This window comes from Gordionus sp. m RMFG-2023, chromosome 1 (genome assembly GCF_954871325.1).
Source record: "Gordionus sp. m RMFG-2023 chromosome 1, tfGorSpeb1-WG-v2, whole genome shotgun sequence".
NCBI lineage: Eukaryota > Metazoa > Nematomorpha > Gordioida > Chordodea > Parachordodidae > Gordionus > Gordionus sp. m RMFG-2023.
Window position 1 is genome coordinate 73225371 of NC_088775.1, and position 72089 is coordinate 73297459.

Consider the following 72089-nt stretch of genomic DNA (forward strand, 5'->3'; position numbering starts at 1 on the left):
ATTAATTAATAAACTAATCTAATTTTGATATAATTAATCTTTTTCAAAATTTTGTCAGATAACCAAACATTTTAGAAATGATTAGCTTGCTTATTTGATTTGTGCAATATTTTTTTTTATAAACAATGATTTATCTAAAGAAAAAAGGTTTAAACCGTATTTATCATAATATCATTTAAAACTAGCCTCTATCAGAAAAGAGCAATTAACGAATATTTTAAATTTGGCCAATGCATCAGGGCACCCAATTGGGAAATAACAGTAGTTAATTTAAAATAATAAAACCACCCTTATTTTATTAGTCAAAAAAATAAAATTTTAAATTTGGTTTAACAGTTTTATTTGAGGATATTCATAATCCTATTAGTTTTAGAAAATGAATAATTTTCCTTCTGACTTTGTGATATCGGCTAGTTAATTTTTTTAAACAGCTTGCACATATCATCGATTTTTGAGTGACAGTCGGTTTATTATTATTTGTCAAAATATCAAATTTCATGACTTGTCAATATATTTTTCAATAATTTCCTGACCGTATGTCTCATTAACTTTTTACTTATGATGAAATATTAATGGTAAATTTTTTTATAATGTATGATATTTTTAAATCTAAATTTTGCCTAAACATATTTTTTAATGGGGGGGGGGGGTGGAAAGTCTACTCCGCTATCTTTAAGTCAAAATTTAACACTTATATTACCCTAAAAGTTTGTAGATAAAGGAGATATAAAAAATTTTATAAAAAAGAAGTGAATATTCACATAGAAATAAAACAAGAAAATTTTTTATTGTAAGAAAAAAGTCAAAACATGTTTAAAAAAACTTGCAATACACAATTTAAAATATGCATAACATTTGTTTTATTATTATAATATGGTATGAGTATACTTATAAACTTTGGAAGTTACAATTATTAATGAATATACTAAAATACAATTAAGTAAAGGATATATTTTGAATAATATGATTATATAAGGCAATGTAGGATAAATTGAACAAAATTGATAGTAGTTAAAGTTACAAGCAGTATAATAATTAACTAAGGTCCTGAACAATAAATACAATTCTAATTACGAGTATTTGGTATAAGAAACCATTTTTCTCTGCAATTTTGTAAAAAATAGGAGACATGTTTAAAATTAGATTTTAAACAATAATTTTGGTGTATGAGAAAAATAAAAAAAATTGTATAATGCCACAAAATGTATTATGCATTTTTAAAGAATAAAATCACAAGTGATCATATATAATATATAAATATAATTTTAAAAAAAATGACTAGAAATATATTATCTTTGTTTAATATTAATATATTATTTTTTTTAATTATTAAAATTTGAAATTTATAAACAAACATAGCATACAATCTAAATCAGCCATTAACAGTATAATAACTAAATTACATATTAAAGGTAAACCTTTGAAAATAAAATCAATCTATATATACTCATTTACCTTTATAAAAATACTTAAATAATCCATATATAATTCTATTAGGTTAAAAAAATACCCTAAATAATAAAACTAACTTTACACGTCTTGAACGTCTTTACGTCTTCGCAAATCTCATAATATATTATATTACATGTGAAGAATAACGAGATTTATATTATTTTTTATAATATTAATAAAAACACTATATAAAAAAGGTGCTTTTTAAATCTTATTAAATATCTTCTTTATTCATTGGCAACGAAGAGGTAGAAGTATTATCATCAGACCTTGGTTTATTGATACCGAGCGTGACAAACCGACTGGAGGCCATTTTAGGTGTCAACGAAATTTGAGAAGTAGGTATCTCTGAGCTGGAAAAAACCTTTTCCGATTCGTTGGGGCTTCCATCGAAATGTTTGGTGGCGTGCACGTTTGAACCGCCGGGGTAGGTTAGAGGTAAGTTGGAAGGGAAATGTCGATGGTGCATATCTTGGGCGGACACAGATTTATGGCGAGAACTAGGTTAATAACACATAATATAAATGGCTTGGGTATTAAAATTAAGGGTAATTAAGGAAGCCGGCTCCTCTTTTTAAATTTACAAAATAAAAAATTATATTACAACTAAATTGAGCAAAAAAAGAAATTCACAAAAAAAATTCAAAAAATTGAAAGAAGCACTAAGTTTTCAGGAGGATTGAGCCCTTTAATGCCCCTCACCTAACGATGTCTATGAAGGTTATTAGGACAAAAAAATCATTAAATAATTGTCCAAAATGATTAATCAATTATTTTATTACTCTATCATATCCTTGCTATCTGCAGATTCGTCCGATTTTAGAGGTTCGTACCTTTTTCTGTTCCAAGAATCAGAATTTTCGTCTTCCTCGCTAATATAATTATCATGTTCATTTTTTGTATAATTGTCAACATTACTATAATGATGACTAAAATGATCAGAATCTCCATCTTTTTTATTTGTGTCATTTGAGGGCTCCTCATTACCATTACTTTTGTTGTAACCTTGCAATTGTCTTTGCACAAGGTGAGTATAGACACCTCCTCTAGCTAACAGCTTGCTATGAGTACCTTGTTCAACTACTTCGCCATTCTCCAAGACTATGATTCTATTGGCCTATTAGTTTATTTTAAATGAGGTAAATTAGGAAGGTTTTTATTTTTTTAAATTAATGTTTTTTTGTCACTCCTTTTTATTTTTGATTCATAGAATTCTAATGGTAACAAAAGGTTTATTTTTTTTACCCTATTATAATAATTAATGAATACATTTTACAGTTTAAAATGTATAAGGAGATATAAATATATACGATAATGCCTAACCCTGGCGGATAGAATAATATAACTTACAGATTGAACTGTACTGAGCCTATGGGCAATAATAAGCACAGTTTTTCCTTTCAAATTTTTAGTAATTGCTTCTTGAACTAAATATTCGGATTCCGCGTCTAATGCCGAAGTGGCTTCGTCTAGTAAAAGGATTGTGGGGTCTCTCACCAAGGCTCTGGCTAAGGCTATGCGTTGCTTTTGGCCTCCTTTAAAAAATATTTTATATAATAATAATAATTAAAATAAGGAGGAATATAAAATTCTTATAAAAAAAATAAGATTTCACAAATTATTGCAATATATAAACGAATAAATTCTGACACTTTATTAAAAATAAAAAAATCTTTATCATTGGGAAAGCAAGGGGTGGGTATTATTTTCTGATCGATTGATGATAAAAATATTTAGCAGAATAAATAAAATTCTTTAGCCAAGAGTAACGAAAGTTCATAAAAATATGATGAGTCACCACTCTATTCTATATAATATAAAACGCCATTTTTCCGATTTTTATAATAATTCATTAATCAGGTAAAGGGAAGTGTCAACTTTAAAAAGAACAAATTAAAACAAAAGGTAGAATACCAGATAATTGTGAACCCTTCTCTCCTATATCGACGCCATACCCACCCATGGGGCCACATATGAACTGATGGGCATTGGAAAGTTTGGCTGCCTCGACTAATTTCGGGTCTTCGCCAGATTCCTCATCTTGCTGTAGGCCAGTTCCTTCGCCGATCACTATACCTTTAAAAAAAAGTAGGAAGTTAGGAGTTGTAATGATACTTTATTTTAAAAACAATTCTCTGGAATTTATTATAATTTAATTATATATATAACTTAGTAATTTTAAAACCATTTTATTAAGAACAAATTTAAAAATATAAAAAATTATAACATATTCAAAAAATTACCAATAATCATTATATGAAATACCTATGGGATTAACTTCCAATTGTTTTGGTCCTCCGTCAATCCTTCCATTTGACGCCGGACTCTTATAAGGGCAACAACTGTAGTAACACAACCATTTACGGTATTCGGAAGATATACGCGATTTGGATGTATTAAGAAGTGATTGGAGGGATGTGTTGTATCTGGGATCAGAAAATATACCGCCTAAACGGCTCGACAGTAGTTTTTCTCTGGCGTTTATGGTATTCAAAGTGATCGGAATAGGTTCAGAGGCTTCGATATTATTATCATTAATAGGGGTTTTCTTGCCTTAGACAAAAAATAAAAATGTTTATATATTGTTAATTTAAATTTATTATAAAAAAGCATCATATTATACCACTAGGGCAACCCTTTTTGATTAAAAATAGTGAAAACTGGAATTTTTATTGCATATTAAAATATAGTATCAGGTAAAAATTTGAATAAGCCAATTTTTATTTTAAATTAAAATGTGGCAAATTATTTTTAGAAAATATCGTGCAACAAAGTATAAAGAAATTACATTATATTAATGGGGGCCCTGTCTACTTCTGCCCGGCATTCGGCCGGGTTTTATATTAATATATTATACTTTTTTAAAATTTGCTAACCCTTAATAATTATTCTGAATTACATATTTTGTCATTTATTATACAAGACATTTCTAAAAAAAATATTTTTTAATACAAAATCTATTTATTATATAGTATAAAATATTTCGATTGCTGATATAAAAAAATTTTGCGTCTAAAGAATTAGAAGTGATAAAAAGGTTAATTAATTCATATATATTCCTCAATTTATAATGGTTTTTAAAATAATATAATTCTTAGCAACTTACATTGACAAAAGATCATGAAACTAATATAACTCTCTGTTACCATTTTAGACTATGTTTTATAGAATGGACTAATAAGGAAAATTTATAGGCCTAACCAAATCAACAATTCTTGAAGAAGAGAATATAACGACCAATCCAAATCATAAAACTATATGGTGGTTAAAGCTTCCTCTTAGATGATATGATGGAAGCTAGATAAGAAATCGAGAAAATTATTGTAAGACATAATTTCTAAAAGATTATTTTCCATTTTTAATAATATATAAACGACTACACGGTTGACCATTATTACTTATCTAAAATTTGCAATCATATGCTCTGCAGCTGTAGTAATAATCTTAACTTACATTGCCACACAAATAATATATGCTAGTTAATTTGCAGTCATAGCCATGACACTCACAATGTTAACTTATATCATAATTTATTATGTTAGATATATTGATAAAACAAAAACTCTAAAATTCTTTAGAAGAAATTATGTAAATATAATGAAGCCTTAAAATATTTACACGGCAAGGATGCCATATTAGAAATTAAACATTTTAGAGTGATATAATGAAAGCAATTAAGATTTTATATATTATTACGCACCACCTAGAGTTGGTATATCATATCAAATTAATAGTTTGTAATAATATCAAAAATATACTCGTATTAAAAATTTAACTCGAAACTGTTTTTCAAATAATAAAAAATAGCTTACAAAACACATAAATAAAGAGAAGAAAAGATATCTAATTTATACATCTAGTGTAGGGTGAATAATAAGGTGTTTAATTTTTAATAAAATTTTTAAATAAATAGATGGCGTTAAAGAATTGAATGTAAATTGTTACTTATATTTATTATCAAAAGCATTTATTAGTAAAATTTATTAAAATATTAACTGTAATATATTATATAACTGTCAAATACGTCTGTTAAGTGACATTTTACCTAATATTTTATAAGCAATTATATATAATAAGGGATTATAAACTATATGTCTACCTTTTATAAAAAATCTCCTATACTTATTTGGACCTTAAAATTAATTTTAGGAAGAGGCATGGTAATTAAATTTAAAAATGAATAATATAGTTGATTAGTGATTTTGAACTCAGCTAATTACAATATTAAATTTGTTAATTTTAAATTTAATTAGGGTTATATAATAATTTTAATGATAAAAGTTAATTAAGCTTCAACTGTTAATGCTAAATTAATATTTATTGAATGATATTGATATTCTATTTTTAACATAGGATTTGATTGCAAGCTGACAATGAAAATATAATTTATAAGTATTAATCTAATCTAATAATTAAAATAGTATCATTTAATAAAAATTTAAATAGCCTTGTTAATTTTTAAATAATAAAATTAAATCTATATATATTACTTAATAGAATTATAAAATAAATCGTTCAAGAAGCAATCAAAACAATTTATTTTTACTATTAAAAAAAATTTTTTGCTTCAGGGGGCTATTCAAATTTTTCAGGGGGCTCGAGCCCTTGCGCGCCCCTCCCTAGTGACGCCACTGGTTATGGGGGAGATAATAAAAATTTTTTGATTCGAGAATATCTTAGGCTTAAGAAATTTATTAGGACACTAGTGATTATAAAATATGACAATTTCTAACACACATATTCAAATATAAAATGTTAAAATATTAAATGTATATAATCAGCGTATGAATCTCGAATAAGAATTTCTAGAAAAATATAATTTTTTTAAGGAATTAAAATTTGATAAATAAATTAAAATTATAAATAAAAAAATGTTGGAAATTTAGATTAAAGCACAAAAATATTCCTAAAAATTATTGCATAAACTTAAGCCTCTATTGCGCGAAATATCAATAAATGATATAATTTTTTAAAAAAACTATTTTTGTCTTTATAAACTAAAAATATTTTTTAAAAAAATTTCAGTGTGTATTTAAATACACAATGCGTGTAAAAAGTATCATTTCAATTTCAAACCTATTACAAAATAAAGAAATATAATTTTATTATTTGATAAATAATGTAATAAAACAAATTTAAAGCAATCGTTTTTTGTAGTAAAACATAATAATAAAACATATTTGATACAAATCACTTTCGTAACCAATTTACACCCAGGTTTTTGCATCGCGCCTTTCTACTATATTTTTACCAAGGTGCTATTAAATTCTGTCTTATTTCTTTCTGCGTAATAAGACTTGTCGGCCCCTTGCTAGATTTTTCTTTAAATTTGGTGTCAATTAATATTCGTTTTCATATTTTTGTTACATTTACAGAGTATTTGCTATTGAAATTTTAAATGTTAATAATGACATCTGTACTTTTACCGGTATCTTTAAAGCTATAAAATCTCGCCTATACATTAACCAAGATTTATGAGCGTATATGGAATACTATGAGGTGATACCATTTACGTGATCTTATGTGAATCCACTCTCCATATTTTAGAATTCTCTTTCAGTTAGAAAAACTTGAAGTTCTATTCCACAGAACCAATTATTAAAACACAATTTCAAATTGGAATGTTTTGGTACCAATAATTGAAATACCACATTTCCTCTAGAATCAACATCTGCTGATCTTGAATTAAGAATTACCCCATCTGATGAACCACTAAGGTTAGAATCAGAACTATCCTCTCAGTACATTTTGACTATAGATAGCAAATAAAGAATTGATAATATAAAAAAAATAATCAAAAAAGCCCAAATTCATATTTCATTTGTGCACATTATGTATCTGGGTACAAGGACCTTAAAATTTTAATTTTAAACACTATTACTGAATATAACAATATATTTATATATAAAACATTTCTTTTATCTTTATTTAATAGGATTTTTAACTTCCTGTTCCTTAAAAATTTGTGCAAGAGAAATGCATAATTTATAAAATGGGAAAAAATGCAACTATTTGAAAGTAAACTATGTATTTTAGAATTTTTATATAGATAGCTGTTTTCATTTTTGCCAAAATTAACTATAGAAATAAATAAAATATATGTACATCATGTGTATTAAACTGTAAAAAATTTTATATTAAAATTTATACCTTTTTTTAAGGTATGTGTATTCAAATATGATGTACGCAATAGAGGGTTAAAAAGTATTCATGAAAAAAATTATGGTTTAAAAAATGGGAAAAAATATAATTAAGAAGCATATTATAAATTTATAATGTGAAATTTAATCTTCTTTCGAAATGAGTCAATTTTTTAATTCCATCAGTGCTTGGTGTCAATTTCCTATGTATATTAAGATTTAATTTATTGGAATACTTCTGAGCAGTTTTGTTAAACGGCTCGATTTTTAAACACGGTGAACTCAATATTTTTCCCAGAAAAATATTAAGCAAGCCTAAAGATTTTGCTCATACATATGTTTGAACATATATTAACGAAATCTGGCAATATTTTTCTGGCTAAAATATTGAGTTACCCGTTATAAAAAAAGGTTGAAATCGAGCCAATTAACAACACTACTTCTCAGGCATGTTTTTATTATTGTTAAGGAAGAAAATATTCTTCCATTGGGAGAAGTAGTATTAGGTAGATTGCCAAAATATATAATTTAAGGAAAGTAGTCTAAAATGAGCTAGAAATTATGTGAAGCATCTATAGCCTTTTTTGGAACATAATCAACCATAATTTGCATTCAGCTAGTAATGTATGATGGGATACTTTAACATCCTCACAATAAAAATACGTCAAATATTTAGTTTTTTTTTCTACCAAAATTTGAAGTAGATAAGGATTCTGATAAAATTTTCAGATTTGAAAGTGATGCCTGATTAATATATCCTTTCATTCATTTGATTATAAAAGTATCCAAGAGGGGGATAAAGATATTTATTTCATAATATTCTTCACTGACTGACCCTATATTAATATTGGAGCAATGGGCTTGCCTTGTTGCGAGTCGAGGTAAATAAATATTAAATTTATGAGCTTTGTTTTGACTCAACAATGACATATAATTTATGAATACATTTGCCCTAATTTCAGTAAGTTCCAATATAATACTCTAGACTATTCTCATAGTTTCCATAATTTTTTTTAAATATTTTACTTTACTTTCCATTGAAACAGTTTCAAATGATTTGATAGGAAATTTGGTAGAAAAATAAATCGGCAAGAAAAATTTAAAATAGATAAATTACTAGCGTATTTATTCCTGCGGTAAATGTGACAAATAAATTGTGTAAATTAATATCTATAAAACAGTAATATTTTAAAAAATATTTTAACCGGAATCTGATTTTATTAAATTGGGGGGGGGGGCGTTATGTATACGTGCTTCTGCCACCAACTAATATAACATAGCTCTAAAAAACAATAAAATAGATTATACCCCTCTTCTTGAGGTTTTTCCTTTTCTCGGCTATTTCGCTCTTATCCATAGTAAGCAGTTTTAAGTCCTCCTTGTCCACAAGATAATCCTCCGCTCTTTCGTCTCCGATGTCGGGACTTTTATCCCTTTTCCGATCCTCTCCGTTAGGTGTAGAACCGAATAAATTATTAGTGGCCAAGGAAGGTGCGTGAGAAATGGAAATAGTATCCTTCCTTTTGTTGCGTTTTATAATGTCTTGGAAGTCAGATAATTTTTGCGTAAAAATAGCGCTGACGGTCCCAAAGGCTCCAGTTATTTGGGCTATTTTGCGGCGCGTGTATGGGTACGAAATGTTGTCCTTAATGCATTTTTTTCGTAAATCTTTTAATAATAGATGTGATGTTTCTTACTTTTCTTTTCCTTTGTTAAAATCTCTACAACTAAACTAATCTGTCAGTCAAAATTAATTCTAAACGTAAAGAGTAGATAATATATTCAGAAATCGGTAATCTGATAAAAATAATCCAACTTTAAGAAAATATTTAAAATTATTAGAATAGAAAGGAAATTTAAATTGACAGTTAGAATCAAATTAATTTTGAAATAAATATATCGGAATATTTTTTGTCTAGTTTTTCAATAAAGACCTAAAATGTGAAATATTTGCGACGTAGGGTATATTTTTGGCACAAAATATTACGAAAATAAACCATCTGGTACTTATATTGAGAAATATTACTGAAACCTCGATTTAGGGTCCTCGTTTCACATTTTTCCCGCATTTAAACGTTTAATATTTATGTTCCAGTAATTATAATTAAAATAATTTTAAGTTTGTCCGTGTTTAACGTTTTTAAGCATATAAAATATCTCACGTCACTTTAAAAATTTAGGTTTTAACGTTTTTGGAAATTTATTACAAAAACTAAATGAATAACTAGTCATTATAATTATAATTGATTTTTTATCCATCTTAATAAAAATAGTTAAATAATGTAACGTAATAAAAATAATATGGAATTTATTATTCCATATTTTATTTATTTAAGTTACTTCTTCTTTTTTTGATATCCGATACTTGAAAAAAAATTAAACTTTGCTTACAGGAGGGCAGATGAAGTTAACCCTATAAATAATAGTAGCTTTTTCAGCCTTCAAATTTTGAACCTTTTTTTCTCCTCTTACAATTTTGAGGTGCACTTAGAGGTTATATTAATCTATAAAATTTATCTTATATAGACTAAACTGCTTAGCCCACATCCATAATGTGCAATAAATTTATGAGGTATCTACAATAAAACATTTTTATAATAATAGCCGCGTGATGTATATTAATTTACCAGTCTTTCATAATTTATTTATCTCCATAATTGTTATTCTTTGAACGTAATTTAAGATTATTTATTTTTTAAATTTACTCTGATAGTTCTAGCGAAAAGGGTCGGTTCTTGAGAAACAAGTGCCATTTTTTGATGAAGATAAGTATGATCGTATTCCGAAACAGGAACGTCGTCTATCATCACGTAACCCTTAGCGGGCTTATAGAAATTTTGCAACAAAGCTATGCAGGAACTTTTACCACCTCCACTTGGGCCCACGAGAGCGACTATTTCTCCCGGCTCTACGACGAATGAAACATCCTTTAATTTTTTTTGGGGGGAAATCGATATATGCTTTTCCTTTTTTAAAATAGATTATATTAGTACTTAAATAACGAAATAATTGAAAGTAAAAAAGTTAAAATTTGTCATAAATCAAAATAGTGTTTTTTCTCTTCAAATAAGCAAATATTTTGCTTAACATACAACCGTGAATTTATTTATTTTTATCGGGATAAATTACCTCATGTGTTTAAAGACATAAATCTAGTTTTCGTCAAATCAATATTCATATATAAGATCTAAATTTATCCTGAAACTTCTTCAATTCTAGGTTTTTCTATCGGTTTCTCTAAATAAATGCTTATTATCATTTAGTTTCGTGAACACCTTATAAAGATTATTCAAGTTCAATACCAGATTTATATATTTATAAAATTAAATGATATTATTTCAAATTAGATGAATATATATGTTCACGTTCAAAATTCGTCTAAAATAAAAGGAACGCCGTTCACTTTGCTTTTTTGGGGGAAAAAAATTATACGAACTTGTTCAATTTGAAAGTGTTTTTACAACACTATATATCAAATATTTTATAAATAAATAACTGAATTAAGTAATATTAAGCATAATTTTTTAAAATTACAATTTACTTTTATATGCATAAGATACAAAATTTGGCGACCCTTAATAGTCTATTATGACGGGCACTTCCGTTCTCATGGGCCTGATTTTTACAAAAGCCGTTATTTAAAATATATAATATATTAATAATATACTAATAATATAATATAGCTGTAATTTTTAACATATTAAAAGGCTGGGTGAAAACTTAAGCATATAATAATATAGTTAAATCACATATTATATTATAAAGTTGTAGAAAGAAATTTTTAAGGATAAATATTAATTCAAAATCAAAAAGTTATAAATAAAATAAAATAGTAAATACACATCAAAAGCTAAGCCAACCTTTAAAGCTGTCACATTTTTGCGTGTGGGATACGAAAAATAGACATGGGAAAACGTGATTTTTCCGTTAAACTTTTGGGGTATGTAACGACCAGATTCCATATTAAAAGTGGGAATTCTTTCAATCAACTCGAATACCTGTATTATATTTATAGAGAAATTAAATTGACACTTAAAATGAATTAGGTAGAAACAATCATCCTTATTATTCGTTATATTTAGCCTATCCAGTCAAATAATTTACTACTTTAAAGCTTAAGACCAGGTCTCAAAGCCTGAAAGAAACCTATATAAATTAAAAATAATGATGGGGATGCATATGCATACAAACCTTTCTTGAGGATCCTATGGCCTGCATCAGCGCCGTAAACACGTTTCCTATGCTGGCGATGGCCTCCCCTAACTGAAGTTGATACAGAAGGAAGGAAACGAAATTACCCCCCGTAATGCGGTTCGTCAACACAAGATGACCTCCATAGTACAAGATCAAAATAAGAATAGCCAGTTCGTAAGTCTTACAATTAGATAATAAGACATATGTAAAGGTGGTATAAAAATTGTTAAAAATATAAGGGCTAGAAGAATATAAAAATTAATTTTTTTAACTTTTTTATAAAGCATTTAAACAAATTGCCGAGGTCCAAGTCCGACAAGAATAAAAATATTAAAATCACAGTCCCGTGTAGGACCATACTTTAAAGTGAAGTTTAATGAATTAATTTATCATGGCACTAATATTAAAAAAGATATATATATTAAATGCCAAATAAAATTTAAAAAAAAACTCAAATGTGATTTATAAAATGATTTGTTAAAATTTCATTTTAGATGCCTAGGCGTAATTAGGAGGCATGTTTAACTTTATTGGTGTTATGATATAATTTAAAAAAAATTAAGGCTTTATTTATTTAACAAAAATTTAAAATTTATACACGACATCTCCTGAACAATTACGCGATTGGCATACATTGTACAGATATAGTAAGATGTTAATTGCCAAAATGCATTGTATATTTTAAAACGAAAAATATGTTGATTCATTGACCTAAATTTATTTTAGAAAATTTCCACATAAATTTTTTGATTATAGTCCAATTCGGGAAAATTGTAGTTGTAACAGCTGATATATACTTAAATTTTATTCATGAATGTGAACCCAAATAGGGTTCAGGAATTTAAAATTGTTGGGTTAGATATTTAGAAACCAAAGGAAACAGGATTTATAAACAACTCCTCGAATCTCCGGTAATATGGACCTGGGGCTAGTTCAGACCCCTTTAGGAAAATAGGTTTCGACTAAGTTCCTGTTATCAATTTCGTCCAAATAGGGCTAAAAATTCCTGAACCTTATTTAGGTTCACATTTCTATTCGTTTATTTATAATCACATACAATCTGACCTTTCATATGATTATTTTATTAACAAAAAATCGAATCCCTAAGCAATAATTCTCAAACCCTTGAATAGTTCTAACATATAGCTCTCTTACCTTTAATCCTACTCCTTACTTCAGATACTTGCTTAATTTTATAGTTAATCCAAAAAATTTCATTCAGTTGAATATTCCTTGAGTTGCGATTATCAATTATTTCCCTCAATTAAAGCCGAAAATGATTTCATTCATAAGGTGCAATTTAACATATTAAAATATATAAAGTTAGCTGTGATGCGAATGTAATATAGATTTAATTAAAATAAAATATACAAAAAATTTATTCTGAAAATATGACTGTCAATGACATTGAATTTAATCGATAATTTTTAATATATTTAAAAAATTGATAAAAAATTATAAAAATAGATATTATAAACAAATCAAAAATTGAAATGTAAGGCCTATTCAAAAATGGTAGAAATCGAATAATGTTTATTATAGATAATTATACCAAATGAATAAGAATAGTATCAGAGATTTACAGAGGTTCATTTGCACGACTTGGCCCGGATTTTTTTAAAATATTTTCTCAAAATATATCACATTTATTTTTAATTTAGTAGTAGCTAATAATGGCGATTTATAATAAATACGGCTCGGCCGGGGTATTTAAAATTATTCTTTAGGCTAGACCCGTGTATATTTAAAAAATTAAAATAAGGCCCGGCCCATGACCCTTGCTGGGCTTAGGGTCGAGCCTGCAGGTCTATGGTGTATACTATTGCAGCAAATTATTCATATTCGATTCTTTTTGAATAGACCAGACCTATAAATGAAACATAGCAAAAAAGTAACCCATAAAGTGATCAGGCAAGTGACCTATATTTGAGCTAGTTTTGTAATTAATTTGAATAGTTTACTTTTTCGTTTTTTTTATTTATTGATTTTTTTGAAAATTCTATTTTTAATCATTTGAAGCCAATTTTATTTCAACAATTAAAATATGAATTTTAAAATTTAAGTAAATGTGATTACATTGATTTTTTTTGTCATTATTTTATATAATATTTAATACAATAATTAAAATTAGTGTATGATTTTTTTTAGTGTTGTTAAAAGACTTGTTTTGAGCCGATTTTTAAAAACGGCTAACTCAATATTTCATCCAGAAAAATACTACGCAAGCCCGAAGATTTTGCTCATAGAAAGAACAAAGGTCTATACATATATTAACGAAATCTCGAGACTTAGTTAATATTTTTCTTGCTAAAATATTGGGTTTAGCGTTTCAAAAAATCGGCTCAAGAGCCGTTTAACATCAGTATTTTTTTTGAAAAACGTTTCAATCATAATATTCACCAGGTTTTTAAAAATCAAAAAAAGTCTCAAAGCTTTAAAATTCTATAAATATATCTTATCGTTAAATTTGTAGAAAGGTTTGTATTTATAAGATATGTAGTGCTGAGACTTTTAGTGGCTCAAAGCAAAATTTAATTAGGTGTTCCTTTAAAAAATCACAATTTATCTAAGCTTATTTGAAAATTTTTTGTATTCTGAAAAAGAAAAGTATGAAAATATGGTAAAATTTATTAAATTTTAATCCTAAAGTAACGCATATTAAAAAAAATTAATATAGTGTATGACCGTGTATATAATCACAGGCTTAGATAATCATAAAAACTAAAAAATAGTAGTTTAAACATTTATCCTTGCCTATTTGTAATAGAGGATATTATGTCAGTAAAATTTGACGACGACGACGCAATGCAATTTCCAAATGAAATCAGGGATAGATTTACGAGGGGGCCCTAAGCCATGTGTAATCTTAAGTAAGTTTTGATTAATTTGAGCTTTGAAAAGTAATAGTTTGAATAATCCTCAAAACAAAGGATAATTGACAAGGCTTCCTATTAGTGTAAATTTAACGCAAGATTTCTAAATAACTTATTATGGTCTGCTTACACAATATTTTTTATTTAAAATTTTAATTCAGTTTATAGATCGGGTAAACATTGTTTTCCAATGAATCTTGATCTGATGATGAACTATTTATTTAATTAGAATATGCTTTTAGCTCCGTTTTAGGCGCATTTATTAATGCAGGTATATCGAAAAATGATTCTCGAAAAGCCAAATGATCTTCGCTTGATCGAGGAATAAGTTAAAAATTCAATCATATCAATGTGCTCATTATCGATTATTTCTCGCATTTAAAATTGGCCATGAGTACCTTTTTAAAGTGTTTTAAAAGAGCCCCTCTTTTGAGAATTATTAAATTCAGCTACTCGCTTCTTTCTCGGTCACTAAGCACCGGAATCAAATTTGTTTCTTCGCATTTTCAAACCTTTTAAGCCTAAGAAATAAAAGATAATATTCTAAATTAACAATGATAACGGATTTTATCCGTTACGCGCAATTAGATTGAGCTACATTAACGAATATTTAACCATTTAAAAGTAATTAATCAATATATCAGATCCGTTTACTGAAAAATCCAACACTATTGGCACAATCCGATGCTAAATACCTAAAATTAACAGATCATCATAATGGAAAAGAGGACATTTTTATGTATTTAAATAAGGGATTTAAAAAATTCAATTGATTTTTAAGCAGACATTTATTTTTATTGTATCTATAACTTACAAATCATATTTTTTTATTCCATTTTTTCCAAATATATTTAGCTTTTCTCTAAAAATTTCTATAAATCTTAGCAAAATGAAAATTGTGATGCCTGCATATTCCTCTCATTTGCACATTGACTATCCATTAAAGAAAAGACAACTTTAGTATTATGAGCATATAACAAAAATGAATTTATAATCAGCAGTTGTTGTTTAAGGATTGGAATGCCAGAGAAATATTTGACTCGTTTTTGGTGAAGGATTGCATATTCAACAAATCTCATTTTATTTGTAATAAACGATTTAAGGTTGCAAAAATGGTAGAACAACTTTGACTCATTATTTTTATACTAAATCTGACCACTTGGGAATATTTAATTTCATCCATTGGAAATTCCAATTCTCCTAGAGGTTCAGCTGACTAAATATCAAAATATTAAAGTACTATATAATACATTTAATAAATTATCTTTCATTGCATTTACTTAAATTTTTTTTGTCCATTTTTAATATTTATTTCAAATATTTTTTTCTGGGAATTTTTTTTCTATTATTTCTTTCTGTTAACAAATATTGTAATGATTTTAAATGGTTTAACATTTCAATCAGACACTTTCATGGGTCAGCCGATACACAGGTATAAAATATTTTCTAGTGGGCCTGGGTTTTTAAAAATTTTTCTTAATGGGTTTGTGCCTAATTTTTTTTATTTAAATCTAGCTTATTAAAAACAGTATTGCATTTTATTTTTTCTAATAATGATAAATTAAATTTCAATATAGCAAACAAAATGATTGCCAAAATACTCTTAAATATTGTTTATTTAATTGAATACAATAAATTAAATATTTACAAGGGCTTGGGCAAAATTTTGAAATCTAATGATGGATGGGATTGGGATTTTTTTTAAATATTAAATTTGATCTGGGACTACAATTTTTTTACACTGCGGGCTAAGGCCAGATCAAAAATCAAGACTTCTTAAGTCTCTGATTTCTATAACCTAATTATTTTATTTCTTGACTGATTTAATTTTTTCAACAAAGGCATAAAAAGGAATGAAATCATTTTCAAAAAATCCTAATAATTGGCGGATTAAGAGAAAGTAAAACTGTAATGCTTCATACATTTCAAGAAATTGTTGGACACAAGGAAATAAATAATTCTATTGTATTTTTGAGTAATAAAGAAGTTATTTATAACCAAGCTCATGGAATTTACAAAAGTATATTATGAGGGGAATATATAAAATTTTTTTTAATGATGAATAATAACGTGATAAAATATATACAAGCAATAATATGATGTAATTCTAAAAATTTTCTTGTAATAATATGTAAAAAAAATAATTTAAAAAAAAAATTAAAATAAATATTTGACATATTTTTATACATCACAAAAGAGGATGACTGGTAATCCTATGAATCAGGGATGCAAACCTAGACTCTTATATTTTTGCTGAACCCAAACTTGAACCTTTTTAAATAAAAAGTGGAGGGTTTTACTTGTAGGTGTCAAAGAAATTTTTTTAAAATTCATGATGAAATATTTTTGCATTTTTCAATATTTTCTAGTTTTTATAATAATGATAACACTATTGATGACTTTGAATAAAATTTAAATTTGTCATTTCATTTTAATTGATAACTTATCAATCAAAAGGGTGATGTGACTAAGATATACATATAGTGCTTATGAAAGGTTCTAGTTAGCTGTCATAAATCTCATGTCTTATAAAAAAAGAAAATAAGAAAAACTTTTTGCTTTAAAAATTGGTTGGCATTATTAATTAAATTAATATGCATTTTTTTCACTAATAACTTGCTAACATGTTCTGTATTTTTAGATTATTATAATCATTTTTTCCTTTTAAAATTAGATATGCAATAAAAAATATTAAAAATTGTGTCAATATATTTTCATATGAATTATTTTAAAATATTTTTAAGAAATAAATGATTTGAATAATTTAAATCAAATACAAATTAAATTTTATTATTTGTATAAATATTAATAAATTTTTTGATTTATTGCATTATTTGATTTATATTCGTTTTTGAATAAGCCTAATATGGAGTATAAAAAAAAATAGCTTTTAAAAATTATATTCCTGAACCAGGACCCTTTTTTTCACACTGCTATGAATATGGAGAAGCATATTAAATACCAATAAAGAATTTTTAAATAATATTAAACAACATACCTTTGAAGACCACATATATCCTGCATAAAGTAATGCACCCCGCTTCATTAATCGATAAGTCCTTTTAAGATCTCGTGAATATCTCAATATTTCAGAATTTTCACCGGCAAAACTTTTTACAGTTTTGATGCTTGATAAAGTTTCTTGAGTTGTATCATTTGATTTTGCTAATGATTGTTGAGTTTTTTCAGATAGCCGTTCATAAAATTTGCCATAAACCTTTGAGAGATAAGAGAATAGTGGTAGGGCCATAACAGTTATCATACTCATCTGCCAAGAGATTGTGAACATAAATATACAAACACCAGCACCTTTGACAATACTTCTAAGAAAAATATTAAGATTAACACCGATTAAATCACTTAATGTTGAGGTATCAGCTGAAAGTCTAGATGTTAGTTCACCAGTTTTCACTTCATCAAAAAAGGCCATGTCTTGATGTAGTAGAGATGCAAAAAGCGTTTTTCGTACTCGTATATTAAGTCTTGATATACATATGGTGAAAAAACAACCTCTTACTCCTGAGGCAAAAGCTGATATAAAAGATATTATACTCATAATAAGAATTGCATGGGCAAACATTTTTTCTGATTTCCCAATTACAATGCTATCAATGACCTGCCCCATGTAAAAAGGTTGAAATATATCTGCAACAGCAGCTAAAAATAAGAAGAAAAATGCCACTAAATATATAAGATAATCTGGCAATGCATATTTAAATATTCTAAAAATAGGGCTCATTAATTGCTTAGTAGAGGAAGAAATTAATTCAGAACCATCAGTTTCATTTTCATCTATTTTGTTCAATTTTTCTACATTTATTTGATTTGTACCATTTGAATTAATATTATATTTATTAGCAATATCACTGTCAGCACTTGATGACAAAAGGGGAATGTCAACATTTGTTCCACTATCTTTTCTTTTCTGATCCTGAGTTTGCTGAACTATATTATCATTTTTACGTCCTTTTTTTAATTCTTTAACACGTTTTTGAAATATTCTATCTTTGATAATATTATCATCTGCACTATTTATCTGATTCATATGGGAATGTTTAGAGACAGGAGATATTGAGGTTTGGAATTTTTTAAATGAGTTATCATTGTTAGAAATTAATAATGGTTTTTGTTGAATAGAGGATTTTAAAATAGAAACAACCTCTTTAGGGAGTTTGTGTTGTTTTTCAATTTCCTTAATTTTAATGTGAATTAACATGTAGGTTGTAATAATGGCAGTCAAAGTCCATGTGAAATGACACCAAAAATATGGTCTACCATTCCATTTCAAGATTTTTTCAGACATGACCAACAATTTAATCATCAAATAAGTATAGGATAATAATGAAAATATCATCATAAAATTTTTAAACACATTTAAATGTTTAAACTTTTTAAACATACAGAATAATGACAATCCAAATCCCAATAATGAAAAGGCCCTTATAATGCCAATGATCCATGTGTCAAAGATATCATGATAAATATCAAATTTGGATAGATTGAAAAAATTTTGCCAACATGTTTTGCCCCCATGACAATATAATATGGTGTTGAGGGAAATATCAAATAAAGCAAATAATATTAATAATAATCTATTTATGCTATGATAAGCCATTGAAAACTATTCTTTAAAATTTAAAATCATATCATATCATATTAAGCACGTTGGTCATAGACCTGCCTAAAGTGAGAGAACGTGAATTACATCGATGGCCCTCTATATAATTATGCCGATTTTTTTCCTCAAGGATATCAACAAACCCTTGAACAAACCTAAAAACTCGGGAGTTGTATCATAAAAGAGTGGAACTGCACCCTATCCGATTATAGTATTAGTATAGTTATGAGTATATAAGAGATGATAAGAAGAAAGTGAATTATTTCTTCCAAATACAAAATAAGTTATTAAATTTTTTTTTAAATATATTTATACAACATATTATGTAATCAGGGTAAAAACGTTATAAAAATCTATTTAAGAGTTTTAAGTATTTATAACTAGTATTTAAAGTTATTTAGTAATTTTCCTATTATAGAAATATCAAGTTAAATTATATTTAAGTTTTATAATTATTTATAATTAATATTTTCAATTGCAATTATTTAAAAATAATATTTAAGTTATCTTTTTTAGTACTGGATTCCTATAATAGTATAATGAGACTCAGGCGCGTACGCAGCGGAGGGGGGGGCAGAGAGACAAATCCCCACCCCCCCCCCCTTCAAAGCCAAAAAATGCAGATGCCAGATATATTTTTCAAAAATATTATTGTTTATATTAATTTATATTTGTTAATATTTATTTCTATCTCATATTAAATATTTAATTAAATTTATTTATCACATCCATCTACTAAGTTATTTTATCAATTAATTTCGATTTAAAGTTTTTCTTGGAGTAATATTTATCTATTATTTTCAAACTTCTAGTGGCGTAATATTTATCTTTTCAAATTTCTAGTCAAATAATAATTATTTCTGAAACTCCTTGTCCAACAGGGAGAAAAAAATTGCAAGCTTGTCCAATGAGATGGAGTCTCCGCCATCAAGCAGTAACAGCTTTTATGGAGTTAGAAGGGCCGATTATTAATGCTATTACTGAAATATCACAATGGCCTGAAAGAAATATTTCCTCAGAAGCAAGAAAATTATTGGATTCAATACTTATTCCAAATTTTTTTTCTCATTAGAGTGTATTATTTAATTATAGAACTATTTTATGTAATACTTTTCAAAAAACCTGATTGAAAAGACAATAGTGGAGAGCATTTTATTAGAACTCAAGGAAATTAGGTTGTTGATGAAGAATTTCATATTTTATATTATTATTGTTGAGTCAAAAGCAGAGCTATATGTGTTTATATTTGTCTCCCTCGACTTTAAGCAAATCTAGCTCATCGTGAAAACATTAATATAAGATTAGTAGAAGAGTGTTAAAAAACAAATGTTTCCTCTCTTAGATATATTTATAACCCAAATAATATATGGTTTTTAATTCATCGTGCAGAACAATCTGCAGATATAACTTCCGCAAAAGCTTTACCAACCTTTCAGATGGTGATAGAAAAAAAATATTTGTTAGATTTTTATCATGAAGATGTTAAAGTATTTTATGATGCCTTATTAACTGAATAACTATGTTTATAAAATTAACTATGGTTGATATAGTCCCAAAAAATGCTATGGATGCTTTGAATTTCAAACACATTTTAGAATATATTACCAAGTATTAAAAGGGTTTATATATATTAGCAACTCTTCCTATTAGTAAACTAATGAGAGAACATTCTCGTTTTTAGAATAACAGAGACCTGCAGAGGTTCCATTTGCAGGGCACGGCCCGTATTTTTTTTTAAATTTTTTTAAGGCCTGGTTAGGGTTTTTTTTAAAAAAATCAGGCCCGCCCCGGCTATTTAAAATAAAATTCCCGGATTTTTTTAAAATAAATTATATATTTTTTTGATTTTTATAGCTAAATAACGATTTTAAATATAGGTTGCTTTAAAATATATAACCAGGCCCGGTTTTAAAAAAAATTCGTGCCCGGCCAAGGTATATTTTAAACTGCAGGTCTCTGAAAAACATACCAAGAAGTATAACTTCTGAAATGTAGATTGAAAGGTTGGATCTTTTGAATATTCATAGGCATTTGACGACAAGCAAGGATGAGATAATTGAAAAATTAGCTCAATCCCAACGAAGATTGGATTTTACATGTAAATATATAACATACAGGATACAATTATTCCTTATAAACTTTTTGTGTATTAATTTATATTTCCAACATTTAAATTATATATTTATATATAAATTTTAAAGGCTCAAAGAATTCAAATTTCAATTTTGGGTCATTTAAGTGATTCATATAGTGGTTATATTCACTTTATATTTTATAATTCACATTTATTTTATAGATTTTCTATACCGCCAGGCATAGGCGTAGCCACGGGGTGGGAGGCAAGGGAAACCCCCCCCCCCCCTTTCAGAAATTTTCTACTTTTTGTAAATATCATTTTTAGCTAATTAAATACCCCTTAGTCCTCCCCCCACTCCCTGACCCTTAAAAAGATATGCATATATTAATATAATTTTTTATAAAGTGAGTAATTTTAATTTATTTATCTTAATAAAAGAAAAATATAATTATAAAACTAATGATAAAACTAAATCATAAATTAAATAAAAATATTAAAGCACAATACAAACAGTGGAATATAATATGTCGTAGATTTACAGTATATCTAATTTTATCAATTATCATATGACAATCAAGTAAATTTTAGCAATATAGCGAATTATATATTTTACAAAAAACTATAGAATATTGATAAGGACATCAGAAAATATCTTTTAAAGACATTGTGGGATGAATAATATGAAAATTAAATTTTAATATTATATTTTACATAAAATAAATAGAGGGCGTTAAATAATTGAATGCAAATTATTGCTATATTTATTATCAAGAGCATTGATTAGTAAAATTTGTTAAATTATTAACTGTAATATATTCCCTAACTGTCAAATATGTCTGTAAAAGTGGAATTTTACTTAGTATTTTGTAACTAATTCTATATAATAGAGGAATATCTACTATATGTCTACTTACTTTTTATAAATAAATTTCTTATAATTGTTTTGAATAAATTATTACCATGCTTTTATATTAATGTATATACAAGTAATTATTATATTTTATATAAACTAATAAAAATATATTTCATATTTGTTCCAGGCTTATTTTTATACTTGATATTTAAAAAAAAACAATAACATTTCTTAAAAATTTTTATTAAATATATATTTGTTATATTATCATATTTAAAATATATTGTCATAATATTTAATAAATAAATTGTATATTCAAGTTTATGGTGTGCATAAGATCTATTTTTATGGGGATTAGGTGTGGAATAACTAAGTAGTTTTTTTCTTTACAATAGTTAAAAATGAAGGAAAATGAAATGTGATAACACTATCCCCGGTCTATTTTGAACCTTGGCATATATAAATTAAGAAGAATTAAATAAAATTTCAGAAAATCTTACTAAATTATTTTATTGATAAATGGTTAATTTATATAAAAATTAATCTTAATAAACAAATATATTATGCAATTTGAAATAAATATTTAGTAAATTAATATTCTTTTTAGAAAAATGTTAACAACTCTACGTATTACTGATTATTTTCGCTTTACAATGTTAACTCTAAAGTGTGACTAAAAAAAGGCCGTTTTAATCTCTACTCTCTCACTCTTAAACATTTTAAAAAGATTAATTGATGAGTATTTAATATTTATAAATTTTTCATTTGCCAATCACTAACCAAAAACAATTATAAAAATATAAACTATAACATTACTCATTAAACTGTCTTTATCGGATTTTGATGGCGATTCAAAATCAATTACATCTAAATTAAAAGGGATTTCCCCAATTCCAGAATATTTTTGAATCATATGATTTTGTGATCCTTATAGATATATTTTTTTTATCTTTTCTATCTATTTAATTTAGATATAAAATATTAGTTATATTTTCAAAAATTTTGAATGAATCTAATATTAAAAAATAGCCTTAAACGAAGTTAGCCACAAGGACAAGCAGTAATTATGAAGCATAAGCCAATATATATTGCATAGTAATTGTAATACATACAGGTTAAAGCTTCAACATATATTATTTTCCCCTTAATTACTCAGAATTACTATTTAAAGTAATTTTTACTGAATTCTCAAAAGTTGCCAAGTAAAAATTTTAATTTTCTCAAAATTGAATTTCTTAGAAAATATAATATATAGCTCAGCAATTTTTACTATATATTTTTATTTTTAAGTGAAGCATGATTATTTGAGTTTTCAAATTAATCATTAATCTATGTCTTCTTCTGGTGGTTTAAATCATGACAGGTTGGGGGTAAACATTTTTCCAAAAAAATATATAGACAAAGGTATCAAATCCTCTCCATCTTTCCTGATGTCGAAATCTTCAATCGATTTCTGTTTTCGTAAGAACATCCCAAATCGACATTTTTTTAAACTATAACTAGGAATTATTTGTCCCTTAATGGGCATGGTGGGCATAGTTTATTCCACTAACTTTAGGTGGGAATTGATTGTTTCTTATAAAAATTACTGCCTTAATTAACTATTAAACATGACGTTTATACTTTTGAAATTCATTTTATCACTTAAAATATTTATTCCCTCAAAACTATCAAAAGTCATAACAATTTCATTGAAATTATTTTATTCATTCTATGACAAATATAAAATTATTCACAAATATTAATAAAATGAATATCAAAAAAGATAACGTTGTTTAACAAATTTATATTAAGTTTGATGATTAAAATATCGTTTAAAGTATATTTGTCAAATTTATTTAATGTGGTTACTTCTTAGTGCACTGAAGGATCTTTCTATCGATATATGTGAGCAAAGATCAGCTAGAACTACTCACTAGAGGGATATTTTGGATAAATGTAAAAATATTTTGATGGGTAGGCAATTTTAGGCTATACATTAATTTGTAATATCCATTATCGAATTAGAGTTAAACAACAAATAAATGCATTTCAGCTTAAAATTAAAGTAGAGTCAACTCCTGAGGTGACTTATGTCAACTCCTGAGCCAGCATATCTAATCTGTTTGAGGCTTAGCCATTTTTTGCAACTTTAGGGTAAGAATTAAATCAACATAAATTATCCTCATTTTTCGATGATATATAAATTATAAATATCTAAAAATCGATAAATTCCTATAATAAATTTTTCACGGTCTTAGAAGGTAATTATTTTGAATTCCATATCAATTATTTAATTAATATGAAATTGAATTACTCGTCCTCTAATTTTTAATTTTCAGAATATAAATATACAATTTTTTTAAAAAGACTATTATTGAAATATTCGTCCACTATGCATAAAATTGAGCAAAACATTAACAATAAATTTTTATAAGTTGATTTGGTTTGGTGCTAGGATCTGTGCTCTGGTCGATGCTCGGGTCTGTGCTCTGGTCGATGCTTGGGTCGGTGCTCAGGTCCATGCTTGGGTCGATGCTCGGGTCTGTGAATTTGGTCGACCAATTTGGTTGCTTTGGTTTTGGTTCATTTTTTAGACCAAAAACCCAACCAAAAATCATGCTAATTCGACCCAACCAAGCAATTTAACAACATTAGTACTAACAGTTAAAGAATATTGGAAAGCTTACTTGGAATATCTATAAAGTATCATTGGATGGATACAGACTAACGATATATAATTAATATAAAAAAAATCTTCTTTCTTTTTAACTTTCGCATTTAAAAAGGACATTTCTTCCGAATTTTAGAGAAATTGACCTTTCATCAAATTAAAGACTAATAATAATGCACGTTTGCATATAACAAAATTTTGCAGAGAATTTCAATTATAGATTTTATTTATTATTTATACAATAAAATAAATTAAATGTATAAATTTTATACAGATTATATTAAAAATTTATTCTAAATAACTATATTTAAAAAAAATAGAATTACAATAAAATATGAGTAATTCTTGTGCGATATTTAAAAAAAATCTAATTTAACAATTATAATATAATTAATACAAATGAGTATAATAATAAAACATAAATAATTCTTATTAAAAATCTGCAAAAGTAGGAAAATCAGGATCGGGCTAGGTCGAGCCTAATATTTTTTAAAATCGGGCTGGGTTGGGTCGGGCCTTGGATTTTTTTTAAAATATATCAATTTTATGTTAATTTTTTATGTAAAATAAAAATATTTGATTTATATATAAAAACTAGACGCCATATAACATATATCTTATATTTTGAGTAATTATAAAAATGAATTTCTTTATTGAAATTGTTAAATATAATTAAAATTGAATATTATAAAGTTTGTTTAAAAGGTCTAAAATTGAATATTGTATTTTTTAGCTTAAAAGGTATGTGATAAGAAAAAGTAAAATGAAATTGTAAAGGACACATGTATTTTGTTTATATGTAAATACGATATTATAAAAAATGTATATAATGACAAGAATTTTGTATATAGATAGATATTATAAAATTAAATTTAAAAATCAAGAAAGAGTTCCCCCGTTGCCTTCCACTAAATTAAAATGGTGGCAGCGGATTAAGAAGCTACAAATTATACTGAAACATGGTGAAGCTAGACGAAAGAGGATTATGGAAAATGATTTTAATATTATTCTAAAAAAAAAACGTAAGAGATGATTAAAATATAAAATTGAATAAAAATATAATAAAATTTTAATGTTGAAATATTTAAAATAAGACAATATTGATAAAACAAAATTAATAGATTAATTAGAAGATTATTTAGTAAAAAATTTAAGGATGATGAAATACGATGAGCACGATGAAGGGATGAAGTCGCACGTACATAGATATCAGTGGAAACCGAGATACGATAATTATGAAGATTCGAGACATACAAATAATTATGAACCAAGATATAGAAACAATTATAATCCTAGAGTTTATGATAATGATAGGGGGTATAATGGGCCAGGACCGTACAATAATTTTACAAGATTTAACAATAAAAATAATTACTACGATAACTATAGACATAATAATAATGATAATTACAAATATAATGATGACAAAATTGCAATTCTGGGAATGACATGGATAAAAGTTTTTGGGAACATACTTAATAAAATTGTAAATATAATCGAGGAAAATAGAGAAGTAGATAATAAAAATTATGAAGGTACATATTACAATAAAAAGCATGAAAATTATAAATATCATAATAATAAAAACTTGAATAAAATTGAATTGTGTAAATTAAATGTTAAAAAAGAAATAAATTCTTATAAATTAGAAGAAATAAATCATTTGATAACAATTGAAGAAATAATAGTTATTAAAAACAATAAAATAAAAATTGAAGAAAATAATAAAATAAAAAATTTTATAATTAATAAAAAATTTAAAAAAACTTTGAAAAAGAAAATTAAAACAAAGGTGATTAAATATCGTGATGTTGAAAAAGATATTAAGAGTACGATATGGAGATCGTATGTTGCAAAAAATATTTATATAAAATTTTGAAAGAGAAATAGGATGATCAATACAAACAGCAAATCAACAAGCAATGTTCAACCAACGACGTTTCAACAATGATGTTCAACCAACGATGTTTCATAATGTTCGATAATCAATTCAACTGACGATAATCAGATGGTCTGACAAACGATCTAAATGATATACTCTCGATGATAGGAAAGAACACTATAGCTTTCGAAGGAAGAAATTTAAAAAGAAGAGGAAATGTAATATAATTAAAATTGAATATTATAAAGTTTGTTTAAAAGGTCTAAAATTGAATATTGTATTTTTTAGTTTAAAAGGTCGGTGATAAGAAAAAGTAAAATGAAATTGTAAATGACACATGTATTTTGTTTATATGTAAATACGATATTATAAAAAATGTATATAATGACAAGAATTTTGTATATAGATATAATAAAATTAAATTTAAAAATCAAGAAAGAGTTCTCCCGTTGCCTTCCACTAAATTAAAAGAAATAAATTCGGGCCAGGCCGACAAAATTTTTTAATAATTTCTGACAGGGCCGGGCTTGAAAAATTAGGCCCGATTATTTTTATTAAAAATAGTATAATATATAAATATTATGACTAAGAATTTATTATAATTACGTTTTGAATATAAAAATTTTATGGCTAAGATCATATTAATAGCAATTTTATAATTTGAATTTATAAAGAGAGGTCTACTTTTCTCTGAGATTTGACGAATTCGAATCAAATTTTTATCTAGAATAATCAATATTTAATATTTAGAATCCATTTAAACGGCCTTCACCAGTGCTATTTCTTAAATAGGTTTTTAACCTTTTCAAAGTTGAAAAAGACCTTTCATTAGTGCAGGTGCTAATCGGTAAGGTAGCTAAGATAAAAAGCAATGTTTTGATATTAGGCAGAGAATCGAAAGTGCAAATATACATGGAAAAGGCCTGGAAAGCACATTTTGGTCTCAAAGAGTACTCTATTCTGTCAAAATTTTTATACCAAAATTCGACATCACAAAGTAATTTATCATATGATCCTGATAAATCATCAGAGTAAAACTCTGAGATTTTATTAATATCCTCTCGCGTTTCAAGTGTAATCAACAATTCAGACTCAACCAGCAAAAGAAAAAAAAAGCTGTTTAAAATAAAATTGTGAGTAATAAATCTTTCCTTTAATTGAAATAAAATGTATCAATAAGGGGAGTAAAAAATATTTATTTTATAAAAATCCTCAATCATAGATGCATCAATATTTAAGCGATTGGACTATCTAGAAACTACTCTAGGTTTAAAATTTTTAGTCCCAAACATATTAACGATCACCTTTACTTTCTCAATTTCCCAAATTAAATAATTTTTCTTTTATTTAAAAATTAATTAAAACTATCTAATTAGTATAACAATATAAATTCTATTTTTAAATTTATAAATATTAAATTTAACTATGCGAGAAAAAATTACAATATATTTTTATTGTTATTTAATATTTTACATATATTTTTAATATATATTTTTAAACCATGCTATCATTTAAAATTAAAAATTCTTATTTGTTTATTAAATATATTTCATTTTCATATCGTATATAATTTTATTTATAAATTGAAACCATTTTTTCAAATAAAATTATTTGCAATAAGAAAAAAATTTAAAAAAAAATCTTCTAAAATAATTTTTTTTTCGGAGGTTATGGGGGGGGGTTCAACCCCCCCCCCCTCCTTCTCTACGCCACCGGGTGATGGGGACTGTCAATATTACTAGCATCACTACTAAAAAAAGATTCTGAAGAGATTATTGCACACTTTTATAAACAGAATGCGAAAAAAAATAACAATATGGCAGAATGTTTATACTAATTATTTCTATTAAAAAATTAAACATAAAAATGGATTTCGATTTTATTTATAAAAATAAATGGTTTTCGGTACATCCCTAATTATTTCTATATTATATCTTTTTGAAAAATGTTAAGTTTGGCAATTTATTATATGCGATTTAAATAAAAAAATTCATAAATACATGAAATATTTAAGGTTAAAATTATTATAACATAAACTTATTAAAATAATGGTTACTATTTTGCAAATGGCTGCTAAATGTAGGACGTTTTTATTATATTATAGAATTGGGCATTGAGCAGTCCATCAAAAAATATACATAATACAGCAATATTTTATTCTATTCATGCTAATTATTTTGTAAAATTCACTAAAAAATGATACATGGTTTGCTATTTTTATTATCAAATCGAATTTTATAACTATTCCGAAAGGATGATAACGAAATATTTATTTTCAAATAAAATTCTATATGTATTTTTAAGGTTCCTATAATTTTTGAAGCATGTAATTTCGTCCTTCCTAACAATAATAATTGCATGTTACAAAAAATAGAATATACAAATATGAATATTATGATGTATCTTCGAAGATTTTACTATATTGCGAAAATTAGATATCCCTTCAGTTTTTACCTTTATACCGATGATGTTTCTCGAAAGCGTCAAACAAACGTTCTGCGAACAAGGCAACTGTTTGCTCCTTCTCATATTTACCAGACATATTTTTACCAGCGTCATAACTAATTGAATAAATAGATCGCTTTTCATCGATATTCTCCATGTTTTTACCAATAACTAAACGTTGGCGTGCGTAAACTAGGCCATTTTTATCTAATACTCCCATAATATCCATCAACGAGTTTCTGATCATTTTGTAGGATACAAATTTATAATTTTCTACTTCGTATTGCTTTTTTGATCCTTTATTTTTTAATCTAATTTCCTTTCCTTCATCTTTAACCTCAAAATCATCTTTATCAGGATTAATACTGTTATCAGCATAGACGATATAACAAGCCTCACACATATTTATGAGCCATTCCGGAAACAAGGTGGATTTTATCCGTTTTTCGGAATCGGATTGGAAACTCAGTTCTCTGAATCTACGACAAAGTCCGCTTATAAGTTTGGAGAGACAGGCGACGAGAGGAATAATATAATGTTGATGAAAAAATGTAGAGTTTACTTTGTTGAGAAATTCGGGGGCTAATAGGAATTTGGTCAATGATTTTATATTATTAGTTAAATTAAAGAAGAATGAATTGAAATCATTGTGGGTTGGAGTATTACCTATAAAAATATGTTCATTATGTCTTTTTTTGTGGAGAACGCTTGTCCAAGAGTTAACATACGATAAAAAGAGCAGAGATATGGTTTTAGGGCAATAGTTATTAGGAGATTGAAAATATAAGAATATGGTAAGTGAGGATTGTTGGGAAAAACTGAGTATAAGATTTAACGTAACATCATCATCATTGGACATCTTATTTATAAAAAAATAAATTATTAATCAGATTAAAAAAACCTTTATCATTAGTCGCAAAAGTTCTTGGTGTGATAGTTCACAAGTCAAATATAATATATCCCTACAAATAAAAGAAGGCGTTTTTTTATGATGAATCCATAACTTTGACATATTGCTTATCTATTTAAATTTTAACGATCAAATGTTTAAAGTTTAATAAATTACTTTATGAGTGAAATTAAATAAGGCCTGCAGGTATTCTTTTTTACAATTAGACGAGAATTCATTCGTTCTAGATCTGATAAAATATTTAGACAACCAGTTAGAGCATATAATTTTGGTCACCAAAAAAACCATTAGGAATGATGAGTAATGCTTGAGCTTCATTTCCTCTCTTTCTCTATTCTTTGTTTCTAAAGTCTTTAATATAATGAATAGTAAAAAAATAATAATGTAATTTAGATATTCTGGTACTATATATTAAAGTCATTATCCTGAAATAGATTCTCCAATTGCATAATTTATTTTTAGCTTATAATACTATTATCATTTGTATAAAAATTATATTTATACTTGGTTTATATCATCAACGAGTGTTTAGGATGATCCCCTTTAAAAGAAATCAAACTTGGCATGATACATATAAATGCTTCAAATTTCAATAATATTGAAATTTTAGAGGACTAGCTCAACCATAACCCAAAATATATGCCTTTAAAGTCGAAAATCACGCATAGAAATAAATATGAGAGTAAATTATTATATAATATTTTATATCCCTTAAAATTCTAATTAAGAAAATGTTTAAATTAAATTTTGGCAATATAATTTTTTAGGTGAGGAAACGAGCTAGGTGATTATTATTTTTATATTTAACTGTTTAATTTTTAAAAATCGATAATAACTTTCGTTTTTTAATTTTTTATTTAAAAATCTAATTTAGATGGCGTTTTATTTAAGAATAATTAACACAATCGTATACTAATATTGTACGGACTGTTCCTGTCTTATCCAACTGGAATTAGAATTTTTGAGCCCTGCACCGATCCGATTAAACATTTTTCCTGACGATCCGAGCCTCATTCGAAAATACAGCGTTGTATTTATTTACAATATAAAGATTAAAAGTGTTTAGAATAACGGAAGATTTAGTTAAGAATTAGAGAAAGTAAAATAATTGAAAATTCAAGCTAATAGGTCAGAAAATAATAGTCAATGTTCAATATAGACAATGAGCGACTTTTCTGAAAATTATTTTTTTGTTAACCAAGATGCAGCTGAAGGATTTAACTGGAATAATAATCAAGTGATTCCTCCCATGATATGTATATAATAATGGTGGTAATATCCAAAATCAAAATTATGTGGTACTATCGGAAGTCACTCACAATATTATTGAAGATCAAAATCAAATCTAAAATAATTCTTAATCGACCTGTTCCACATACGGCCAAGTAAGAAAGATTATTATTAGGTAGATCGGATGCACAATACAAAAACAAATCTTTTTATAAATTTATGTAATCATGAATTGGTCTTTGATATATCAGGTGAGTAGCATTTTTCTGCTATGATCCAAAAAAGGAGCAAGTCTAAGCATATAGTACACTATTCCCGGATACATTTTAAACCAATAGATATATTCCTAACAAAAGATTCCACTTTAATTTTATATATAAATAACGAAACGAAAAATATACGGTTTAGAAAATATAAAATTTTGAGACGAATTAATCTAGTTCTCCCCATTCTAAGAACTCGAGAAATGCACGGGGTATTTTCTTTGAGTTTATGTAACATTACATCAAAGTTATATATACTATTAGGGATTTTAAAGTTAATAATAATATCTTATAGGTCAATAATTTGCTCTTTGAGAATATTAAAAAATATGTCACGTGCGATTTTGATAATTTTTGGTGGTTAGCAACAGTACTCTGAAAGAAAGAATTGGGGCCATCTATTTTTCCCCCATATATCACCACCAACCTTCTTTCACCAAACAATTGTGGAAAAGGTATACCTGTCAATTAATATAATAATAATAGGAAACATTTATAGCATAAAGCTGTTTGCTTACATATCTCTATAGAACATCATATCGTTTATACTTATTTTTTTAAAAAAAAATATTATTATTTTATTACAAATTAAAAAATAAAAATTTGAGAAAATGAAACAGTTAAATATATAAGTAATTTCCTAGCAAGCTTCAGAACCTTAAAAATTCCTTTTCCAAATTATTTTACGTGATACATAGCGCATCGCCCTCTATCGTTGAATACACAACAGAGCTACGCTAGGTTTTCCTCATTTTCATCTAATTGGAATTGATTAATTTGGGGGGAAATAAAAATATGAGGAGCCCTCCACACGTTTGTGGGCAAGCAGCACGTACTTGTACGCACAACATTCCTAAGAAATGTTGTTAAAACGTCTATAGGCTTTAAGGAAAAGAGCGGGACCAAAAAAGAGCCTATACCCAAGAACTGTATTTAAATTTAACTACTTTAAAGGTGGGAGGTGGATAATTTATTTTAAAAAGTTTTACTGTATTAATGCTAGTTTATTTATTTTTTGAGGGAAATTAAAGAAGAATACTTTTAAAAAGGAATAAATCCACATAAGAATCAAAATAGAAAAGTAAGGAAAAGATGTGTGAACGAAGAGATCCCCAGGAACGTTTTCATCTCAAATATCTATCTTTGATGCGAAAGAGTTTTCTGATTGACCTCTTGCAATTATTAAGCTTTATAAATTGTTTCATGTTTACATTCAGCTCCATCACGTCTTTTATAGTTTTATAATACCATAACGATTTATATTTAGTATACTATTTCCCTTTGTGTGTGTATAGCCAGACAATAGCATCATGGCGAGGTTGTGATCGGAATTCCTTATTATATGGGCTAGGAACTGTATCCGACGTTTTTTTATAATATTTATAGGAGTGTGGCTAGATTTCCCCCAGAGGTTAGAGTTAGAGATGACTTTGGGGTAAAAAATACCATTAATCGTTCTCAGGCAATTAATGTTACAAAAAATAACTGTAAAATTAAATTTTCATAAGCAGAATTTTAAAGATTACAAAATGATATATGATTTATGACTATATAATACTTTTGAAAAAAAAGATGAATCACGATTTCTGTCATTTTAGACTACAAATTAAAGGCATATTTTTCTGTATTTGGTTGCTTGCGCTCTAAGATTTAAATTTTAACAACATTTAGATCATAAATAAGTATCATGCCAAGTTTCGTTCATTTAAAAAAAAGCAGGAATTTGTTATGGGGGGGGGGGGGTTAATTTTTAAAATTATTACATGAGTTATCTAAGAATATCTTAAGTTTCAGAAATTTATTAAAACTAGTGACTATAAAATAACAAATTCAAATTTAATGATAACATAAGACTGCTGATCGTAATGTAATGCTAAAATCAAATTTGAAGTGATTGGTGGCCATTTTTAGTATGGACTCACGTTTAGTGAAGGTCAACGGTCCGGTCCTATCGGTCTTAGACCGGGACCGATCTTTTTGTTGAGGACCGTGGTCCGGACTGGTCTTTTTATTTTTTACGGTCCGGACCGGTCTTTTATTAATATTTAAGTTTACTTTACTATTCTATTAATATAATTTTTTTGTATATTTTATTTAATGATATTTTTCTAGAGGAGTTATTTTAGATTTTGTTAATTTTTTTTTTACAATATGAAAACCATAAGTTTGTCCAAGAAACATTTTACTTATAGTCCTAATAAAAAACATAGAATATGTGTTCACTGTAATACCAAATTTAACATATCGTCAGCAACAAGTAACAAAATAAGTGTTTATAATTTTTTAAGCAATAAATTAATCAAAATAAGCAGTATTATTATTAAAATATTTTGGTTATTATTTATATATCTATTTTTTCTTAAGAAACTGTCTGAATAATTCATTGTCAAAATAATTTAACCTTATTCTTAATAAAATAATTAGGTACCTTAAGCAGACATGATAAAACATAAAATTTATACTTCTAATAATGAAAATATCTCAAAAACACAATCTACTCTTAATTTAAATATGCCCTCCACAAGTACAAAATCACTTTCTTCAATACCATTGGATAAATTCCAAACAGATCATATGAACCAACTAATTATAAAATAGATAATAATGGACTCTCTGCCAATGAAGACTATTGAAAGTTCAGGTCTTCATAATTTAATCAAATATTTAAACTCAACTGCTACAATTTGGTCAAAAGTTAAAAATTTTTATACAGCTAATTTTGAGAAACTAAGAAATTCTCTAAAAGATATTTTAAATAAAAATAATTCTTTAATAAGCTTTACCACAGATATGTGGAGCAATATAAATAAAATTTCAGTTATAGCCATTACTGCACACTATATTGATTCTTCTTTTACATTAAAAAATATTTTACTTGATATAAATCATATCCCATTTCCTCATACTTCTGAAGAAATATCCTTAGCTATAAAAGAAGTAATTGATGTATATCAATTGGAGGAGAATATACTGGCCTATACTACAGATAATGCCAATAACATCCTAAAAAGCATGGATATTTTGCAGAATATTTATAAGGAACAAAAATTTAAAGGCTTTAGATGCTGTGCCCATATTCTAAACCTAATATCTCAGGAAGGTTTATCATATATTACAACTATCCTAGAAAAGTGTAGAGACATAGCCTTTTCTATAAATAAATCACCGAAAATAAATCAAGCATATGTACAAATATGTGAAAATAAGGGTATTACAAAATTTAAAATCCCTTCTGATATCTCTATTAGATGGAATAGCTCCTATTTAATGATGAATACAATTTATGAGGTATTTACATTTTTATCCAATTATTTTTAAAAAATATTTAATTTTTAGAACATGGATGCTATAGAAGAAGTACTTTTTTTGAATTACAAAACAATTTAAAGGGGTTTTCTTCACTGAGTGTGATAAAGAAGACCTTAAAGAGGTAGATTTTCTAAGGCCCTTCTATAAAACCACACTTGATTTATCAGGATCCAAATATCCTACAGTTGGGATTTCCATGTTATATATGGAGAATATAAATAATGAAATTTTAAATAATATAAAAAAGGATAATAACAATACAAGATAAGAAATTCTTAATAACATGCTGGTTAAAATGCAGAAATATCTCAAAGAATTATTTTGCTATGAATCATATGTCACAACATTATTGGATCCAAGATTAAAACAAGTTTACATGCCTAATACTCTTAATAGAATTGAGTATATGACCAAATTTTCAAAATATTTAAGGAAAATAGAAAAAATACAGGAATAACGGATTTTCAGGTATATTTTTAATATTTATTTATTAAATCCTAATTTTCAAACATTTATGCCAGGAAGAAATCAATGAATTTAGTTTTTTAGAAAGAATTTTATCCCAAAAAAGAAATTCAGAAGGGGATTATATATCGGCAGAAATCATTGAAGAAAATATATCAGAACTTCACACCTATTTGAATGAACCTCTTGTTTCATTAAAGGATGACATATTAGTGGTGAAAACCCTAGAAATTTTTTAGCAATTCAAGCAACATCTGTCCCCTGTGAACAAATATTTTCGAAAGCAGGACTTGTCACTAAAAAAAGGAATAGGCTTTTAAACAAAACAATACAAGCTTTGATATGTATGGGCTCTTGGTTAAAGAATGGAATAGATCTACCGCCTCCATTAAGTCCCTCTTCTAATTCCTTCTAAGGAAGTTCTACAAACAAAGACATTAGCATTTATTTAAATTAAATATTTGTATTAATTATTATATTATTCATATTTAATTTTATATTGTTTATATAATACTTATATTTAATAAAATGATAAAACAAATTAAATTGAACCGGTCTTTTTATTTAGGACCACGGTCTGGATAATCTTTTTTCAAGGACCGTGGTCCGGTCCGGTCCGAGGGTATCGGTCCAGTCCGGACCGTGACCTTCACTACTCATGTTATTGTTGTATTTTCAGATATATTTTTATCATCCTTATATTTGTATATATGGATACATTTATATTATATACAAATCTATATAATTAAATAAACGTTTAATTTATTTCTGAATTAAATATTTTTGATAATCTTATAAGATTTATACAGCTAAAAATAATTAAAAGGTATTCATAAGAATATTTTTTAAAATTTTCTGCACTTTATTATTATTTACTTATATGATTCACTAGATGTATAAAAACATTTTTAAAGCAAATAAATTTTAGATATATTATTTTGTTTATTGCTTACTGAATCAAGTTAGAATATATACTATTTATAATGATAAGAATATAATTAATTATTTTCTCCCCTTTATTAACATTTACAGAGCAAGTTAATACCATATATCATTAAGATTTATTTAGACTAATCAAGTTAGATTAAATATATAGTGATAAAAATAATAAAATATTTTCTGCTCTTTATTAACATTTGCAGTTTATTACTTAATGAATATCTTTAAAATTTTATATAGACTAATCAATTTAAAATAAAAACTTTATAGTAATAAGAATATAATTAAAACATATCTTCCCTTTATTACTTAGTGAATATCTAAGATTAAATTTATTTAGACTAATCAAAAGAGAATAAATATTTTTTACTTATATATTCAATAACAAAAGTTAGGAAAGATTTATTATATAATTTTGAATTGATTTATATTTTTTAATAACTTATCAGAAAGTATAATAACAAATAATCAATTTATCGAGTTAATTTTATAGCAAAATATATATTTAACATTTGAAATAATATTTTTCATATGATTTAGAATCTGTTATAAAATTTAATACATTTTTATATTGAAAATGGTAATATATTGAAGTGCATATCATTGTAACCAAAAAATTGTTCTAATTCTAACTTCTGATTTATTTACATAATGGTGCATTCATATATGTAGGTATCTGAGAATAAATTTTTATTAAAATCAGGTAATGATTATAAACCTTTTTATAATAAGTCTTATTATAATTTGACAATAACTTAGTCATGTCTCATCAAACATATGATCTTGCAGATCAGTTAACATATTCAGTATTTTGGCATAAATTTGATGCACTTTGTGATGGCATTATCAATCAACCATAATTTTTAATTTTTTACCAACAAAAAATTTATGCAGGTAAAACATGTTACTTGTCACCTTTTTATTCAAGAAGTTTAGGATAATATACCTGGATATATAGGTAGAAACATTGTCAACATAGGGAGATAGCCAAGGAATGTTAACCAGAATGGTCCATTAAAGTTTTTGGTATGGCATGATTTGGTAATTTTTTAAAGTCTTCACAGATAAGATTGGTGTCATCTAAGGACATGTAATTTTTATCGAAGCCCCAGCCTGGAATGTGGAACACCCATAACAGCAGATCGCAGCTAGTATGCAGTTGGAATAATATTGAGGTTACTTCTACAACGTAAACATGAGTAGAAAAGTTCAAGCTGGTTTTATGATAACTCATGTTAATAAATATCTACAAAAATATAAATATAAAGGGTTTTATAAGGTATTTATAAATAAAAATCACAAATATAAAAAAGATCAAGATTTAAAAAAATATGATTTGTAAATAAAATTCGCACTTCGATTTTAGTTTAGGGCTTGTCAACAATTCATTTCCCAAAGTCATCACGTTTTTTAATAAGAGAATTAAAACCCAAATGTTTTACGATTAGATTTATAGATGTTATTTCCTTTTTCATATTTCAAAGCTAATAAAATGTTAATACACTTTTCAAAAAAGTATTATAATCTTCAATTGATTTTTGAAATAAAGGGGTTTTATTACCCTTACCATAGATGTGAAGTGAATTTTAATAATCAAACATTCTGATGATAGACAAATAATATTACTTGTTAATATTATATTTGTCTATCATCAGATAAGTTCAATGTTTGGTCTGGAGGGGGGGGGGATAATAAAATTTTTTAAGATAAAATTATTGTTATTTAATAATATCAAACATAAATTTATTAGGACTAATAATTAATTCTAATACCCTGAATTAAAAGATATTAAACAGATATAACTGGCGGCACATGAAAAACTATAAAATAAATGTGAATTATAAAATATAAAGTGAATATAACCATCATATGAATCACTTAAATGACCCAAAATAGAAATTTGAGTTTTTTGAGCCTTTAAAATTTATATATAAAGTTCTAAAAATTTAAATGTTGGAAATATAAATTTTTTTAAAAATAATTCATATACAATATGATAAAATATTATTATTCAAGAATTAACATTATAATATATAAAATATGTCATATATAAGTTTAGGTTAAAAAAAAGATTGATACAAATGTATATCTTTATAAAAGAAAAAACATTTTAAAAAAATATCAAGTGCCGAGGTCGGGCCATGTTTTAAATTTTGATAATTAGATCTAATTATAGATACGGGGATTTTCTGCTTGAGTTTATAAAATGGAGAAAGGTATGATTTTTTTTATTGATTTAGAAATTATTTTGAAGAGATCTAATGCCGCTTGTAAAAAAAAGAGCAGGTTGATGTAGCTGCTATGGGAACAAAGTGGATGTCACACATTAGGTGTGAGTATTTTATATTTTTTAGAGATTCGGCTCTGTTTTAAGGGGATCATGCGAATTATTAGATGTGGCCATGGGATCAATACAGGTAAAATCCCACATTAAAGACTTTCCAATTAAAAAAGTTACGATTGTTTTGCCGTCAGGGTGTCTTTTATCTAAAAAAGATGTCGGTTCTAAAATACAGGGAGAATTAGCTTTATTTAAAAAAAGCTATTATTGTATTTATTTTATCATGTCGGCTGATTTTTGATATAAATTTACAGTGGAGAGCGTGTCTCCCACACGCGTCTACCGATTGATTGCATTTAATGCAAATATAATGGTTTAGGAAAGATACGCCAGCGTAAATTGATTGCATAACGAAAAGCGTCGTTGCCAGAGTTGATGAAATTAAGTGATCTTAGGAGGGATTTATATTGGTGATCATCGCTCAAGTTGAGGTAAGCTAAGGAACGAGATACCAATCCTTGATCCCAATCTTTTTGTTTCGTTGAATATGGTGGAGCTGTGTTTGGCAAGATATTAATATTCCAACAACGTAAGGCTTAATAAATTATATTTATCAATGGTAATAATTTGCGAGATAATATTTTTCACTGATAAGGTTGATGAGATGAAGGAAACAAGGGCTATACTTAATGCTGATCTTAGGCCTAGTCCTCCGGATTACAAGGGAGAGTTGCTTGAAGCCATGAATTAGAATCGAATTTGATGTTAAATAATTCTGCCATCATTTGTTGTATCTTTTGTTCGTATAAATATTAAAAAAAAAAATCCGGGCCAGGCCTGAAATTTTTAAAAAAAAACACCCGGGCCGGGCCTGAAAATTCTTTTTAAAAAAATATCCGGGCCGGGCTGTATATTTTAAAACCAAATATTTGGAATCGCCATTATTAGCTCTAAATATCAAAAATAAATATAATTTATATTAAAAAAATCCGGGCTGAGCCTGAAAATTTTATTTTAAGAAAAGTCGGGCCGGACCTGAAATTTTTTTAAAAAAACCTGGGCCGGACCGAAAAAAATCGGCCATGCCCTGCAAATGGTACTTCTTCAGGGCTCTGTTATTCTTCTTAAAAAAGAGAGTGTTCTCTCTTATTTACTAATGGGAAGAGTTGCTAATGGGTTATTCCATGTCAAATCAATCACTTTTCGGCCGACGCCTTTCGATTTTGATAAAAAATTGTAGGCTGGTTATATATGTTCCCATTATCATACACAAAATTTTAACGCATTAGTAACTATATTAGCGGCAGAGTTGTTAAAGTAGCGCGCTATCTTTTTTGGTAGCTATAGCTAATAGCCGCTACTTTTTTTAAATTATTTAATTTTTTAGCGCGCTACTTCGCAACTTTTAAAAAATATAATGAATGTAAGTATAAACATGAAAATTTAAATATAATATCATAATTAATTATAATTTATTATTTAATTTTAAAATTTAAATATATTTTCAATTTTTAATTTATATTTTCAATCTGTGTTAATAATCTAAAATGGCATCGCCCATGGATATCCAAATCCCTGAAAGTGATTCAGACATGGAAGATTCAATGGAAGAAAATGTACTTAATAGCTCTAATAACGATTTCCCATTCCCTAGATTAGAAAATTTTTTTAAAATAAATATTAAAACAAAATCTGGTGTGCTTAAAATGTAAAAAAAATATATCATCAAATCAATCGAGTAGCTATAACCGAAGAAACACCTAAAGGTAAATTGTTATTTTTACATTATATTATTTATTTTATTAGACTGTTCACGCCAATTGCTATAAGGAAATAGAGAAACATATAAAAAATTTTGGTATAGGAGAATCTTCATTCAAAAAGACAAATACTATCCAAACCAAATTAACTGATAATAAACATGCCAATATTTCACAAAAATTGGCTGATAAAGTAATTGTTGATTTTATTATTGACACAGTTCAGCCATTGTCCTTGGTTGATAATCCATCATTTACTATGATGATTAAAACTTTATCCCCTTGCACAACAGTTTTATGTCGCCAGACACTTATGAATAAAATAGCCGACAACTTCAAAGTGATGATAGATGCTCTAATAGTAGAGTTATCAGATATATCTTATGTATGTACCACGGCAGATAGTTGGACCCATAACAGAAGGTAAAAACTTATTTATATTTATAAATTGATCTGATTAAATATTTTTAGAGCTAATTTGGGAATCACAGGCCATTGGTTAGACCCTAGGACTTTAAAAAGAAGATCTAGCCTTATCCCTTAAAAGGATTATAGGATGCCAGACATATGACGTACTTGCAAATAAAATTATTGACATCCACAAGTCTTTTAGGATTCATAATAAAGTTTGCAAGATGGTTACTGATAATGGGTCTAACTACCGGAAGACATTTAGGTTATATCACAAATTTATTTATAATATTTATTTTAAGTTATGATTTTTTGGGCAGTAAATTAATCAGAATGGAATGGTTATTATTTAATCTATAAAATATTTCGTATTTTAATATTTCACATTATTTATAGAATTTTTATTAACTAAATACACACATATTTTAGTAATATTATGATTATCATAATTTATATCAAATTATAAATAAAATTAGTGAAATTAACTAATAAAATATAAAACAGAGGTGGATTATTTCATTAATTTTTATTGTACAGTGTCATTCAGCTAATCTAACATAATAAGATATGGTTATTGAATATTTCATGGATGATTAGATTTTTACTATATTTATTTCTTATTGATTAATTGCCATCAATTTATATACAGTACAGGGAATTCATTCAATGTATTCATTTGATAAAATATTTTTGCTTAGTTACATTATAATTCCTGAGGTTCAAAATTTAGAATACTAAGAAATGATTTTTCCACTCCATTTTTGATAAATTGCTAGACATTTCTATTAAAACTGGATGAATAATTTAATTTGTCCTATTTAATATGAATATAGAATATTTGGTGAGGATAATGCTGAAGATGAGATACAGAATGATAGTCAACATGTATTGGAAGAGGAGGAAATAGGTGTTGATACCAATGATATTAATGAGATCTTAGAAGAAGGTTTAAATTATTTTATATTACATGTTAATCTAATCAATATTCTATAGGATCTTCAACTAACTCCACAATGTTACCCAGCCATCAGAGATGCTCCCGTCATAATTTAAATTTGATAGCAACAGTAGATGCTGAAGGAGCTTTAAATGATGAAGATTTTAAAAGGGTGTAAAGATCGACATTTTATAAATGTCAAACTTTATGGAATAAGCAGAACAAATCTCCTAAAAGTTCTGACATGTTTAAAAAAAAATTAGGGAGGTATTTATTAACCCCTAATCGTACAAGATGGAATTCTGTATACCAAGCAATAAAACTAATCGCTTTTTTTCTGGAGGAAAGAAGATTAGAGATTAATTATCTCTGTGATCTTGTTGAAATTGAATATATTAACGATGAAGAGCATACTTTTATAAAAGAGTAAACAGAAGTAATTCTAATTAATAATGATTCATTTCCATATCATTTTAATTTTTTAGGTTATGCAATATGTTGCTGTTTCCCTTGAAATTTTGGAAGGTGAGGATAATATGGAGATGGGGTATTATGTTCCCACTTTAAGTATCCTAAATACCAAATTAAAGAGATTGAATAATCTAATCTTATGCCAGCCCCTAGTAGATTCTCAGTTAAAAGGCATTGAGAGAAGGCAAATAAAATTTATATTTTGATTTTGACTGAAGATTTATTCTAACTTAATGTTTAAAGCTAAAAAATTTATAAAATTTTATGATTAAGATATATTTAAAATACTCTATTTTTGTAACTTTTAGATTCCCAAACTTATACAATGATGACAATGTCTTAGCAGCAATGGTTCATCCAAAGTTTAAACTAAACTAGCCATATATAAATTCCGATGATGCTAAACATCAACGCGATAAGCTAATGGCGAAGCTGAATAATCTTACTCCAACAAACATAGATTGCCGAGTATCTACCACGAAGACATCCTCAAATAATTTTTTTGAAATTAAAGATGATTTAATAGAAAATCCAATTGATCTTTTTTTTCATTCAAAAAATATTGAAATGAATATTTTTGATCATTTTTCATATATTAAAAATTTATATATAAAATTAAATACCCCCTTGCCCTTCAAGTGCTAGTGTCGAGAGATTATTTAGTAAAGCCAAGCTTATACTTTCTGATCGTAGCTCTAGACTTGGGGACGATAATATTGAAATGATATTATTATTAAAATGCAACAAATTAAAATAAATATTTACTTATATTGCTTATTTTTTTATAATCTAAACTAACTATATTTTTATATTTATAAATGTTAATTTTTATATATTATTTATTATACATTTACATTATAAGCAAAAAAAAAATAAAAAAAAAATTGTTTCATTTGTTTCTAAATTTTTTTTTATAAAAAGTAGCTTTAGCTTAAAAGTAGCTAAAGCTACTTTTGAAAAAGGTAGCTAATAGCGCGCTACTTTTTTTGACAAATAGCTATAGCGGTAGCGCGCTACTTTTAAAAATAGCGTTTAACAACTCTGATTAGCGGAGATAATCGGGGTTAAAGGTCCAAAAAACCTCTTTTTTTGCTTTTTACTGATGTTAAATAATTAGTTTTTAATTTAAAACTAAATATGATCAAATATTGAATCTAATATCAATAGCTAAGTTAATAATTGATAATTCTGGCGAAAACATCAAAATTAATTTTTTTTAAAATATGGGTCATCTTATGGTCAGTTGAAAATTTGAAATTAATATTTCAAAATGAATTTGATCTCCAATTTTCAATTTTTTTTAAGAAATATTATTCGTTTACTATTTTTTTAATAATTCTTTCAAAAATTAGCATGGCTAGATATTTATTTTAAAAAATATTGCGATTTTTATACTTCTAAAAAAATAGATGGCGCTATATATAATAGTTTTAATATGTTAAAATTCATTTTTTTTATTCATTAAAAATATTTTAATGTATATATATTATACTAAATCGATTACAATGTGCATTATATATATTTATTTATTCAGATCATGAAATTTTTAAAATCTTCACAAATTTTGCCTAATTAAGATAGTTTATAAATTAATTAAATCTTACTTCATCTAAAGAAATACAAAGCCTGTCTGGCTTGTGAGATTTCTTCAGGAGATAATATATATGTTCGACCGGTGGGAGTAGAAGGATTGACCAGCGAGAGAATATTAGATTTGGGCAATACTAAAATATCATCTATCAGAGGAAATTTAAATGAGGCAGGTCCACAAGGGTGTAAAAATCGGATTTTTATTTCTTCATTTGTATAATTTTTATCGATTATAAATTTTAACCACCATTTGTCATCATATACACATGTTAAATATCCATTAATATTTTTAAATATAATTTTCTCATTTAAAAACGAAACTTGATTATATTTTTTGGAATTTGTATATATTTTGGTTTTTAGTTTATTTTGGGAATAACCCCGTGAATTTTTTGGGTCCCATGTATGGGCACTGAGAATTAAATCTTTTACGAAGGGCTAATTTTCCTTCGATATATTCTAGATTGAACATTCAAATTGAATATACATTCAAATTGAATATACATTCAAATTGAATATACATTCAAATTGAATATACATTCAAATTGAATATACATTCAAATTGAATATACATTCAAATTGAATATACATTCAAATTGAATATACATTCAAATTGAATTCCATTAATATTTTCTTTAGCATAATTATATAATTCTAAAGGGTTTAAAATTTGATTTTTATTTGGCCTTTGAAGACTAGCTCTGGCAACTAATCTTTTGACAGTTCCTCCGATAGCGTCCATGATGCATATTTGAGGTGAGCAGTGAAGAAATGCCATTCGGCAGGAATATTAAAATCGTATGTATGAAGGCATATGTTTAGAAAATTTTTGCGATTCTTGTATTGAGACGCGGCTCCGTTTGAAAAATATATAATATTTTTCTGGTTTAAGAATTAAATTTGGCAGTTAAGAAATTAAAAAATATTTTTGATGGACTGCACTAGTATTATGGTTTAATGATTCGGATATAATAACAAAATTTATATTTTTTAAATCTCCAGATTTATAATATGCTAGAAATGGGTGTATAGTGGCCTGCAAGTTGTTCCAATGAAATCCCTGAACTTCATCTTGTAAAATAAAGGAACAATTTTCAGAATAATCTAGAATTGTTAAAAATTCCCCATCTTTTAAATTTTCTTTGGAATTCTTCAAATTATAAAGTTTGTTGTTTAGCTATAAACGAGTGACGCAGTAAAATTTGAACTTTTTCTAATAAATAATCGATGAAATCATCAACAGACTTTATTTTGTTCTATCCACCGTGAACCATTTTTTAAACGTGATATATTCTATACGATTTATCTGAAACAATTGGTATAATTGGCCCTTAAGAGATTTTATATGAGGGTATTGATCACAATTTGTTAAATAACATTTTGGCTGAGAGGGCTTACAAATAATTTGCGCCAAAAGATAGTTATAAGAATTTATATAGTAATCTTCTCCTGCTGTGATTTCAGCTATTACATTTGTCATTAATTTCACATTCTGATGAATGGCGCAAACACAAACAGTGTGTGTGCCACTAGCTCCAACTAAAATACAGTTTTTTGGTCTAAGTACGGCAAATTTAGAGAATCTAATTGATATATTTGGGTATTCTTCCTTAAACATCTTGAATATTTCTTTAGATTATTTAATATTAGTCTTTTTTGGACTGGTTTTTTCTCGCCTTTAACAGATACACAATATTTTATTCCAGGCATGAGTCGACTTATTTCATCAGAACTATAAAAATCCTTGACGAGTTTAAATGCTTTCGTTTAGTGTCTTTCCTGCCTTATGTTTTGGGAATGAAAGAATTCCACTTTTTTACCACCATTTTGGATTATTCCTCTTGAATTTTATCTACACTCCATCTTTGAGGCAAAATTGTAAGAATTTGATATTGTTGATTTTTTGATAATTTATCAAAGTTATCTTTTAATACATTAAGAAATTCCACTTTCATTGGACTATCATTATCGGAATCAGATTTAATTCTAAAACCTTAGTCTTTATTGCTTTTTCAATCTTTTGAATTTTATTTTTAGGATATTTCTTCTCAATTATACGTTTTTTTTAATGGTGATTCTCCAATATTGTGTAATGAATGTTTCATCGATTGAAAGACATCTTGATTATAGGTTATTGGGGATATAAATTCTTCGGGAATGTATGGACCAATTTTACTTAAGTGCAAGGTAGTAGAGAATGTAAATTCTTTTTAAAATTTTTATGTTTTGGTTTATTTAGTGGATTGCAACACTTTAGCTTATCTTTTAAAGGTTTCATTTAGAAAAATTTTTATTTTTAAAGACAAGTAAAAATATAAAAAAATAGTATTTTTTTAAATTAGAAAAATGTTAAAGAAATGAATCAAGTATTATTTTTACAATTTGTGAAAAGAAATCCATTTGTATTTTTAGCAACTGCGATTTATTGTTAGCGTTTTCACGATTTTCGCTTATTAATTTTAATAATCAGTTTATTTTTTATATAATAAAAGATAAAACAATTTGGCTTAATTAATTTTTTTAGTGTTAAACATTTGCTCAAAATTCAAAGACTTTGATCATAGAAATTTTTCAAAATTTGATCTTCGAAAAAAACTACAATTTTTTTTATCTCTGGTTTTTTTTAATAATGTAAAATAATGACAATTCTATAAAAGAATCTTAGGCCTGGTAATTAATGTGATTTTTCCCTTAGAAATTTTATTGCACTCCTTTAATCCTGCATTTTTATTCGTGTGCTAGTCGGATTTTTTAATTATTTTTAATTAACATATCCTGTGAATATCTCAGGGGAATGAGGTTTACAAAGTTATACTTGAGAATATTCTTAAGCAATAAAACAAATGAATTTTATCATATTAAATCTATTATATATAGCGCCATCTATTTTTTTAAAAGTATAAAATCGCAATAATTTTTAAAATAAATATTTATACATGCTAATTGTTGAAGATATTAATTAAAAAATAGTAAACGAATAATATTTCTTAAAAAAATTAAAAATTGGAGATCATATTTATTTTGAAAAATTTTCAACTGATCATAAGTATTTTTAAAAAAATTAATTTTGATGTTTTCGCCATAATTACCAATTATTAACTTAGCTATTGATATTAGATTCAATATTTGAACATATTTACTTTTAAATTAAAAACGAATTATTCAACATCAGTAAACAGCAAAAAAAGATGTTTATTGGACCTTTGAACCCCGATTATCTCCGCTAATATAGTTGCCAATGCGCTAAAATTTTGTTTATAATCTAATGTGAACATATATAACCAGTCTACATCTTTTTATCGAAATTGAAAGGGGTCGGCCGAAAATCTTGATTTTCAAGCTCATTTGACATGGAATGACCCTAATATATATATAACAATTTTAATACATTGGGAATATAATCTAAAATGTGTTTGAAATAATGCAAAGCATCCATAGCATTTTTTGGGACTATATCAACCATGGTTAATCTTTTAAACATAGTTATTCAGCTAATAAGGCATCATAAGATACTTTAACATCTTCATGATAAAAATCTAACAAATATTTTTATTTTTTTCTATCACCATCTGAAAAAGATTGGGAAGTATTTTGTGGAAGTAATATCTGTAGATTGGTAAGTGCTGATGAATTAAAAACCATTCGTTTATTTGGGTTATAAATGTATCTAAGAGAGGGGGCATTTGTTTTATAATATTCTTCTACTAATCCTATATTAATGTTTTGACGATGAGCTAGCCTTGCTGCAAGTCGAGGGAGACAAATATAAACACGTATGCTCTGCTTTTGACTCAACAATAATAAAATATGAAATTCTTCATCAACAACCTAATTTCCTTGAGTTCTAATAAAATTCTCTCCGCTATTGTCTTTCCAATCAAGTTTTTTGCAAAGTATTACATAAAATAGTTCTATAATTAAATAATACACTCTAATGAGAAAAAAAATTTGGAATAAGTATTGAATCAAATAATTTTCTTGCTTCTGAGGAAATATTTCTTTAAGGCCATTGTGATATTTCAGTAATAGCATTAATAATCGGCTCTTCTAACTCCATAAAAACTGTTACTGCTCGATGGCGGAGACTCCATCTCGTTGGACAAGCTTGCAATTTCTTTCTTCCTGTTGGACAAGGAGTTTCAGAAATAATTATTATTTGACTAGAAATTTGAAAAGATAAATATTACGCCACTCGAAATTTGAAAATAATAGATAAATATTAAGCCAAGGAAAACTTTAAATTGAAATTAATTGATAAAATAACTTAGTAGATGATAAATAAATATATATTTAATATGAGATAGGAATAAATATTAACAAATATAAATTAATATATACAATAATATTTTTGAAAAATATATCCGGCATCTGCATTTTTTGGCTTGGGGGGGGGGGGGGTTGTCACCCTGTCCCCATACCCCCCTCACCCCGCTGCGTACGCGCCTGGTTCCATCATAATGCTCAAATCCAGGAATGTTCAGATTTTTAGCAAAGGCCAAGCCTTTGTCTACAGAAATCTTAAATACGATAATATTTTTTTTGAAATGTGTATTAGCACTTATTAGCTTTGAAATATGAAAAAGAAAACTACGTCTATAAATGTAATCGTAAAACATGCATCGAGGGTTTAATTCAAGTGAGCTAGCCTTGGGATGAATTATTGAGAGGCCCTAAACCTGAAGTGCCAATTTAATTTTATCTTTTTTTATAATTTCTAATTTTGTAGATGTTTATTAACGTTTATCACAAGACCATCTAGAACTTTACTTTTCATGTTTACGTAGTAGAGGTGGCTTCAATAATAATCCCACTGCATACCAGCTGTGATTTGCTGTTATGGGTGTTTTACATGCCAGGCTCGAGCTTCGATGACTGGAAATTGCATCCTCAGATGACATGACACCAATCCTATCTGAAAAGATTCCCAAAATAACCAAATTATGGTCATGATGGACTATTCATATGACATATCAAACATTCCTCTACGATCTCACTATGTTGATTGTTTCTACCCACATCTTTTGATACATCATCTGTAAAAAAAACGTGACATGTTTTACCTGCATAAATTCCTTATTTAAAAATATAGCCAATGTAAATGATCATATGTTGGTAAAAATCAAATTATGGTGAATTGATAGTGCCATCACAATTTGTGCCAAATTACAAAGAGCTCATTGAAAAAAAATGCATTAACGAAAAACATGAAGTTTAAAAAAATTAGAGTGCCTTATATTTTCAAAAATATTAGGCAAATATGTTTACTGACCAGCAAGATCATATGATGTATGATAGACAGGACTAAGTAATTATCAATTATAATAAGACTTATTATAATAAGGTATTTATTATTTTTAGATATTTTAGATACCTATAAATAAAGGCACAATTATGGAAATAAAATAAATCAAAAGTTAAAATTAGACAGGCAATAACTAAACAAAAGAGTACTTTTCAATATTAATTAACCAAGTAATGTAAAAATGTTATTGAATTTAAATAAATTTAAAGGTGAAGAAAAGATTATTAGGAAAAAACTACACTTTATTTTCATATTTACTCTATTAGTTATAATAATAATGTATTTAATTTTATTAGATGCAAATGTAACATATATATATGTCGTATGGGGATTCGGAATCCGTGGATATTCGAAATTTCTCAATTTTAAATTATTTACCGAGGGCGATTTAAAAAATTTTAAAATCCGATTTAACCGGAAATGTATTCTAGCACGTGTAGAGTATTTACCCTATAAATTTCAGCCATAGATATTTTGGTATTTTAATTTATATGTAAAATCCATATAAAATTAATATAAATTAGGAACAGTTCTAAAGTTTATTACAAAATTGTTTGAAATTTACAGTTTGGATACTATACACATGTTAGAATACATTGAGTTTAAATCGGACTTTAAATTTTTTTAAATCGCCCTCGGTAAATGATTTGAAATTTAGAGATTCCGAATCCCCATACTACATATATATATTATTTGTATTTATTATTGTAAAAATCTATGAGATTATTAATTTTTTTCGAGATATATATGTATATATTCATTATTGATTTTTGTACTTTTGTGAATAAAATATAATTAAAGAAATATATTTCGTAAAGGATAGTTTATAAATATTAATGAATAAGATAATTCAAAGAAAAAATAAAATAACTTAGAAGTTATAATCTAAACTAAAGTAATTATAAAATCCTCTTTTTATTCATTAAAAACAGAGATACAAAAGAAATTATATCAAGATTTTTAATACTGATTAATAAAGTCATATATATCTATTCATTGTCAAAACTAACGCGTTCATGTTCACATTCAAAAAAAAGGACGGGTTATGAAAGCGTTCAGGTTTGTTCAAAACTTTATAAATATTTTTTAAAAAATTTCATTTAAGGCTGCGTCCAAAATGTTTTGAAAAAACCCTTAAAATTTTCGCAAATTAATAACAAAACACTTCGGACACATTTAAGTTTTTAAAAAAATTAAAATATACAAAATGCTTGATATAATTCAATTATTAATTATTTATTAAAAGATATGTAAATATTTAATTGTATTTATTATTTTATATTACCTTTCAGTTATTAAACTTTGTATGAACCTATTATTTGATAATGGTTATATCAAAATTTTATTTATAAACTTAATAAATACATATATGTTGTAAATAATTGTATCAATATTTATTAAACAGTTGGAAAACTAAAAATAACTTTTATTTTGAAAGATAATTTTTCCATAAAATATATATAAATTATTATATTTGAGTTATATTATAAAATTGTAATAGAAATAATATAATATCTTTTAAAATAAGAATATTTTTATTAATAACGATAGGGTTTTCATTTTTCTTAGTTGGCATTCTCTTGATCTAACTATTATTCAATAATAAATATCAAATAATAGTAATATAATGTATAGAAATTATAGTATCATTAAGTGAGTTAGCAATTTCATTAAGGTATGGGGCAGACTGCAGACTAATAAAATCTATTTGATAATATCATTAATATTTTCTTTTAACCAAATATATTGTTCAACATATACCTTTTAAATTAAAGTATAATATAAATTTTATTTTTACCAGATTATGTTGGGTGAAAGAATATAATTTATTAAATTTAGCCTTTACAGCTAAAAATTTCTTTTTCACTAAAACATAATTGAAGTTATGATTTTCCTATTATTTCCTCCCAAAATTTTCTATTTTCAATAGAATCTCTGAGTTTTAAGTCATTTTTGCACCAGAGGTTCCTGTGCACTCTTATGCTTTCGATAAAATTATATTCTGACACTAAAAAATATATTAATAAAAAAGGCTATAATTGTTTGGTTAAGTAGTAAATTTATAAAAATTAACAGTATTAAAATTGTACTTACTAATTTTTTTATAAAAATTCCAAAATAAAATTTTTTTTATTATTTTTTAAAAAAAAGTCGCCGGGGTGGCCTAATAGGTTATGATGTATGCTTGGAAATAGAAGGACACAAGGACGCAGGTTCAATCCTGGTAAGGAGCATAATTTTCTTTTTTTAGGTTTTTCTTCGATAACTGATGTGTAAAGACATATGGTAAGATGAATTTCGGAGCTTAGAGATGACACCCCGGTCACGACAGGCCTGGACAGCCGGGTGCTAAGGATACTTGTCCAATAAACAAAATGAAGGAAACAAATAAAAATATGAAAGCTAGGGCGTTCCCTCCAAGCGACGCGCAGGGTGTAGATCTCCATCCTGTGAAAAGTAAAATAAAGGTCGAAGCAAAGAAGACAAGATTAGCAAGTTTGAATATTGGTACACTTAAAGGTAAAACGAGAGAATTGACATCAATGTTGAACAAGAGAAAAGTTGACATAGCGTGCATACAAGAGACAAAATGGAAAGATGATTGGAGATGGGTATAAATTGTACTATAATGAAATTCTTAGTAATAGGAAAGGTGTCGGTATCATCCTCAGTCAAGATCTAACCTCCTCAGTAGTAGAAGTCAATAGGATCTCTAATAGACAGATGAAGATAAAACTCTGCATTGGTCAATCAATACTAATATGCTCCTCAAACGGGTTGCAAGGAAGAAAAGAAAGATGACTTTAGAGCTATCCTTGATGAAGCTGTAATGGAAATTCCTAAGGATGACCTAGTCATAATAGGTGGTGACTTAAATGCGCATGTGGGAAAAGCAAGAGATAGCTAAAAAAGGCATCATGGTGGTTTTGGATTTGGAGAAAGAAATGATAAAGGAGAGCATATACTGAAATTTGCGCAAGCCTTCGACCTTGCCTTAACCAACACCTACGATAGGAAAAAAGACATGAAAGTGGTACAAGGAAAACACAGATAGATTACATGCTAATCTCTCGTAGAAGATTAAAAGATGTAATAGACTGCAAAGTCATCCCAGGAGAAGATATTGTCACGCAACACAAGCTACTAGTCATGGATTTACACATTACAAATAAATCCACACAAAAAAGATAAAACTAGAACCATGAGAATAGCTACAAAGGCGGTGGCTAGGGCCAAATCTATGGCATTCGATGACACGTATGAAGAACATACCAAAGAAGGGCAAAATAAAATATACAGAATAGCCAAACAGCGAGAAAAGAATTCTAGGGATATAAACGGAGCTCCGAAAGTAATCAAGAATAAAGATGGGAAATATAAAGGAAAAAGAAATAATGAATAGATGGAAAGAATATTTTCAGGAGCTTCTCAACTTTAATCCCCATATACTACATTTAGATGAACCCCATGTCAAAACCTTATACCACCAATAACAGAACAAGAGATAATCATATGCCTCAAGCATATGAAAAACAACAAAGCTAGGGGTCATTCCAAAAGAAAACCTTAAAGCATTAGGAGATGGTGGAATACATTTCCTCACAAATCTATACAATAAAATACTTGGAAATGAAGAGGTTCCTCAAAATGTAGGCAGAGCTATCTAGTTCTTATCTTCAAAAATAAAGGGACCCACAAAATTGTCAAAATTACAGGGGCATAAAACTAATGTCACACTGTCTAAAACTATAAGAAAAAATAATAGAAAAAAGATTAAGAGACATAATCGAAATAGGAGAGACTCAGTTTGGCTTTATGCCTGGAAGATCAACAACTGATGCTATCCAAGCAATTAGGCAAATAAGTGAAAAATACAGGGAAAAGAAAAAAGATACACATGGTCTTTTTCGATCTAGAAAAGGCCTTCGATAGAATCCCAAGAAAACTTATCTGATGGGCGCTATGCCACAAAAAGGTTCCCGAAAAATATATAAGAATAATACTGGATATGTAAATGAGCCATACAACAATGCTCCGTAGCACAACAGGTACTGCAGCAGGCTTCACAATAGCCGAAGGTGTTCATCAAGGGTCGGCTATCAGCCCACTTCTCTTCATTACAGTAATAGATGTATTAGCACAGTCTATACCTCAAGCGGTCCCGTGGAATATGATATTTGCAGATGATATTGTGATACTTGCCGAATCCAAGGATGAAATGAAAGAAAAATTAGTGAGTTGGATAAATATCCTAGAAAAGCATGGACTAAATGTAAATAGAGAAAAGACGCAATATATGGTGATAGGAGGAAATGAAACAGAGAGTATTGATATAAATGTGGCAGATATCGGAAATGAAAGCTGCAAATATTTGGGCTCCACTATACAAACAAACGGCACAATAGAAAAAGAGATAGAGTAAAATTAATCAAGGGTGGTTAAAGTGGAGATCTTTATCTGGAGTGCTATTTGACAAAAGAATCCCACACAAATTAAAAGGAAAAATTCACAGTTCCATAGTACAACCAATATTCTATATAGTTCAGAAACATGGCCAACCAAGGAATCAGACGAGAGAAGTCTACAAACTATGGAGATGAGAATGCTGAGGATGATTGCTGGGGTAACAAGAAAGGATAAAGTGCGCAGTACAAGAATACTAAGGTTTAAAGGTAGTGCCCATTAAGACTAAGTTAATGGTAAACAGACTTAGGTGGTATGGGCACACAATGAGAAGGCCTATGAACTACATAGAAAATAAGGTTGAGAGTTTGGAAGTGATGGGCAAACGTAAAAGAGGAAGGCCAAAACTTCAATCGGGCCATAAAGTTAGAGCCAATATGAAGAGGTATAAATTAGATAAAAGAGATTGCATGAATAACATAAAGTGGAGAGAGATGTTGAAGGAGCTTACCACCAGAAAAGGTGAAAGCTAAAGAGAGAAAAAAATAAATTGTTTTTAAAAAAATAAATTTTTGTAAATACCGAAAAATGAAATTGGACACCATTTTATTTTTACATTAAAAATAGCTTTATTTTTTTCTTCAAAATTTATTTTTTTATATTTTTATGATTTTGGATGCAGCCTAATATAAATAAGTACCATATATTTTTTAACACAATATTCAAATTAATAAACTATACTATAAGACAGAAATAGTGGCTGCTTAAAAAATATCTCTTTTTTTAAAAAAAAATTGGATTAATATTAAATTAATATTTTATATTTTTAAATAAAGATTTTCTAAAATTGAACTAAAGGAAAAAACGAAAGCGTTTGGTAAAATAAGGAACACGTTTATGTTAAAAGTTCAAAAATATAAGGTTCATCATTTTTTCAAAAAAAGCGAACTTCACGAATGCACTCACTTTGAACGTGTTGGTTTATAGAATTATGCATAGGGGAGAAGTAATCTTATGAGCCCGAAATTCTTGTGATTCTCGAGGTTTTCTTAGAGTACTCAACTCTAAGGTTTAATTTTTTAATCAAATATGAATAACTACATTATCTAAAGCGGCATAATTTTTTTAAAATATAATTTATTATTTGAAAAAAAATAAAATATATTAAAAAAAACAATATTTTATTTATTTTTGAGCATATCTCCTCTTCCGGTTTTTATATTCTCTGGATTTTCTTATTCCCTGAGCCTCTACTAATGCCAGATCATAGTTATCGAGATTGACTATTCTTTCCTACGATGATTTTCTCCAACAATTTCTTATATAAGGTCGTAGATAATGTTCTCTCCATTCACGGAAAATAACGTCTCTTTTCAATTCTCTCAAAAAAAAGACATCTTGTCCAATAAATGTCGATTTCTAAAACATAATAATCTACACTCTTCAAAGATGATATAATATTTTACCAACATATTCGAAAAATTCAATTATCGCTCTTCCAACTACATATCAACATTCGCGGAAAGCACCATCGAGGGAGGCTTGTCCTATCAAAACTTTCTTTTTTAAATAGTAGAAGCGTTTAACTTCTTTTGTGTAACGAATAGTGCTAAGACAACCTTAAGATTTCCCTATTTTACGGCCGTAGAAAAATTTCCTTAAGTTTGAATTCTTTTAAAATCAACACCCTAAAGATTTCCCCGACAAAGTTTAATTTTTTTTTTGCATTTCTTGGATTACCAGTATTTTCGATTATTTTTTTATTTGTCAAACCTTCCCACGTCTCCACACCCCAATAATTTTCCCCGGCAAAGTTCGATCCGATTTTACTTAAATCTCCATTTTATTTGCCAAACCTCTTCTTATCCCCACACCCTGAAAACCCCGTCGAAGTTAAATCCTAATGATATGATCCATTTTATTAACCAAACCTTCTCACTCCACACTAAAAATTCTCCCGGCGAAGTTAATTTTTCCTTAGCGATTATTCCTACCCCCCCCCCCCCCCCCTATAACATCACACCCCGAAAAATTCCCCTATTAAGTTAAACATTAATACCCCTTATACTTTATGCATCTAATTTTTTATTATTTTAAATTTACCAACCCTCCTAATTTCGATTGTTCATAATCTTTCTTTTTTCTTTCAATTTTTGATTTTTTCTTTCCCCCTTTTTTCTTTTTAATGATCTTATTCCCAATTCTTAAATACGACGCCATCTATAAACGAATTTAACTATACATGCATAACAATATATATATCACCCTCACTATTATTATAATCCTAACTCATGATATCTCACTCAATTGCAACTTTATTGGCTTGTTACTATATATGATTATCATAATGTCCTTCAACAACATTTAAAATCAAGATTCTCATAATTGTCACTTGTTACCACAAACGAATCGATTATGTTTATCAACAATTTTAAAATTTCCACAGTTATGATTCTCATAATTTAACCAGAGTTGTCATGTATATCATCAACATTTAAAATCAACATTTAAAATCAAGATTCTCATGATTGTCACTTGTTACCACCAACAAATCGATTATGTTTATCAACAATTTTAAAATTTCCACAGTTATGATTCTCATAATTTAACCAGAGTTGTTTATCAACAACTCAATTATGTATATCATCAACATTTAAAATCAAGATTCTCATAATTGTCACTTTTTTTGTTCTTATAATACTTTTTATACTTTATGTACCTAGTCTTATTTTATAAATATTGTTTATTTATTTATTTTTTTTTAAATTTACCAACCCCTCTAATCTCGATAATACTTCTGAAAGGATAGCTCAGGTATCTTACTCTTTTTCCAATCTTGATTTTTTTTCCCCATTTCCCTAGTTAATATTTTCTTTTTTTTCTTCTTCCATTCAAAATTATATCCGTTAATATATTTTTTTCTTTTTTTTTGTGTTTTCTCCCTTTCAAAGCCATCCCATGGTTAACTCTTGTTGTCAAGTATGCTTAAAAATAGTTTCGCTTAATTTAAATGGCGTGTTTAGGAAACATGGTTCACCCGCTTGCCACAATTCTGGAAAATTTCCCCTCTCTTACGGCCCAGATCCTTTAATTAACGCTCCTCACTCGTATGACCCCAGTCCACCTTGTTCCTCAAGCTCTGTTGATTTATTCCTTAATTAGCATAAGCCCCCAGTTCTTTCTAGGATCCCTATAGCCGCCCGAGAGTCTATCTCAAGGTTCCTCACGTCACTTATAAATAATTTAAATTCGGATTTCTCCTCACTACCCTTATGGTTAGACCTGGTTAGTAAACCCAAAAATAAAATAAATAACTTATCTGCCTTAATTAAGGAAAAAGTGTCCAATTTTGGAAATTCGATTATCGATGAATTTTCTCCTTCTTACGCTTTAAACCCCAACTCCTTCCGTCACATATTGATCTCCGAAAAATTAGATCTTGGAGATATTAGCGGTGCTCCCCGAATATTGTCTTCCGATGATTCTATTTCACCTATCAACGTTACTATATTTAAACAACTTCTTGAAAAACATCCACTAGCGTCCCCTTTTAACATCTACCCGCATGCCTCTTCCCCTATTCCCTTTACCTGTGATGAAGTACTTAAGTGCTTAAAGTCCTTTAAAAAAGGAACGACAGATGGGTTGGACGGCTTCAGACCTGGTTTTTTTGTGGATTTAATTCAATGCTCTGATAGTGGCTTCATTGACCCTTTGTTGAAAGCATTAACCGAACTTTGCAATAATATCCTCGTACGCGAAATTCCCCTTTGCATTCGTCCTATTACTTTTGGCGCACGTCTTGTTTCCTTGACTAAACCGGATGGCGGCGTTAGACCCATAGCCATAGGGTTATTCTTTCGTCGTTTAGTCGCCAAGGCTATAGTAAATAGGATTCGGCCTAAGGCTAGTTCCTTCTTATTTCCTTCACAGTTAGGATTTGGAGTGAGAGGTGGGTGTGAAGTGGCCTCTCATGTTGCGCGTATTTTTATAAATACTGAGGCCGATAAGGTTTTCTGCAAGTTAGACTTCAGAAATGCCTTTAACACCATCCATAGGAGGGCATTCTTACCATCTTTTTTACACCATTTCCCAAAATATGGGAATTTCCTTAATTCCTGTTATGGATTCCCTTCGTTACTCAAATTCGGGGAATTTTCCATATCCTCCGAAGAGGGGATACAGCAAGGTGATCCACTAGGCCCCCTGCTCTCTACTATAGGGATTCATGATCTGATCAAAAATTAAAAGTCTAATTTCAAATTAGACCTTAATTTATGGTATCTCGACGATGGCTATTTTGGCGGTTCTTTATCCAATGTTATGTCGGCCATAGAGTACGTTGAAATGGAAGCTTCGAAAATTGGTCTTTCCCTAAATAGGGAAAAGTGTGAAATTTCCTCTCTCAACAATAAGGATTTTATTCCTCCCTTAGATTTTACAATCATTCCGCACGAGGAACTCTGTCTTTTAGGTTCCCCTATCGGTTTTTCAACCTCCTTTTGTCAAAAAACTTTTGACGATTTGATCCAGTCCCTTTCCAATTCACTCAAGAATCTTCCTCATCTCCCCAAGCATCAGTTCTTCTTTCTCACCAAAAAATGTCTTTTTCTACCGAAATTCTTGCATTTATTTAAATCTTCCCCCGTTTTCCAGTACAATACTCTCCTTAAGGTCTTCGAATTAAAATTTAAACATTTTATCGAATCCCTTTTAGGCTTAAATTTTTCCGATTTCAATTGGTCCCTCGCCTCTATGCCCGCTTACCGGGGTGGACTGGGATTTTCACCCCCCTCCCTTATGGCAATTGCGTGTTTTCTTTCATCTTGAATATCCTTCGCCGATTCTATTTCCTCGCTTATCGAGTTGGACGATCCCCTTCTATCTTCAGCTAAACAAGAGTGGCTTACTCTAATCACCCAAGGCTCCGAGCAGCCAATTTCCTGTCATCTAAAGAGCTTCCTGGTCCCTATGCTTCAATGCTCGTTTGAAAAACTTTGTATGTATCCTGATCTAAATAACCTTCAACTGCTCAGAAACGCAAAAAAAAAACTCTAACGGCCATGAATGGCTAGACGCGATTCCGAGTGGTAAAAAGGAAACGTTACTCACAGACGATGAGTTTCAAACTGCTATTGGCCATAGACTTGGTTGACTTATCCCTTCTGTGGACACCTGTGCTGCCTGTCACAAACAGGTTGATCCTTTCTCTAGACATTGTTTCTCGTGCCTCAAAGTCAGTGGTCGTTTCCTGAGGCACGACAACCTTAATAGGTTAATCGGCAAAGCCTTGATTTCCGCCGGTTTCCCCAATAGTTTGGAGCCATTAGGTCTCCTAAATGCTGACGGTAAGCGCCCTGACGGCATGTCTTTAACGTCTTGGCACGGCGGCAAAAGACTTGTCTGGGACGTCTCTTGTGTTACCTCCTTTCCGGCTAACGGAAATACCGACCCCTTGGAACTACAAGAAACCAATAAGTTTAATAAATATAGATTCCTCCCTAACTCTTTTATATTTATTCCCCTAATTTTTAGCGTCCTTGGAAACCCCGGTCCCCAATCCCTAAAGTTCTTAAATCAATTGGGTAGAAGAATTTCGTTAAGGACAGGGGTCAAAAACGAGTCCCTATCTCTTAAACAAAAAGTCCAATTTGAAATCCTAAAGGGGAACTACAAATGTTTCTTCGAAAAATTCCCTTTCCCTCCTAGTTTATCAAATATAGTCATTTGTTTTATATCAAAAACTTTTTTGTTAATTTTATTTATATTTTGCATCACAATTATATTTAGATTTTAACCACAAAAAAAAATATTTTTCGTCATAATTAAACATTTATGTTTTAAATATTTTATATATATATTTTTTTCCGATTATGTACAATATCAAGAAATGTTATAATTTAATATTTTTTTATTTTTTATTTGTTGTATTGTAATATTATTTTTTTTTTGAATATACACTTAACAGTATATTAAAAATGATATATTAAAAAAATGAGATGTAAAATATTTTTTTATTTCCTGTATATTATTTTTGTTTGATTTTATTATTTTTGTAAAATTTTTTTATATATTTTTAATAACGGTTATTATATAAAATTTTTATAACACAATATATGATTTATACTCTCAAAATTAACTTTAAATTCTGCAATTTATCAAAAATAAAAAATAATAAAGGTATTAATTATCCAATAACTGTCTTATATAAAAGATTAAACCCTATTCTATATAAAATTATTTTTTATTTGAAAAAATATATTTAAACTACCATTAAATTAAAATTTAAAGATATTGCGGGTCTGTGGCTACTTCTCAGGGTAAGAAAACATATTAGGAAGTAACAACTAATAAATGAGAGATCATTAGTAAATATAATGAAAATCCGTCCTTGCTAGCCATTAAGGAGAAAACAAACTTAAGTTATGCAAAAGTAAAAAGATACAAATCAAGATAAACGAAACAACAAGATTTAAAATGGGATCAAGACAAATATTCAAGGAAGTGATAAGAAAATCTATTAAATATTCTGATAAATGCATCTAAAATGTTTATGGGTTTTTATCCCACGTATGCCTTATTTTTGCATAGATTCTATTGCAATTTTAATCTATTCATTTAATTTGTCAAAATTTCATTAATTTTTTATAATTATTTTCCATTATGCCTTATTTTTATCAAAAAGTAGTTGCAATAAATTTTATCATTTAATAATAAATCTTTCCTCACTTTGATTTTTATTATTGAATATATAAGTAAAAAATATTAAATTATATTTTTATTATAAAAAATATTTATTATAACTTGATTAGTCTAAATAAATTTGAAAAATCTTAAAAATATTCATTAAGTAATTAAGAAAACAATAAATCCTTATTTCTCTGGAAATTTTATATGAGGGCAGAGAATTTTAAATTATATTCTATTACTATAAAGTTTTTATTTTAAATTGATTAGTCTATATAAAATCTTAAAGATATTCATTAAAAACTGCAAATATTAATAAAGAGCAGAAAATATTTAATTATATACTCATCACTATAAGTATTTATTCGAACTTGATTGGTCAGTATTATAAATGAATGCTTTCTTTGAAAAAATGATAAACGGCGTTCCTTTTTTAAGACGAACGCGTTCGAATTTAACATTCGTTCAATTTTAAAAATACTTTTTATTTTTATTTCTTTAAAAATTTAATATTAACCCTGTATTGCATACTGTGTATCTCAAGCCACATACCACAAATTATATAATAAATATTTTATAAATAAATTTTAAATCAATTGCATGGTGTGTATTTGAAGCCATATTCTATATCTTCGATTGGAATTTTAATTTGAGCCACGTGATCTATTATTTATTTTTAATTTCGCATTTTATTAAACCCTATTTTTAAAAATGGCTATTTTTTTATAAAATTTTTCTTCTCAATTTTCTACACATCGTAAAAGGATAAATAATATATTTGACAAATTTCAAAACATTAAAATTAGATAAATAAAAGGTAAAAATTAATGTTTATGAAATTATTTTATATATATTTATTATTTTTGATAATTATATTTTGTAATAATCATACGTTGCTTTAAAGACACATTATGCAAATAAGGTATTTTATTTGAGTTTTATATTTTTAGAATTATGAATTGTGGTACCATACCTAATGATAGTGAAGATTCAAATTTAAGTGAATCGTCTGATGAGGAGTTTCTGTCAACCCAAAATAATGATTTAGGTATATTTAAAATGTATGCTCTTATATAATCTATAAATATCTAGATTTCAATGAGAGTGATGAATCGGAAGAGGATGAAAATATAAATAATGAAAAAGGAATCGTGAGAAAAATGATTTGGAAAAATTGCTTAACTAATTTACCATTAGTTATTCCAAAGTGGAAAGGAGAAAACCCAACGGTTGATAAAGTAAAAAAACAATGGATTATTATAATACATATCTCAATGATTTATTACCTCTAATTGTTTACGAATCAAATTTATATGCAATTCAATATAATTCCAACAAACCTTTGAATTTATCGATAGATGAATTAGAAAAATTTATAGGAATTATTTTTTACATGTCAATTATTAAACTTCCCAGAGCACGTCTCTACTGGGCCACCAATACAAGACAGGCCAAGGTGGCTGATGTCATGACCCTAAATCGCTGGGAACAAATCAAATCATTCATTCATATAAATGATAATGACAAATTTATTCCACTTGGAAGTGAGGGCCATGACCCACTTCATAAAATTAGACCCTTGATAACTATAACCAATAATATACTAAAATCTTTATCGATAGGGGAAAATATTTGCGTAGATGAGCAAATAATTCCATACAAAGGGATGAGCAGATTAAAGCAATATAACCCCCAAAAGCCCAAAAAATGGGGCTATAAAGTCTTTCTACTATGCGGAGATGATGGCCTTCTCCATAATTTTGAAGTATACTCTGGGAAAATACTACCAGCGGAAGGATTGCCTGATGTTGGAGCAAGTGGCAATGCTGTGCTACGTTTAATTTCTTATATACCACAGCAAATTAATTATAAATTATTTTTTGATAACTGGTTTTGTTCACCAAATTTGCAAGTCGTACTCGCTCAAAGAGGGATATTTTGCGCGGCCACGGTCAGAGGTAATCGACTACCAAATATCAACTTCCCAACAGATAAGGAGTTGAAAAAAAAAGGACGAGGATTTTTTGTTTCAAAAAAACAATAATAAACGGGGTTGAATTAAATTCAGTGAAGTGGCACGACAATCGTGCTGTGACCTTATTGAGCACTTTTGTAGGTGCACATCCTCTTATCGATTGCGAAAGATATGATAGAAAAAAAAAGGATAAAATAATGATAAAATGTCCAAACATTGTTAAAGTTTATAATAAATCAATGGGAGGTGTAGATCTTATGGATTCTTTACTTTCATTATATAGAATTCATACCAAATCAAGAAAATGGTACCATCGAATTTTATTTCATGTATTCGACATGTTACTTATAAATTCTTTGCTATACAAACGGGATTATAATAGTATATCAATAGCAGGCAAGGATCGATTAAGTTTGTACAATTTCAAAATTTCGGTGGCGGAAGTCCTTTGCAAATATGGCAAATGCACTTCAAACAATATTCCAAAACGAAAATCAGTTCAAACTGGTTATCGGGAAAAATGTAAAAAAGGACCAGCTCAATATTTACCACTTCAAGAGGTTAGGAAAGACCTCACGGCTCATTGGCCAAAATATAATGATAAGAAGGGTAGATGTAAAATGCCAGGATGCTTATTTATAACAAAAGTATCTTGCAAAAAATGTGGTGTATATTTATGTTTTACGCCCACAAATAATTGTTTTATAGATTTTCATGAAAATTAAAATGTTTAAACCTTTAATATTTGTTATATTTAAATAAAATTTAATATATTTATAGTTTAAAGTACAATAAAAATTATTGTGGAAATAATTGAAATTTGTATCCTTAATTGCATAATGTGTATTTAAATCCACATACCGTTCATCTTCTAAGAAATTTAGAATTTCTTTTAAAAAAGTGAGCCATTAGATTATAAATAGTATCTAGAGAAATAAAAAATCTAGTTTGCCAAAAAAAAATTATTCTAACATAGTACATGCAATACAGGGTTAATCCATTATTTAGAAAAAGTCTTATATTTTATAATCAACTGTTTTTCCTTTTTCACATTTCAATTTTTTTTAACACGCCATTATTATAGTTATTAATTTGAATATTATTGTTTATATTTTAATTTAATGATTAGAATAAGCATGGATATTATTATTTCATCATAATCTGATTATAAAATTTCAAAATCATATGAATTAACATTACCATGGCCCAAATATGATAAATATTTTACAGTAACATCCTATATTGAAGGAATTAATTCAATACTTACCAAATGTAAAATGTGTCCCAAAAGTATAATATCATTTCAAAATCTTCAAATTCCAATTTAAAACGACATTTGATTGTAATATTAATTATATTATGATATAACTAAGTAAAATCATTAAATTTGAAGATAAAATGCATTTTGGCTATTTGACCTCAACAATAACGATAGTTATTTTAAAATTAAAAAAAATTAGTGGCCTGGTCAACCATTGATAGACGGTATTAAATGGGATTAATAAAAGGTATTAAACCTATCACTATCAAATCAATTACATATATTTTATTTTTTTAAAGATTTGAACATATACATGAAGATCAATATATTCTTTCTTCATATACATCCATTATTCAAGCTTCAAGGGCTATGGATAAAACTTCCACAGAACGAACCTATAAAAAATAAACTTATAGTGTTATTGGAAAAATGCATTGAAAACCCTAGAAAGGATAATGGCAGAACTGTTAATTTCGAGATATCCTTTCACCTGCCCCTACAGAGCGCGTTTCTAATGCCGTATTAAATGCAACGCGTTCCTGTCAATCAGATGGAAATTTTGAAAAACAATTGTATTAAAAATTAATAAGAAAATTTTTTTATAAATAAAAATATATTTTTATTTGCTATATTATTGAATTTATAATTATACTAGCTAATAACCCGTCAGGAATGACGGGGTTGAGGGGTAATTAGTTAGTTTGTGTATATGGTACTAAATATGTTTTATATTAAAATTTAGGAGAAAAAGAGATAAAATTGTTGCAATGTAACCAGTGAGCATTAAGGGTATTAGAAATATCAAAATTTAAATTTGTGATAGAAATCATATTGGGTAAAATTAAAAATAGAGATGCTTCAAAATTTTTGAATTTTAAATATGGGCTAGATATTGGTCTCAAAATTTTGTGTTGCAGACACAGCTAGGCCTGATCAAAAAACAACGTCCCATGCAACTTTCCCAAAATTTTGCCATTTATTTCTTTTGTAATTTAATAATAATGTCTTAAGTTTAATTTTATATTTAGAATAAAATTTAAATTTGTGATAGAAATCATATTGAATAACATTTAAAATAGAGATGCTTGGAAATTTTTTAATTTTAAATATGGGGTAGATATTGGCCTAAAATTTTTTTTTGCAGACATAGCCAGGCCTGATCAAAAAACCAAGTCCCATGCAACTTTCATAAAATTTTGCCATTTATTTCTATATAACAATGTCTTAAATTTAATTTTATATTCCATATATTTCTATTGTAATTTAATACAATATAATTTTATATTTAGAATAAAATTTAAATTTGTTATAGAAATCATATTAGGTAAAATTTATAATAGATATGCTTGAAAATTTTTTAATTTCAAATATGGACCAGACATTGGCCTGAATTTTTTTTTTCAAACCTGTCCAACCCATAATAATTTTGTAATTTTATCCCAAGCCTGGAGATAGGTAAATCTCTGAAAACCATATTGTTGGGAAAATTTTCTCAAGCCCGCCAAAGACCATAATAATTTTGTATATATAAAAGTCATAATTCATTTTAAAATAAAATCAAAATATGAAAGTTGCATGGGCTTGGTTTTTTAATCAGGCTTGGCGATTTCTGCAAAAAAAAGGCTATATATTGTGTTAAAACATATAAGCATTTATTTATATTAAATAAATTTTAAAAAAAATTTATCATAAAATTTTGAACGGACGTTTTTTTTGAAAGTGAACGTGTTCGATTTTTTAAGAAATATTTACAGCACTAGTCTAAATAAATCTTAATGATATTCATTAATTATTAAACGACACCTTTATTTACTCTGTAAATTTTAATTAGGAACAGAAAATATTTAATTATATTCTTATCACTATAAAAGTATTTATTCTTCTAACTTGATTAGTCTAAATAAAGGATATATTCATTAAGCAATAAACAAAACAATAATATCTATAATATATTGCCCTAAATTTTTTTTTTATTTGTCTAGTAAATCATACAAGTAAATAATATGAAAGTGCAGAAAATTTAAAAAAATATTATTTACATTTAACATAATTAGATTAAGCTATATAAATCTTATAATAATATCAAAGATATTTAACTTAGAAATAAATTAAACATTTATTAAAATATTATATAGATTTGTATATAATTAGTGTTGTCAAACGGCTTGTTTGAGCCGATTTTTAAAAACGGCTAACTCAATATTTCATCCAGAAAGATATTACGCAAGCCCGAAGATTTAACTCACAAAGGTTTAGACATACATTATCGAAATCTCGAGGCTTAGATAATATCTTTCTGGCCAAAATATTGAGTTAGCCGTTTTGAAAATCGGCTCAAAACGAGCCGTTTAACATATATATATAGACCTGTGCGCCGACGAAACTATCGGCGGCCAGCGCAATTTTCAAAAATCTAATCGACGGCCGGTGGCGCGCCGATTTTTAGCCGCCGTCAACAAAATCGGCGCAGTTATAAATTTTTATAACATAAATTTTTTTAATTGCTTAATAATTAAAAAAAAACAAATATACACTACTTCACACATATCTCGGCATATTTTTTAATATTTATTTAATAGAAAACTCATTATAAATCCAAAATCGATTCGTAATTTTATAATTATCATGTATAAAAATTATTTTATTTAAATTTTCGGGACATAATGATGATCTCCTTGAATTTAACGTCAATCCAGCGGTAGAGAAAACTCTTTCACTAGGTGTGCTGGTCGCCGGAATGCAAAGAATTTTTTTGGCGAGCATGGAAAGATTGGGATCACTCTTCTTTTCTCTCCACAATTTTAAAACGTCCATATCTTGTGTATATCGTTTTCCAAGAAAACTGTGGCATTCTTGTTCTAAGTCACCTAACTTAATCATAATTTATATTTGTTAAATGTTTATTTGCCAATTTTGTCAAATAACTTAAATTTAATAATTCATTTTGATCCTCATTAGCTATATTTACTAACCTGATTATCATCATTCTCTATAAGTTTAAGATGTTTTATTATAAATTCTGAAGCTGAACAATTTTGCTTTATTAAATACTTTGACACAATTATCAATTTTTGAAATCTTGGATCTAAAAGAGAAGCCAATACCTAGATAATTTAAAATAAAAAATAAAAGAATATTCTTATATATTATTACTTGCAGATTACAAACCGGAAATCGTAACGCAAGTTTTTTTAGCATATTTTCTTTGTGAAATGATTTCAGAACTATCACTATCATTTATTATTAAATGTGTTTCAATTTCACTTCTAAAAAGTAACGCCAAGTTTAAAGTATGCCCCTTTTGTATGGAAAGAAATATGACAGATTCTTTCTAATAGTTCTTCTACCAGATCAGATTTATATGAGAAAGTGCTCCCCAAATCTTTTCAAAACTTTATTAATTAAATTCTTATTTAATCCAGATATGCTTTCTAGCATAATTAATATACTATGCCAACGTGTAATTTTAAGGTTTTTATATGTTTGGAATTTTGTTATTATCATTGGAATTGCCAATTTGAAAATACGTATCCGGGTATGGATCAGTGCTGTCAAGATCTAACATGTCTGATGTTAAATCTATTGTACTTAAGCATTTTCTTTGATCTTCTTCGAATTCAAAAAGTTTTATATCTTAGAGCAGTAATAATTTCTCTAATTCTTTTGATAAGATTTTCAACAAAGGGTACCCTTTTAATACCATCTACTGTAATCAAATTGTGTAAACCATGACCCAAACATAAGTGATATTCATATTCACCTAATCGAACACCTTTTATAACATTAAACCCAGCATCTGTGACCATTTGTATTTTTTTTCCTTTTTAAATTATCCTCTTCTATTTTATCAATCTCAGTTAGAATAGTCTCAGCTGTGTGTTTTTGGGTTATATAATGAGTTGCTAAAGTAAAGTAAATCATTTCAAAATTATCATTTATCAAATGAAGTGTAAATGTAATATAGTTTCTTCTTCTGTATTGATCTGCCCACATATCAAATGTAATTGAACAAAATTTTGGCCCTGATTTAATTTGTTCTTGTATATGTGCTTTCATTGATAGGTAAACATCATTAAGAGCAGTACGGCTTAGTGTTGTCCTGTCTGGCAAATCAGAATTGATAACTTGATATTTCTAAAATAAGTATTTTGAAACTTATAACAGAAAATCATTATATCTTTAATTTATATTGGACAATAAATTAGGGAGAATTTATCAAGAAGAAATAAATTTGTTAAAAATTTATTCTAGGTTGCAAAGCTACACAAAAACAGAGATGATTAAAACAAATGAATATGCAATTATCCAATATTATTTAAATCATATATGTCCATGTGTAATAATATTGTTAGCATGGTTATAAAATTCAACTATTGTAAATCTTCCTCAGTAGCCAATGCTATTTCAATAGAACAAAAAAGACATAAAAGTAGATCTATTATTATAATAGATAATATATCAAATTTGATACCTTCAAAAAATTTTTCATTCCTATATTATCAATTGATTGAAAAGGTAATAAGTCAGCACAACATAATAACACATAATTTCTTGCTAGAAGCCATTTTTTAGAGGTTTTAGAATTTGTCTGGAATTTTAGTTTGGATATAAAATATTTTTTTAAATCTTGATATTTTGATGAAGTATCTGCTTTAATATTATATTCAGAAGTCAAGTGTTTTAACAAATTTCCTGTGCTAATGTTTATTGAAAAGTTTTGAATTTTATAGCTAGATTATATTTTACAAAAAATATATTTTAATTTATTAAAGATTTTGGCTATATATGAGAAAATAATATTTAAAAAAAATATACTGTAAAGTTTATTTGAATCATCATCGTCTCCAATAGCCTTTTCTAAGCAACAATTGGAGTAAAATTTGTCAGAATTTATGGAAATTGTTTTATTATCTCTTTTTAAGTGTAAATAACCTTAAAATTTTCAGACTATGGATTTTTTATTTTCCAGAGTTAAGATACTAAAATGATTTATATTATTAAATGTAGATGCATCCATTTTAAAAATATGTAAAATTATGGTAACTTTTAGAATTTTATATTTTTGATTGTGAATTCTATAATGACGTAATATAATTATGATTATAAAATAGTAGAAAATAAAAATTCATCAAAATCCTGATTGACATTAAAAAAATTACAACACTGATGTTGACCAATTATAAAAATAAAAAGGTATAAAATATGAAAGTAATTTTCTTAAACGGCGGCGTTTTCGGCGTAACGAAAAAAGGTGGGCGGCTGCGCACAGGTCTAACTATATATAATATAAATGTATTTATATATTATAAATATAGGCATGAAAAAAATATACCTGAAAATTATGATAATAACATATGCTGGTTTGGTAATAAGTCTATATTAAAAATGGCCATAACTTCAATTTTACTTCAAATGCAAATTGGCAGTCTATAATAGAGATCTGCAAAGTTAGGCCTGGCGCCGAATTCTATTTAAAATAATCGGGTTCGGGCCGGGCCTAATATTTAAAAAAATTCGGGCCTGGTCGGACCTTGGAAATTTTATAAAATATATCTAAATTTATCAATTTTATATTGAATTTTTTATGTAAAATAAAAATATTCGATTTTATTTAAACTAAACGACATATAACATATGTCTTTTATTTTGAGTAATTATAAAGATTAATTTATATATTTAAATACATTCGGGCCGGGCCGGTAAAACTTTTAAAAAAAATTTCGGGTTCGGGCCGGGCCGGCAAAACTTTTCTAAAAAAATTTCGGGTCGAGCCGGGCTTGAAAAATTAGCCCCGATGCAGATCACAAGTCTATAGTATTAATGCCATTTTTCCATATTTTTCAATTCGTTTGTAAATAAAATAATTTAATTTGTAAAAATTGATAAGAATATATAATTATGATATTTTAACAATTTTTTGCAGGTCAAATAAATTAATAAATATGGAAATGTTTTAAATTTGCACAACACTGTAAACTTAAGGTATTCATGAAAGAAATATGGTGTATTAAAAAATGGAATTGCACGAAAAAATATAATTAAGAAGCATATAATAAATTTATAATGTAAAATTCAATCTTTATTAAAACTGAGCTAATTTTTCAATGACTTAGCGCTTGGTGTCAACTTCTTATGAATATTAAGAAGTGGCTACCATTCAATCCATTTTCAAAGATAATACTTCTCAGATATGCTTTTATTCTTTTTTAAAAAAAATGTTCTTAATTGGCAGAATAACTAATTAATAGTTTCCAAAATATATAATAATTTAATTTTATATTAGAAAAATAGTTTAAAATGTTTTTGAAATTATGCGCATCTATAGATTTTTTGGAACATTTTCAACCATAGTTAACCTTTTCATAGTTTAAATTCAGTCAGTAATGCATTATGGGATACTTTAACATCCTTACAATAAAATCTGATATTTATTTTTCCTTTAACAAGATTTGAAAAGATTCTGCGGTAATAATCTTAATGAAAGAATTTTTCATTCATATGAGTTATAAAAATATGCAAGAAGGGGATAAAGATTTATTTTAAGTATTCTTCGACCGACTCTATATTAATAATGCCTATTCATGATCAATATAAATTGTTAGAATTTTTTTTATTATTTATTAAGTTTTAAAATTATATTTATTCTTTAAAAATAAATTATGTATTTTATTATATTTCTAACATATTTCAATTATTTTTTTAATTTTTTAAAAAATTATAACTTCAATTAAAAATTTTCTTGATTTATATATAAATGTATTTTCTTAAATATTAATAAACTTAAATTAAGACATCATTTTATCGGATCTAATCGGTAAATTTAATTACATCGTCCGATAATTAATATTATAAATAAGACGAAAATCAGCCAGATCCAATAAAAAATATCGGTATATCCCTATTTCTGTAAAATATTTTAACCGGCATCTGCATTTTTTGGCCTTCTCTTTGCCCCCCACAGCCGCGTACACGCCTGTATGCCATGGAATGCATAAGCAAAATATTTCATTTTTACAATTCAAAAATAAAATTTAATTAAAACAATTTACTTTTATGGAAATTTGATATAGGAAATTTAAGAAAACATTCAAATCGTCAACTCCGTCGAGCCCATTTATAACGTTAGAAATGTGTGACCAACATGATTTAAATTTTTCCCCCATATAACACACATGCAAAATTTTAATATTATTTGTCGTGTCCTTGTTTAACGAATTTTTTTTTTGTTCACCTGCAAAAGCCAAAAAAAACTCTTTTTGAGATTTGTAATTGATAATGCCAAAATTTAGAAGTTGTTTCATTATTGTATAAGCAACTCTAAAAATATAGAAGGAAAATCTCTGAGGTGTTCCAACATTATCGCCAACTTCGGATGTTTTCATGTTATCGGGATCACTTTTGGATGACTTGTTTTTAAGAACGGTAAGAATAATGTTTAAAGAACGAATAAAAATTTGGGACGAATTCGAAATTTTGCTTTCAAGAATCGACTGATTGGATAAAGATTTTTTAACGTTTATGTCCGAATAATAATACTTTCCATCAAATAACGTCACGTATTCGATAATTATGTGAGAGAGGGAGATCATTTTGTCGATCGCCTGAGGGTTCACGTGTGAGGATAAATAATAATGTATGCTTTCCAGAATAAAAAAGATTTGCTTAATAAAAACTCTGTCGCAAATATTAATTCGCGCTTTTTCATCCTTTTTATCGTGATTTATTATGATAATTTCTTCGTTACTTTTAAGATATTCGCAATGCCGACTGAATACTAATTTGCAATGTAGAGTATGTAATTTGATTAATACATAAAGATATGCTTGTATATTGTTGAAAATCATCTTCATTCCCAAATTAAAATTGGCGTCATTTATTTCTTTACCCACATCTTTCGTATATTTTTCGAGGCGATCAGATAAAAACTTAATAATTTCTGTATGAAAGTGAGTATGACTTTTATCATTATTTACCCGAAAAATATTTTCCAAAATCAAAATGTGGATGCTCATACGATCCATCTCCATTAGCGATATTTGGTTCGCCGTGTAGGACTCGATGTCAGTATGTCCTAATCCTAAAATTTCATCGATTTCTTCCAAAAATGGTTGAGCGTTGTCCTTCCCTGTTTTAACGAGGGCAAGATAGCAGTCGAAACCGCGTTCGACACTCATTTTAATCAGGGAAGGTGGGTAGATATAGTAATCCAAGTAATCTTTTGTGATCGCTTCCGATTTCATGAATAAATTATACTCTACATTGAAATGAATAGCCAGAAAACGATAGAGAGGCCGAAAGATGAACGAACGAATATTGATCCATGAGAGTTTACAAAAATTCATGGAATACCACATGGTGGAGAAAATATAATAGAGTCGATGGGTATATGATATTTCATCTAGTTCAAAAAATATTTTTTCATTTTGAAAAAAGTAATATAGTTCACACACGAGGTTAAAAGAATCGCTAATCTTGGTTTCGGTAAATAATAGCGCAAAGCGATCGGGATGATGTGATAGGCTGAGAGCTGTTTTGACGAGTATAGGTAACATGTTAGATATAATATCGTTGGTCGAAAATGAAAGACCGAAAGGTTGTTGATTAGTTTTCTCCACTCTCCTCGAAATTAAGCTTTCCGTGTATTGGATTCCCTATTTTAAATAATATTTTGATAAATTATTTGTTCTGAGTTTATCAAAAATATGAT

The 72089-nt window shown here is 27.2% G+C and overlaps 2 protein-coding genes across 2 annotated transcripts; both read right to left on the minus strand.

The window, feature by feature from the left end:
• Nucleotides 1–1397: 1397 nt before the first annotated feature.
• Nucleotides 1398–19287, minus strand: LOC135922415 (ABC transporter B family member 4-like). The gene is made up of 10 exons (XM_065456799.1): nt 17658–19287; nt 11784–11966; nt 11453–11590; nt 10298–10519; nt 8901–9237; nt 3718–4005; nt 3367–3528; nt 2803–2987; nt 2235–2569; nt 1398–1952 (listed from the first exon to the last, which is right to left on the minus strand). Exons 1-10 carry the CDS (start codon nt 19272–19274, stop codon nt 1667–1669), a joined length of 3753 nt encoding a protein of 1250 aa, XP_065312871.1. The 5' UTR covers nt 19275–19287; the 3' UTR covers nt 1398–1666.
• A 9831-nt stretch (nt 19288–29118) lies between these two features.
• On the minus strand, nt 29119–30202 carry LOC135922248 (uncharacterized). Its single transcript, XM_065456656.1, has 2 exons — nt 30089–30202; nt 29119–30046 (listed from the first exon to the last, which is right to left on the minus strand). The coding sequence occupies exons 1-2, from the start codon at nt 30197–30199 to the stop codon at nt 29186–29188; spliced, it is 972 nt and encodes a 323-aa protein (XP_065312728.1). The 5' UTR covers nt 30200–30202; the 3' UTR covers nt 29119–29185.
• Between the last annotated feature and the right edge of the window lie 41887 nt (nt 30203–72089).

Bases quoted from the DNA above. Each gene is read 5' to 3' on its own strand.
- LOC135922415 (XM_065456799.1), bottom strand. From the start codon at position 19,274: ATGGCTTATCATAGCATAAATAGATTATTATTAATATTATTTGCTTTA. The intron at 9,238-10,297 runs GTAAATTTAAAA...AAATGCATTAAG, and splicing joins TTTTCGCTAGAACTATCAGA to GACAACATTTCGTACCCATA. The intron at 1,953-2,234 runs GTAATAAAATAA...TTATTAACCTAG, and splicing joins GATAGCAAGGATATGATAGA to TTCTCGCCATAAATCTGTGT.
- LOC135922248 (XM_065456656.1), bottom strand. From the start codon at position 30,199: ATGTCAAAGTTATGGATTCATCATAAAAAAACGCCTTCTTTTATTTGT. The intron at 30,047-30,088 runs GTTTTTTTAATC...TTTATAAATAAG, and splicing joins TTTTGCGACTAATGATAAAG to ATGTCCAATGATGATGATGT.